We start from the raw sequence: 56,284 nt of genomic DNA, 5'->3' as shown, positions 1-56,284 counted from the left end.
GCATCAGAAGAGACTTGGGACCGGCTCAGGAGAACCTAAGGACTAGATTTGGACAGCCAGGTGGCTGTGAGGGAGGGAGCCAAAAGAGCAAGTCTCCTTCCTTCCTTCCTTCCTTCCTTCCTTCCTTCCTTCCTTCCTTCCTTCCTTCCTTCTTTCTTTCTTTCTTTTTCTTTCTTTCTCTTTCTTTGCTTTATTTCTCTCCCTCCCTCCCACTCTTCTTTCATGTCCTTTCCTTCCTTCTTTCTTTTTCTTTCCTTCCTTCCTTCCTTCCACTCTTCTTTCCTCTCCTCTCCTTCTTTCCGTCCTCCTTCCTTCCTTCCTTCCATCCATCCAGTGGATAGATAATTTAATTATTTATCTCTTGTAGGACATTAGATGATGAAGAAAACACAAGCATGCATGAAAAACCAGCAGGAGTTTTGAGTGTAGAAGATGCCCCCCCCCCCCCCGTTGTAGGGTTCTGCCCCACCCCCACCCCGAGAGACAAACTTGATATTGTCCTGGAATCGGGGGGGGGGGGCGCTTCTGAAGTGAGAGACTGGGTCTGAGTCTCCATCCGGCCCCACACAGCCTCCAGGGCCTGGGCAGAGCTTCTAGCCTGTGACACCTGCCCTTGCACCCTGGGCTCTATCCCTGGGTGTCCGCAACATGTTGATAATAGCCCTCTCCCAAGTGGGGGGGTGGGGCAATCTTCCCCAATGGCTTCATGTGAGCTGCTGAAGAGAAGGACGGAGTCTTGGGGCACCCCCAATGTCCCAGCCTCCCCCCTCTTACCACCTCTGACTGGGTGAAGCTGCTCTCAGCTGTCAGTTTCCCTCTGGGTCCTTCCAGTGCACCTCTTGGCTCCTGCTGACTGTCCTTCCTCCTCTTTATCTTTTCCTCCTCCTCCTCTTCCTCTTTTTCCCACTCTCTCCAGTCTTCTTCTCCTCCTCCTTTCTCCTCTTCATGGCCCGGGCAAAAGGCAACCAGACCTGCTCAACACCCTCCTCAATCACGTGGCCACCTTGACTAGAGCTGAGGGGGATTTGGGTGAAAAGTTGTGTTGGTGTGAGAGACACCTCTCCCGTGACAGAGGTCTCTTCCCTTCCAGCCGTCTCCTGCCCTGTCAACAGCCACTACAGCGGCTGTGGCCCTTCCTGCCCTTCCAGCTGTGTTAAGCCCCGAGGGCTCACCCGGTGCAGCTCCCTCCCCATGGACGGATGCTTCTGCAACGAAGGGTTCGTCCTGAGTGGAGACACCTGTGTCCCGGAGACTGACTGCGGCTGCGTGGATGACCAGAACAACTACTATCAGGTGGGTTTTTCTCCTCTGGAGGGGGGGACTGAGTCAACCTTGAGCCTGGTGAGATTTGAACTCGCAGTAGGCTGACAGCAGCAAGAAAACTTTATGCCAAAAAAATGGATGCTTTGATTCCTACAATGGATGGATGGCTGCAAAAGCCGCTGGAGTTAGCAGAGATGGCTAAAGTGACTGCTTTGATTAAGGAAAAGAACCCAATGTTGTTTCTACCTGGACTTTGTGCTCAAGGGAGGCCTAAAGCTCCGAACTGCCTTTTCAGAACCAATCTTCAGAAATGTGATATGCAACACAGGGTCCGGAGCTCAGGCCACTGAAGATGGACTCCAGGGGGGGAGGAAAGCCAGCAGAGATTGGAGGGGCTGAGCCAATGGGGAGGGGGGATTGGGCTGCAGCCATCAACTTCCTAGAAGGGAGGAAGGGAGGAAGGAAGGGCCATTTTTTGCAGGGTCTCAGTGACTTTCTAACCTACGATTTCCCCCTCTTCTTCTTGGCAGCTGGGGGAGAATTGGTTCATTGATGAGTCCTGCAAAAATCGATGCACCTGCGGGCACAACAATGTCATCAAGTGTGCCCCATGGCAATGTGGCGTGCAGGAGAATTGTGCTGTTCAGGATGGAGTGCTGGATTGCTACACCAAGGGTAAGTTCAGCATGTCAGACTGGCATATGTTTCATGATGGGCAGGATGGAGAATTAGCAGAACTGCCGGCAAAATCAGCCTGGCATTCCAAGGGCACCGAGGAGATCTTCTAATACAACTCAGCAATTCCTTAGAAACATCAAAGAAAGGTGTGGTTTGGCCCTGACCACACAGACTTGATACAGTGAGAAGGGAAAACAAGAGAGATGAACTGAATAACAGGGTTGGGAGGGACCTTGGAGGTCTTCTAGTCCAATGCCCTGCTAAGCAGGAGACCCTCTACCATTTCAGACAAACGTTTGGGCAATCTTAAAAGCCTCCAGTGATGGAGCATCCACAACTTCTGGAGGGCAGTCGTTCCACTGGTTAATTGTTCTCACTGTTAGGAAGTTTCTCTTTATTCCTAGGTTGGTTCTCTTCTTGATTAGTTTCCATCCATTGTTTCATGTCTTGCTTTCTGATACTTTGGAGAATAGCTCGACCCCCTCTTTTTTGTTGCGGCCCCTCAAATCTTAGAAGACTGCTATCATGTCACCCCTAGTCCTTCTTTTCATCAGAGTAGACAATTCCTGCAGCCATTCTTCATGTTTCAACCTCCAGCCCCCTAATCCTCTTTGTGGCTCTTCTCTGCACTCTTTCTAGAGTCTCAACATCTCTTTTACGTCGTGGCGACCAAAACTGGATGCCGTATTCCAAGTGTGGCCTTACCAAGGCCTTATAAAGTGGTATTAACACTTCATGTGATCTTGATTCTATCCCTCTGTTTATGCAGCCTAGGATTGTGTTGGGGTTTTTTTTTTTTTGGCTGCTGCAGCACATAGCTGGCTCCTATTTAGGTGATTGCCAAGAAAACCTGAAAATATGCCCCTTAAGCTTACCAAAGTCTCTCCGCATCTTGCAGGCCGGGCATCGTGCCACGTGGTGGGTGATCCCCATTATTACACCTTTGACAAAGTGATGCACACCTTCCTGGGCACCTGCCTGTACACCCTGGTCACGGCTTGTGACACCCGGAACCTCTGCACTGTCACTCCCTTCAACATCACGGGGAAAAATGAAGACCGGGGCTTACGTGGAGCCACCTACCTCCGGGAGGTCCATGTGGACGTGTACGACCTACGGATCACTCTCCAGAAAGACAAGAAGATTCTGGTACAAAGGGGACCTGGGTGGCTTCAGATCTTCTGAGCTCTTGTCAGTGACCGGTTACTTTTGACTGAGCTTCAGTTTAGGGCAGGGATGTCCAACCTTGGCAGCTTGTGGGAATTCTGGGAGTTGAAGTCCACAAGTCTTCAAGCTGCCAAGGTTGGACCCCCCTGGTTTAGGGGTTGATTAGTTCTCCATTTATAGCCATGGCTGGTTTGAAGTCTGTACTTGTTCATAGGGATTTTCCAGGGTTATCCAATCCTTTCGGAAGAGCCGAGTGCAGGTAGTCCTCGACTTACGACCACAATTAAGCCCAACATTTCCATTCCTAAGCGAGACATTTGCCCCATTTTATAACCTTTCTTGCCACCATTGTTCAGTGAATCCTTGCAGTTGTTAAGTTAGTGACACAGTGGTTAAGTGAATCTTGACTTTGCTTGTCAGAGGGGATCACGTGACCCCAGGAACGCTGCAACCGTCATAAGTATGAACCAGTTGCCAAGCATCTGCATTTTGATCACGTGACCCTGGGGAGGCTGCAGTGGCTGTAAGTGCGAAAAATGGCCAGTGCCGTTGTAACTTTGGTCACTAAATGGACTGTTGTAAGTCGAGGACTACCAGTAGTTCCATGGCTCTCCCAGTGGGGAAGCAAGGAAACACCCCATGTGTTTGGGGGGGGGCTGTGTGCCTTCTGCTTCGATCCCAGGGCTGACTCATAACTGTCCCTCCACAGCTCAACAAGATGAGAGCCTACACCCCAGTGGAAAGCCGCTCCCAACGAAACTCGGTGACCGTGTCGAACGTTGGCAATTACATGGTGGTGGAAACTGACTTTGGGCTGATGGTGAAATACGATGGGAATCAGTACTTGGAGATCAGCCTGCCAAGCTCCTACTACTCCCAGGTGAGTCTCAGGTGGAAGGGGATCCAGGTGAAATGTTGGGTTTGCACCCAACCTTGCCTCTGGAGAGCAAACCTCGCCCACAGCTCTGTGGCGCTGACTTCTGCTGGCTGGAGGGTCTCCTCAGACACACCGATGGGCTTCGGAGTTCTACTCAAGACCTTCTGAACCCGGCATCCCGGCTCCAGGAACAGCTGGGCCCAAATAAGATTCCATCCATTGCCCAATCCTGGATGGCCACCTTCCATCCGATGGCCCTCGGAGACAGTTGCTTCTGATAAAGGAATCCCATCCCAGCTAGCAGTTCTTCGGTCCTCTGTGGATGGGCTGAAGCCTGGTCCGGGTCTAATAGTAGCTTTTCCAACTGGACTTTCTTGGTTTTTTCCTTTGAAATCACTTCACTTCTCATCCAAGAAGCTTCTTCAATTCTATTTTTTATTCATCAAACGAAAATTACAAATTTGAATGAACAAAATGAAAAAACTAAAACTAAACTAAAATAATAATATTTGTTATCATATAATAATAAAAAATAAGGAAATTTTTACTCAGAGTAAGTGCCTCCCGCCATTGAAGCCCCCACTCTAAATACACTCAGTTTCTTGAACCACCAACTGGCTGAGAGGAGGGGTTGGTACCAAGGGGTCAACTGCCCCACTTGTGACTCTGAGGTCAGGCTACCCCATTGTACCCACAGAGGAGAATCTTTGCAGCTCAGGGTTGAACTGAGGGGTCCTTGGGGCTCTCAGAACTTGGTGGTTTTCTTGCAGACGTTTCATGACCCAACTAGGGAACATCATCAGTGCTAGAAGCAGGGAGGAGGAGGACTGTGGGATCCTTGGGGGTGTCTGAGCTTGGTTGTTTTTTTCCAGACGTTTCATTACCCAACTAGGTAACACCATCAGAGTTCTATCTAGTTGGTAGTGAAGCATCCCATTGGACCAGGCAATGGAAACACAGTCCTGCTGTTTAGTAGGGTTTGTATTTTGAACTTGAGGCCCAGGGACTCACGTAAACCTCCCTCTTACCTCCAGGTGCGTGGCCTCTGTGGGAACTACAATGGCCAAAAGGAAGATGAGCTGCTGATGCCCAACGGCTCCCAGGCCAAGAACGTCACTCAGTTCGGGAACAGCTGGAAGGTGGACGATCCCGAAGACTCAAGGTGGGTCTTCCCCTCCTTGGCTACCATTCATTCATTCATTCATTCATTCATTCATTCAATTCTACATCAGTGGCACCTGACTCCAACTCATAATACGGTTGTAACTCAGTTGCAAAACATTTGGGGCTACCGGTTGGGGGCGCCCCCCTTTCCCTTGAGCTCCAGAGGCGCCTGGGCCCCCTTTGTCTCTGGTTCCCTAGCCAAATCCCCCATGCCTGCCTTCTTGCAGCTGCCTGCCAGACACACGCCCAGAGCTGGGGCCCCCTTGTGCCCAGGGCGACCTGCCCTCCGTGAAAGAGCAGTGCCAGGTACTGCAATCCGGCGCCTTCGTGCCCTGCCACCCGCTGGTGCAGCCAGACCTCTTCATCCAGACCTGCGTCTACGACATGTGCAAGTACGACGGGATGCGTGCCACCCTGTGTGCCGTGGTGCAAGCCTACGTGGACGCCTGCCAGGCCAAGGGAGTGCCCATCCAGTGGAGGAACAGCACTTTCTGCCGTAAGCAGCCTGGGAAGCAGATCTCGGGGGGTGGGGAGTCCGGGGAGGCAGAAGAGGAAACGTGGGCAAAGGTGGGCAGAGGATTGCCCTGTGCCACGTGCCAGAGAGGGAGCTGGCCTGGCAAGCGTTCTTCCGCAGCTGGTCTGTTTCCTGAACCCGGCATAACCCGGCCCCAGGGGAGGCCTGCTGGGGGCCCCATCGGCCAGGGCATTTCGGCTGTGTGTGTGTGTGTGTGTCCAGGAGAAGGGGCTTCCCTGCTGTGGCTCCCACCCTCCTGACTTCTGGGAAGGGTCTTAAGACCGGGTGGCCTGGGCACCCAACGGGGGAGCTTCATACTGGAGGTGGCTGCTTAAGTAAGAGTTACCCCACCTCCCCTCGACTTACAACCGTTCATTTAGTGACTGCTCAAAGTTAGAACGGCACTGAAGAAAGGGACTTGTGACCGTTTTTCAGACTGATGACCGGATTCAGCCTCTCCAGGGTCACCAGATCGACATTCAGACGCTTGGCAACTGACTCATATTTATGACGGTTGCAGTGTCCCAGAGGTCACGTGATCCCCTTTTGCGACCTGATCAGCAAAATCAATGGGGAAGCCAGATCCACTTAACAGCCGTGTTGCTGCCTTAACAGCTGTAGTGATTCACTTAACAACCGTGGCAAGAAATGTTGCAAAATGGGCCAAAAGTCACTTAACAACTGTCTCGCTTAGCAACAGAAATTTGGGGCTAAATCATCATTGGAGGCTCCTAAGAAGAGGCTGGACAGCCACCTGCCTGGAATGGACTAGGATCTCCTGCCTGAGCAGGGGGTTGGACTAGAAGACCTCCAAGGGGCCCTCCAGCTCTATTCTGATTATTCATTGTGGTCACAAGTCAAGGTCTACCTTATTGGGTGTATCTTTATTTGGTGATTTTAATTTTTTTGTGTTGTAAATGACCCAAAGTCGCTTTGAAACAAGATGGGCAGCAAATAAATTTCATAATAAATAAATAACTGGCTGGGGCCCTGGCTAAAGCCCCTCTCTCTTTCCTTCCCTCCAGCGCTGCCCTGCCCCCCCAACAGCTTCTACTCCCCCTGTGCCCCTCCCTGCCCGCCCACCTGCAGCAACATCTACGCCGGGGAGCTGTGTGAGAAGCCCCCGGGGCAGTGCCTGGAAGGCTGCGTCTGCCACCAGGGCTTCGTGCTCAGCGACGACCAGTGTGTGCCCCTCAGCCAGTGCGGCTGCCAGGACAAGGACGGCCGGTACCACAAGGTAAGTGGGGCTCCCTCCTGCCTGCAGGGGATCAGACCCCCGTCTGCCTCCAACTGCCCGGCCTTGGGGCGGTGAGCCACGGCGGTGCGCAGCAGCCCCAAAAGGCTGTGGAAGGGGGCTCCCCTCGTGGCCCGTGGCCCTTCACTAACCCCCAGGTCACGCTCCTTCTGGCAGATCGGGGAGAGCTGGCTCACCCCCCACTGCAGCCAAAAGTGCCGCTGTCGCAAAGGCGGCTCCATCAAGTGCCAGGACTTCGGCTGTGAAGCTGGCGAGGTTTGCGACACCAAGAAAGACGGGAAGCTGCGCTGCAAACCCACAGGTACGGCTTAGAGGCGCTCGCTGCGGGGAAAGGAGCCGAAGCTTTGGGGAGAAGGGACCCACGCAGACTTGAAGCAGCCGCCTGATAAAGGCAGCAGTCCCCGTGTGTGTAATCCTACTCCGCCCACCCCCTCCCCCAGCCTTCGGGGGTTCAGCTGGGAAAAACCCAGTGACGCCCATAGAGGAGGGTATTTCTAGCTCAGGGTTGAAATGAGGGCTCCTTGGCACTCTCTGAGCTTCGTGTTTTGTAGTCACTGGCACTGATGATATTACCCAGTTGGGTCATGAAATGTCTACCACCCAGCTGCGAGAGCTCCTCCTCCTCACTTCTATCCCTGATGATGTTAGCTAGTTGGGTAATGAAAAGTCTGCAAAAAAAACCACCCAGCTCAGAGAGCCCCAAGGACCCCTCCACCCAGGCACGGTCCAGGAGACAACTGTGGGGAGAGTCTTCTGTCCAGCCCCATTCACCCCACGGAGTCCTTGGAATCCAAGACCAGCCCAGGACAGGTGGATGTTTCCCACTGAGCAGTCACTAGAAAAGAGAAGCCGCTGGCCAAACTGGTCCCATTAAGGAACCCTCCGTTTGGAGACTGGGGAGCAGAGCCTGAGCCTGTGATGGTGCAGGAGCCGCTAGCTGATCTCACCTTCCCCCCCTCCCCCCCAGGATTTGGCAAGTGCTTGATCACGGGAGACCCGCATTACCTGACCTTCGACGGCCTGCTGCACCACTTCCAAGGGCTGCACACCTACGTGCTGGCACAGAGCCGCCCCGATGCCTCCGAACGCCTGGAGCCCTTGAGCATCGAAGGGACCAACCGGCTGGTGAGGGGGTCCGGCCAGCCCTCCATGCTGAAGGAGCTGCGGATCCGCGTCTACAACCACACGGTGCTCTTCAAGCAGAGGAAGAAGCTGGTGGTAAGGGCGCTTCTGGGTTTCCTTGGCACTACGGCGGCTCTGCAGCAACTCTGAGCCTGGGGGCTTCTTGGCAATCTTCGGAAGGCAGCTCTGCCCAGGTGGCCTTCAAAGCCCCCTCACCAGCTTTAGCTCTGCAGGGCAACATTGTCTGAGCCAGCCTGGTGATGCCAAGGAGAGGGGCCTGGGGATGAAACGGGGTGGGGGGGGTGTCTTGGCTCACTGAAGTCTCCTGCTGTTGAAAGGCAACGTGGCATGCCAGAGTCCCAGGGCACCCCCAGAAAAGGGCCTCCCTTCCCACCCTCACCCCACCCCTGGCAGAAGTGGGGAAATGCAAGTATTCCTCGACTTACAGCCATTTATTGAGTCATCATTCAAAGTTACAACAGCACTGGAAAAAAATGACTTAAGGCCAGTTTTCACACGATCGTGGCAGCGTCCCTATGGTCACATGATCAAAATTCGGATGCTTGGCAACTGGCTCGTATTAATGATGGTCACAGTCTCCCGGGGTCATGTGATCCCCTTTTTGCGACCTTCGGACAAGCAACGGGGAAGCCAGACTCACTTAACAACCGTGTCACTAACTTGTAGTGGTTCACTTAACAATGGCAAGAGAGGTCGTAAAATGAGGCAAAACTCACTTAATTGTCTCACTTGGCAACAGAAATTTTGGGCTCCACTGTGGCCATAAGTCAAGGACTGCCTGTCATATGCCTGAAGCGGAAGAAACTCATCTCGTCTTCAGAGTCACTTGTGCTGCTAAGGCTTATTTTCACCGCTATTTTCATGGCCTCAATGAAAAGACAACGTCCAGTTCCGAGGCCTGCTGTGAGGCTTCTGAGGAAAGTCCTTTAAATCAGGGGCCTCCAACCTTGGCAACTTTAAGCCTGATGGACTTCAGTTCCCAGAACTCCCCAGCCAGCTGGCTAATTCTGGGAGTTGAAGTCCACCAGGCTTAAAGTTGCCAAGGTTGGAGGCCCCTGATTTAAGTGGCTTTTGCCTGTGAAAGGGAAGGGACCAGTGGGGCTCAATCATTTAGTGACCATGTGAAGCTACAATGGCACTGAAAAAAAGTGATTTATGACCATTTTTCACACTTATGACCATTGCAGCATCCCTGTGGTCACACAATCAAAATCCGGGTGCTTGGCAACTGGCATGGACTTATGACGGTTGCTGAGTCCTAAGGTTTCCTTTGGAGAACAAGGGCCATGCTGTCATCTCTCCCCCTCCCCCAGGTGGACGGAGTGGCCACTGAGCCCCCAGCGCGACCTCATGAGGGGCTTCGCATCCAGCAGAGCGGAAGGCAGATTTTCCTGGAGTCTGACTTTGGCCTCTCGGTCAGCTTTGATGGCTTGGAGAATTCAGGTGAAGCCCCTGAAGAACAGGCTGTGGGGGGGGGGCATCCTGGCGTGGGAGGGGGGGAAAGGAAGGAAGGCACCCAAGGAGAGAAGGGCACAGACCAAGGACCCTCCGCAGCTCCCCTAGGCTTTGGCTTGGAGGAAATCATTTCTGCACTAACGGGGGGCGGGAGGTGGGGCTGGATTGGCCCAGGAATTTGGGGTCCCAATGCAGCAAGACCAAACCATACAAAGAACGCCTGCAGGAATTGGGCATGTCTAGAGAAGGATTCGGGGGTGACAGGATGGCAGTGTTTCAATATTTAAGGGGCTGCCACAAACGGGGGGTGGGGGGGTTCAACCTATTCTTCAAAGCATCAGAAGGGAGGAAAAAGAAGCACCGGATGGAAAGTAACCAAGGAGAGGAGCAGCCTGGAATTAAGGAGAAACTTCCTAGCAGGGAGGGCAATTAACTGGTGGAAGGGACGTGGCCTTCAGAAGTTGAGGCTTTTAAGAAGAGACTCTACGCCCATTCGTCTGGAATGGTCTAGGGTTGGACTAGAAGACCTCCGAGGCCCCTCCCAACTCTGTTATTCTTCCCCTCGCCAGGCATCCTGCTGCCCAACAGCTACAAAAAGAACCTGGAAGGCCTCTGTGGCAACTTTGATGGAAAGTACAAGAACGACTTTGCCAAGCCAGATGGCACCCTGGTCAAAGACGTGAACACCTTCGGGGAGAGCTGGCAAGTCCCCGTCAAGAGGGGCACCTCCCGCCTCAGGTAGGGGCTCCTGAAAGCAGCCATCACCACAGCGGTGCCTCTGAGAGGCAGGCTGAGCCCTCCACAGGACCCCCGCAGCCCCCGCCCACCAGCAACACCACCACGTGCCAGGACCACGCTCCCAGGCGCTGTGATTGGACAGTAGCCTCAGCCTGGTTACTACATTAACCTGCATTGGTGATGGAGCCACAAGCCCCTATCTGTCCTGCAGTGGAATCCTAGAATCCACTTAAAGGGTACTAGAGGCCATCTAGTCTGACCCCCTGCTGCAAGCAGGAAACCAAATGCTAGCATTCCTGGCGGTTGCCGTCTAGCCTCTGCTTGGACCCATCCAGTCAATGGGAACCTCCCATCTCCCGAGGTGTGCTGAAGGAGGGTTAAAGCCAGGGGTGAAATGCTCCCAGTTCGGACCGGATCGCCCTATCCGGTAGCGATGGAGGTGGGTGGTTTAGAGAACCGGTAGAAAAATCCCTGCCCCCCCCCCCCCGCCCCCCTCATGCCCAGCTGAGTCTGCTGAGCCACCAGGGCCTGGTGGCTCAGCAGACTGATAGCATTGTGATTAAGACCAGCTGTCTGCAATTACTGTAAGTTCGAATCTCACCAGGCTCAAGGTTGACTCAGCCTTCCATCCTTTCAAAGGTAGGTGAAATGAGGACCCAGTTTGTGGGGGGCAATAAGCTGACTTTGTATAAATATACAAAAAGTATGAAGGCTATTGCTTAGCGCATTGTAAGCCGCCCTGAGTCTCCGGAGAAGGGCGGCATATAAATCAAATTAAAAAAAAAAAAAACAATCATCAGAGGCTTTTTCTTTTAATTTTTAAAAGCATTTTTTCTACAACCTCTTTGGCCAAAAAATGCTTTTAAAAGTAAAAAGAAAAAGCCTCTGATGATCGCGCGGCTCAGCTGGGATCGTCAAAGGGATCGTCAGCTGATGAGCCCAGCTGAGTTGCCTGATCAGCAGAAAAGAAGCCTCTGCCAATCAGGCAACTCAGCTGGGATCGTCAGAGCCTTTTGAAAGCATTACAAAAAATGGTTTTAAAAGAAAAAAAAATACGTCACACCCACCCAGTCACATTACCACCCCCACCCCCACCAAGCCACCCCCACAGAACCGGTAGTAACAAATTTTAGATTCCACCACTGTCAAAGCCCACCCCTGTGGCTGCCTCCCTCCCTCCCTCCCTCAGTTCCTCAGTCCAAGGACCCTCTGCCTGCCATCTGCAGTGGAGGGGACTCGGTGCCAGTGCTTCTGGCCCACTCAACATCGGCCAGCCTTCTGGGCAGAACACACCTCCTGTCTCTGGACTGTCCTCTGCAGGCCTCACCCGTCCTGGCCAAATTCTTCCCTGAGAGGAGTGTAGGTGGACAGCCGGAAACTGGGGTGCCCAAACCAGGCCCTGGGTGCTTTCCGGCTGCTCCTGGAGCCCAGGGTAGATGGGAAGGATGTTTGGCAGGATGGCCCAGCTGGGCTTAGTTGGGCTCAGCCGCTGAGAAGCTGCCGATGCCCTCCGGCTCTTTGGAATCTCTTTCCCTTCCTCCTGCAAACCCTTTTGCCTTCCAGGCGAGGCCTCGTTGCTGAAGAACCCCCGGAGGATGCTGAGCTGGACGTGGGATTTTCCCCCCTTTGCTCCGAAGAGGACCTGAAGGTGTTCAGCAGCAGCTCCGTCTGTGGCATCCTGGCAGACCCCAAGGGCCCCTTCCAAGGCTGCTTGGCCCACGAGACCCCCGACCCCTTCCTACAGTGAGTGCTGCTTTCTCCTCCCACCCCACCCCACCCCACCCCATCCCCTGTGGGGCCAGGAGGTTTCAGGGGGAGGTGCCACGTCTGCCCTTTTATGGGCTGGAGAGGAACAGCAGGGAGAAGGGGATTGCGGCAGCCCCACATGCCCCTCGCCCCCTCCCAAGGCTGCAAAATCCAGATTTCCACTTCAAAACCTCCTTCCTTTCCATGTCTTCCCCCTCCCTCCCTCCCTCTCCTTCCTTCCTCCCTCCCTCCCTTCCTTCTTGCCACTCTTCTTTCATCCTGATCCCCAAGCACATAAGGATGAAGTAACCTTGGCAGACAAGCCCCACTCCCACCCCCAAAGCTGCCCTAGGAGGGAGGAGTTCCTTCAGAGCAGCTCGCCCACAGGCAGAAATAATGCCAGAGTAAAGCAGCTAATCTGCATCACTTATTAGCTCCAGCCTGCGAACTGCCAGGGAGGGTCGGCCTTTGCCCTCTTCCTGCCCACCAGACATTCCAAGCTTCCCTGCCCCTTTGCTCTCTGGGGAAGAGCCCCTCCCTCTCCCTCCCTCCCTCCCTCTGCCTTCTGCGCTTCTGCTCCTCCCGTGCTGGAGCCCCCTTCTTTCCCTGCCCTGCAGAGCCCCCTCCCACTGCCCATGGCCTGCCCATTGCAACCTTCTGCTCCTCCTCCTGCTGCAGGAGCTGCGTGTTCGACATGTGCAGAGAAGCCAACCGGACCAGCCGCCTGTGCCCCATCCTGGAGCAGTACGCCTGGGCCTGCCAGAGCAAGAATGCCTCGGTGGCCAGCTGGAGGGCAGTGACCGGCTGTGGTGAGAAGCAGCTCCCTTCTTCTGGGGTGCATCCCAGGAGGGGGGCTCGGCCCGGGCCGTCCTTGGGCAGGGAAGCCGGCGGGGTCGCCTCGCTCCTGTCCCAACGCTCCCAGGGTGCTGCCAGAGACTCCCCCAGGCTCTGCCTGATGGGCCCTGGTGGGGCCGAGGGAGGGGCTCTGGCTCCCCAGAGTGGGAGGAGGGCTGCGCTCTGGCCCAGACGATGCAAGGCTTCTCTTCTCCGTCCACAGCTCCCCAGTGCCATCCCCACAGCCACTACAACCCCTGCATGTCAGCCTGTCCCCCGTCGTGCTCAGACCTGGCAGCCCCTGACGACTGCAGCTCCCCCTGCGTGGAAGGCTGCGAGTGCGAGTCTGGCTACGTCCTCAGCGGCTTTGACTGCGTGCCCTTCCGGGAATGCGGCTGCAGCTTCTTGGGCAAATACTATAAGGTAGGGGGCCCACTCCTGCCTCCCCCCCACCCCATCACCCTTTTTGAGGGTCTACCCCCAGGTTCTCCCGCTGCAGAAGAGAATATTTTCCAGTAAGGCAGCTCCCTCCTCTCCCCCACCCCCCTTTGGGCACCACACCTGAACTAAGGAAGGACAGAAGCAAAATCCTGTTTTTAATGCTCAAAATGCTCAAAATCCAAGACATGAATCTGAAACTATCCAAAGACCCACCTGTTCCTTCTACATTATCCATAAATGGGGAGCAGAGTGGCTCACGTGCTTAGGGTGGGGCGTTGGAGGTTAGCAAGACCATGCTTGAGACCCAAGTGCTGCCATACAGCAGGGTGAGCTCCTGTGCTTTGCTCCAGCTCTGCCAGGGACATTAAAGGAACCCCAAATGGGCACCCCTCCCCCCAGGCAACGATGACGTCACCAGCTAATCCTTTCAACCCGAAAGCACCGTAGTTCTTTCAACACCAGTCATCATCGTCTTTTAATGACCCCATAATCCCTTGTGGGGTGGAGTCTGGGCAACTGAATGGAGCCTAGCAGAGCGTTTAATGGCCGGATGCCCTTCCCGTTGCCAATGCAGAGGTTTGTTCAGCAGATATATTCTCACTGTGCCCAGAGAGAGAAATATCTGCCTCTACCTAGGATCAAACTCACAGCCTCCTGATTGTGAGGCGAGAGCTCCACCTCTAGGCCACTGCACCACTCCTGCTTTTGACCCAGTGCAATCCATTAATACATCAAGGCCCCCTCCCCACCCCCAGAAATATCAAATGCTATTTCTACTCCTCATTGTTTTGAAAACCTCTGCAGAATCTTGAGCCAAAGCAGACCTTTACACAGAGAAGACCCTCCCTCACACTTGTGTAAAGGGTGCTCTTCTCGTCATTTTATAAGCATACCAAGTACGTCCAGTTGAAATTGGTTCTCAGCCCCACTGCTCATGTATGGGTTGGGAAGCCTGAGGAGCACTGTGCTGGTCCAGTTGGGCATTTTCCTCCTTTGGGGTGCTACTTGGGGCAAAGTGGCAGGGAGTCCCAGTTCATCCCCTGCTCCCCCTTTCTTGACCAGGTCGGGGACCGCTTTATGACTGATGACTGCAGCCAAGACTGCGTCTGTACAAACAGTTCCAGCCCCTCCTGCAAGCTGGCAAGCTGCCCCCAGGACCACCACTGTAGGATCTTCAACTTCACCCGTGGCTGCTATCGTGGTGAGTCTTCCTGGGGGGTGGGGGGGAGGGGGATACTGTTGAGCTGCAGTAGGGCAGGCAGGCACTCCCCACCCGTTGTGTGTGGTGCAGTGGTTAGAAGGCGGCATTGCAAGCAAACTCTGCTCACTTTCAGGGGTTCGATCCTGACCGACTCAGGGTTGACTCGGACTTCCATCTTTCCATAAAATGAGGACCCAGATTGTTGGGGGCAGTAGGCTGACCCTTTAGGCCGCTTAGAGAGGGCTGTAAAGCACTGTGGAGGCGGTGTCTAAGTCTAAAAGCCAATGCTTTGTGTCCAAGAGGGGCACCTGCCCCTTGTAGCCGTTGTCATCCCAGACTGAGGGCTGGGGGCTGCCACAGCCAGGAAGGCGACCAATTTCCAAGCCCCCGTGTTCCTCCTTTCCTCTGCAGCTGACCCCTGCCAGCCAAATTCATGTTTCAACAATGGAACCTGTGTGCTGGATGGCAGCCCAGAAACCTTCCACTGTGAATGTCCGGAGAATTATGAAGGACTGCTCTGTGAGATGCAGGTCACGCCAGAAGGTAAATACACACACACACACACACCATCCATGGCTTGAATTAGTGTGTCACACAAGCTGCTTTGGGTCCCCAGGCCTCTTGTCCATCCCAGACCTTGTTTCCACTCCAGAGCAGAGACCCACATCTTTAAGCAGTCCTAGGTGGGACTGGCTGTTCTCTTGGGGCCCCCGAAGAGAGGAGTGGTAACTGCACAGGAGTCTATAAATGAGGGGTACTCGGGGCTCTCTGAGCTTGGTTGTTTTCTTGCAGACGTTACATCATCAGTGTAGTAGGGTGAAAGCAAATCTCCTTCCCTTCAAGCACTGATGATGTTACTTAGTTGGGTAATGAAATGTCTGCAAGGAAATCCACCAAGCTCAGAGAGCCCCAAGGACCCTCATGTCAACCCTGAGCTACAAGGATTCTCTTTTATTGGAGTCTAGAAAACAACTACTCAGCCTGCCCTCCAGGCAACCTTCAGACCTCCTGGGGGGCAGGGGGGCATCCAAGAGGCACTCAGCCAAACCCTAACCCTAGGCTGGTAGAGTACTCCCCCCAAGGCAGGGACCCTCGGCCTTTAGCAAGATTTCGTCTCCCTCTGGGGTTGGGAAACTGGTGGAAGTGATCAAATTAGCCCATTAACCCCCACCCCCACCCCCACCCCGAAAATAAACCAGAGTTTGCCCGAAATGTACATGTTGCCCAGAGCAGTCGAGCTTCGCAGCCCAAAGGTGTTGCCCCGAACTCTGCCAGTCCTCCCCACTTGTGGCCGTGGTCAGCCCAGACGGAGGGTTAGGGGCTAGCACAGCCAGGAAGGCTGCCCATTTCCATCCCCTCCCCCCCTTCTCCTTTCCTGTGCAGCCGACCCCTGCCAGCCGAATCCTTGCTTGCATAATGGAACGTGTGTGCGGCACAACAGCTCAAAGGACTTCCGGTGTGAATGTCTGGAGAAATACCATGGGAAATTCTGCGAGAACGAGCCAGAAGGTAAAGCCCTTCCCCGGAGCCCCCCTCCCGATCCGTGGCTGTAGTTGATGGGTCACCCTTGACAGTCCCAGAGGGTCAGTTCTGCTCCTAGCCGGGAGCCCCCAGCCCTGCATTTTCTTTTTTTTTAATAAATTTTTATTCATAAACATTTTTGTTGGGAAACAGGTGGAAGTGATCAAATTAACCCATTTTCTGGGCTGGTTCATTACCCCCACCCCCACCCCGAAAATAAACCAGAGTTTGCCCGAAATGTACATGTTGCCCAGAGCAGTCGAGCTTCGCAGAACCACGAAGCCCAAAGGTGTTGCCCTGAACTCTGCCAGTCCTCCCCACTTGTGGCCGTGGTTGATTTATTGATTTGATTTATTTAATTTATATACCGCCCTACTCCCGAAGGACTCAGGGCGGTGAACAGCCAAACAGTAAAAATACATAGATACAAAATTTAAAAACAAAGTAAAATTGAATTAAACAATTTGGCCCAGACAGATTAAAACACCCCAATCATTTAAAAACTGATTAAAATTTGCATAATTAAAAAGAGGGAAAAGATTAGGCCAGGCCCGCCTGGTGGAATAAGAAGGTCTTGAGAGAGTGGCGGAAGATGCGCAGATCCGGGATCCTCCGTATCTCTGGGGGGAGCTTGTTACAGATCGTAGGTGCCCCCACAGAGAAGGCTCTCCCCCTGGGGGCCGCCAGTCGACATTGTTTGGCCAACGGCACCCGGAGGAGCCCCTCTCTATAAGAGCGTACCGGTCGGTGGGAGGCTATTGGTGGTAGAAGGCGGTCCCATAGATAACCAGGTCCTAAGCCATGGAGCGCTCTGAAGATGGTAACCAAAACCTTGAAGCACACCTGGAAGACCACCAGGAGCCAGTGCAGCTCGCGCAGGAGAAGTGTTACATGGGAACGCCATGTCGCTCCCATTACCACCCGCCTGGCCGCACTCTGCGCCAGTTGAAGCAGTGGTCAGCCCAGACGGAGGGTTGGGGGCTAGCACAGCCAGGAAGGCTGCCCATTTCCATCCCCTCCCCCCCTTCTCCTTTCCTGTGCAGCTGACCCCTGCCAGCCAAATCCTTGCTTGCACAATGGAACGTGTGTGCGGCACAACAGCTCAGAGGACTTCCGGTGTGAATGTCTGGAGAAATACCATGGGAAATTCTGCGAGAACGAGCCAGAAGGTAAAGCCCTTCCCCGGAGCCCCCCTCCCGATCCGTGGCTGCAGCTAATGGGTCACCCTTGACAGTCCCAGAGGGTCAGTTCTGCTCCTAGCCGGGAGCCCCCAGCCCTGCATTTTCTTTTTTTTAATAAATTTTTATTCATAAACATTTTTGAAAAACAGTGCATTGTCAGAGTATACCATTTACAAGTAAGAAAAACTCAAAGGAAAGTTAATAGTACATATATTAACATATAATAGTACATATAACAGAGCCTGGTGGCTCAGCAGACTGATAGCATTGTGATTAACACCAGCTTTCTGCAATTACTGTAAGTTCAAATGTCACCAGGCTCAAGGTTGACTCAGCCTTCCATCCTTTCTAAGGTAGGTGAAATGAGGACCCAGTTTGTGGGGGCAATAAGCTGACTTTGTATAAATATACAAAAGTATGAAGGCTATTGCTTAACGCATTGTAAGCCGCCCTGAGTCTCCGGAGAAGGGCGGCATATAAATCAAATTAAAAACAAAAAAATATTAACACGCAAACTAATAACAATAGTAATAATATAGTAGCAGTACTAATAATATAGCCAAGAAGCTTAAACTAAATTTCTTCTTACAATAGATTATTTAATTGTTATCGATTACTATGGTTATGATTATATTATATACATCTTTATTTTCAATATTAATTATTAATAATAGAATATTATCTCGGAGCCCCCAAAGAGAAGCGATGGGTGCCGCTTGGGGCATTTATTTACTTAGCGTATGGCGTATCATATATGGACTTGCAACTTATACAGTTAGTCCTCAACTCACAAAAGTTCATTAGTGACCATTCGAAGTCAGGGTGGCCCTGGGAAAAGTGACTTATGACCATTTTTCACCCTTACAACTATTGCCGCCTCCCCATGGTCACTAATTGAGCAAAACTCAGACGCTTGGCAACTGGTTCACATTTATGACGGTCGCAGCATGCCAGGGTCACGTGATCTGCTTTTGTGAACTTCTGTCAAGCAAGTCCATTGGGGAAGCCAGATTCACTTAACGACCGTGTCACTAACACATGCAGTGATTCACTTAACAGCTGTGGCACGAAAAGTTGTAAAATGGGGCAAAACTCCCTTAAATGTTTAGCCACAGAAATTCTGGGCTCAGTTGTAGCCATAAGTTGAGGACTACCTCTATTAGCATTTCACCTAAATTAAAAACACAGTAAAATATGAATATTAAACAGATCTGTGTCCAAATACCAATATCCAGGCCATCTAACCCTTGAAGGGCAGCCTCCTTTACGTGAGAAAACTCAGCGCCTGGACGGTGTCTGCCCTCAGTTTACAGCCGGTCACGGTGGGATCTACCGTTTGAGGTGGCCTGGCTTGGCTTGGGGCACAGAGATGGTCAGCATCCCCAGGGCTGGGCATGACCAGGACCTTCTCTGCCAGCAGCTGATCTGGTGGTGCCATCGTCAGTGGGAGCCCGTCTCCTTTCGGGCATCTCTTGGTGGCCAGCCCTGCAAGGCCCCCAACTGATCCTGGCTTCAGGGGTCAGAACCACCCAGTTGGAAGGGACCTTGGAGGTCTTCTAGTCCAACCGCCTGCTCAAGCAGAAGACCCTAGACCAATTAGGCTGCATTCCGGCCACATCCTGAGTTCAGCCACCTTGGGGGGGCCACGCCTCCCACTGAAGCAAAACCAGACAGGCCACATTCACGTACTGGACTGAGCTGCTCCCCCACCGCCCATCCCAAGCTTAATCCTGGCCAACTTTAGCATTTTGTGCAGATGCCCCAATGCTGAAGCCTGTGGTGGGAAGTGAGGAAAGGACACGGCTGGTTGAGGCGCAGAAAAGCGTTGTCCCTCCTTCTTGCCGACATTTTCCGCAACTACCCAGCCTGCCCTCGGATTTCCTGGGGGTCCCATCCAGGAGGCAGCAGCCCTTTTCCGAAGTTGGCTGATTAGGGGTCCTTGGTGCTCTCTGAGCTTGGCTGTTTTCTTGCTGACCCAACTAGGTAACTTGATCAGTTCTAGGAAGGAGTGGGGTTTGCTTAATTCCTTAATAGCACTGATGATGTTACCTAGTTGGATCATGAAACGCCTGCAAGAAAACCTCCAAGCCCCAAGACCACCAAGGAGCCCTCATTTCAACCCTCGGCTACACATCTTCTCCTTTGCTGCCCCTCCTTAGCCACACAGGCGCGCCAGCATTTAGCCAGCCTTCTGCTCCCTCCAGGGCCGGAAGCGAGTCCCGCTGACCGAATGAATCCCTTCTCTGCGCTCGCACGGCGCCCCCAACCCAGAGTCATCCGCCAATATTATCTTTGGCCGGGGCAGCCGACCTTGCGCGCTGTGTGGAGGCAGCTGACCGCCCCCTTCTCTCTCCCTCCCCCCCCAGGCAATTGGCGGCTCCCCCTCTACATCGCGCTGGGCGTGGCGGCCGGCGTCGTCCTGCTGGCCGTGGTGGTCTCCGTGCTGGTCTGCTCGTGCGCGCGCAGGTGAGTCGCTCCGGGCCAGCAGGCCGGTCAGCGCGGCGGGGGCGCCTTGGCGGAGCAGCTTGCGCGGGCTGGGGGGGCCTTTTTCTTGGGTGGCCGCTGCGTCCAGCAGTGAGGCAGAAGAGGAAGAGCAACGGGGGGTGATGGGGGGGAGTAGAGAAGCGCACAAATCCTCCCCCGCAACTACGGCCAACCGCTGCTCGCAGCTGCTGCCCCCACCCAGAGCAGCCCAGGACGCATTACCCAAAAGGTCGCCTCCGTCGGGCAGCTGCATTTTTCACTGGGCCCCTCCAGAGAGCTCCCCCCCCTTTCCTGAGTCTCAGGGCTGGCGGCTTAAAGCACCGTCCCCCGAGACAGACGGACACACCCCCACCCCCACCCCCCTGGGACAAGCCTGCTTCTCTGGGCCCCTCCTGCGTCCTAAGGCCGGTCTTGTCTTGGCAGGAAACGAAGCGCCCCGCGCCGGACCCGCAACTCAGCGGCTGAGCGCAACCTCGGCTCCCTCTCCAACCCGGCCTTTGAGCGCGACTGGGAGCCGAGCCCGCCTTCCCCCTCCGGGCGTTTCCAATAAACGGAATGATTTTGAAAGGAATTGTGGCTGCGGCTCCTGACTCTTCCGCCGGTTGGGAGACGCTCCCTTGGGACCTCTGCGGCCGAGCTTCCCCCGTGCTGCCCTCTGCCCGCCCACAAAGAGCGCGCAAGCGAAGCCTCGGCGGCTCCCGCGGGGGAGCGGAGAGCAAATCGAGGCGTCCCAGCAGGAGAGGGTTGCCGGATCCAGTCTGAGGCGGTCACCGGGGGCGGCCCCGAGCCCTCCCCAGCTTGGATCCCGCAGCCTTGGCTTGATTGCGCGCCGGGGCCCGAGGCAGCCTGTTGGGAAGCCCCGCGGCTCTTCGGCCAGCTCCCTCCCCGACTAGGGCGCAGCCGCGCGGGGAAAAGGCCCTTCCGAGCAGCGGTGCCAGCGACGGGTCTCCTGCGGGTCCGGATGCCCCTTGCGGGGCTCGGCGGGAGAATCCCCGGTGCGGCTTCCCGGGCGGCCCGCGGGCTCCTCCCGCTCGAAGGCGGCGTTGAGGTAGGCCTGGCTGCAGCTGCCGGCGTCGTCCGCCCAGTCTCGCCCGTGGAGGGGCGGCCACATCGCCTCCCTTTCCAGCTGCCGCTGCAGCACCCGGTACCGGCTGGACGAGCGGAAGCGGCAGAGCGCTTTGATCAGCAGCCACAGGCGCCGGTTCTGCAGGACGCCGTCCTGGGAGGGGGAGGGAAGGGGGCCAAGGGGGTCGCTGGCTTGCCGCTGAAGGCGCCTCAGAGGCCCACCCACCCTGGAAGGGGGGGGGTCCTCTAGCGGCAACTCGGTCCTCCGCTTAAAAGGAGTGAGTTGCTGCCTCCCTCCCTTTTCCGGTTGGGTGGGGGGCGCTTCTGTCCTGCTGCCTCCCAGCCCAGGCTGGTGCCCCACTCTTTCCACTTGTGGGGGTGCCCTGCTGAGGGTTGGGAGGACAAGGAAAGAGACCAGAGACCAGCCCAAAGGCAGACCTTCCCCATTGCAATGCCATGGGGATGAGTGAGGCTCCCACTTGGGAAGGGGAGGGGAGCAAACCAACCCCCAGTCTGGAAGGATGGCAAGAGAGGCCAGAGAGATCATCCATCAGGACCCCCCGGTGGGACTCAAGGAGGGGGAAAGAGTGTTTGGGGTCAGCCGAGGGCCACAGAGTCCTCTGGCAAGAGAGGAGAGGTCCTGAAGCCAGCTCCCATCCTGCAGCCCCCTCCCCCTTTCCTGCCACAGCCCCAGGACAGGAGCCATTTGCTTCCAGCCCAGCAGCCCCGGATCCTTGCCTGGGGAGGGACACCTTGCTTACCTCCACCAGGGAGGAGACCAGAAAGAACGCCAGCACCATAATCAGGACGTAGACCCTCCAGATGGTTGGGGTGCAGAGAAGCTGCAAGGGGGCGAGAGAGGCTCCCCATCAGTTGGGCTTAGTGACTCCCCCCTCCTTCCTCACCAAGAGGAGCCCATTCTGCCTTGTAGGGTTTACCCGACTCGCCTCTGGGGAAACTGGCAGGCCCCCTGCCTGCTCACCTCCATCCTCTGGTAGACCCCCTCAAGATCAGCAAAGAAGAGGAACAGGGAGACCCCCAGTTGCAGACACAACATGCCAGAGAAGATATCTGGGGATGGAAAAGGGGGAGGGGGAGTCTTGTCAGTCCTGGGGAACGAGTGGCACCCCACAGAAGGATGGGCAGTTGCATGGGGCCTCAGGCCCACAGGGAGCCCCTGGGAAGCTCAAGGAACAAGGGGAGTCACTGGCCTCCAATGACCGCCCCACGATAGGACGTCTGATGCCCAAGTGGCATATTAGCATCCCTAAGTCAGCGGCCCAACCACAATCCTGGAACGGTTGAAAGCAGAGAGCAATAAAGAGAGAATCTTTGCAGCTCAGGCTTCAACTGAGGGCTCCTTGGCGGCCCTCTGAACTCGGCTGTTTTCTTGCAGACATTTCATGACCCAGCTAGGGAACCTCATCAGAGCTGGAAGGGAGAAGGGTATGGGGGGAGGAGGAGGAATGTTGGGTCCTTTAGGTAACATTAGGTAACATCATCAGTGCTAGTAGTAGACTGATGATGTTACTGAGTTTGGTAAAGAAACGTCTGCAAGAAACCCGCCAAGCTCTGAAAGCAGAGAGCACAGAGCCCCTTTGACCCCTAGCGATTCTCCCAAGCCAGGTGGGGGCTAGGTGGGAGTTGAGCCCGACCTGTGGCTTTTACTACCTCCTGCCTGGTTCTTCCTCACTCCTGCTCATCCCGCTTTAACTGTGACCCACCCAGAGCAACAGGGCCAGTTGCTCTGGGTGGGTCACCGTTAAAAATAATTAACTAATAATTAATTAATAATTATAATAATTATAATACCACAAAGCCTTCCCTCCTGCCCAAACCCCCAAGCCAGCCGTGGGGAGAAGAGCGCGGGGGGGGGGGGGGGGGGGCTCTCACTCACAGTTGGTGTAGATGGGCTTCCGGAAGGGTCTCCCCTTGGAGAAGACGAAGGCGAAGGCGATGCAGCTGAGGGTCACCAGGGGCCAGAGGGTGGTGGTCTCGTAGCTCAAAACGCTTTGCTTCTGTGCTGTGGCATTGGCCGTCCCGTTGCCTGGGCAGGTGGTCTGGTTTCCCAAAGGGCACCCACTGGAAGGAGGGAAGCAGGGAGGGTCCCTCACCACCAGCCCTCCACCCTCCCTCCAGGGGCCTTCTCCGGCCGCTCCCAATGGTCAGGCCAGGCCAGGAGCAGGACCTGGGGAGGCAGCAGGCCAGGTCCCGCCATTGGAAGATCCTCCGAAGCACCCGGATTTGTGTGTGTGTGTGTGTGTGTGTCAGTGTGTGTGGGGGGTGCACTCACCAGTGGCCCCGCAGCTGCAAGTACCAGGCCTGCTGCTTGACGTAGAGGAAGCCGAAGAGCTGGAGCAGGATGCTCAGGGCCACGTTGAAGAGGACGGAGAGCAGCAGCGGCGGAGAGAGCAGCCGTCCAGGGGGGCGGTAGGGGGCCAGTTTGGGGTAGGCGTGGGTCAGGTTCACTGGGAGGACAGAGGGAGAACGTTCCAGAGGATCTCCAGGTGCCCCAAGGAAAAGCGGGCCCCTTCTCCACCCCACCCACCCTTTCTTTGCTGGGGGGGCGGGGTTCCTACCCAACATTGCTTCAGGTGGAGGGGGGGAGAAGACAGAGTGGCAAGCCACCAGCTGCCTGATGCCCAAGCAGAGCTGTTCCTGGGGGCGCCCATGCCCAAGAGACAGGTCAGCAACGCAGCCCTGGCACTGCCTGTCCAGATGGGGCTCTGCTGGCTGAGATCAGACCAAGAGAGGGCCAACTTGATGCCAACTGGTGGGTTGGCACAACACGCTTAACTGTGCGAGCAAAGACTGGCAGTCGGTTTCAGACAAAATGCTCATCTTGATTGGGTATTTTGTGCCAACCCAGTCAGCGCATTCCGCCTATGATTGCCAGGGAATCTCTTGGCCCCCTCAGGGTTCCTCCAGCAGCTGTTACCCCCAGTGCTGAATCCAGCTGTCCCACAACCATCACATTGTGGGAACCCAGAAAACCCGTTTTAAGCATGCTGTGGGAAGGAGCAGCTGGTGTCGGGGCAGCCCCTCCTGCTCTACTCTGCTGCTCTGCCTGCGTCTTGTGCGGCACTTGCCCAGTTTCACAGCTGGCATGAATGCACCCCGATGTGCCCACTGATGATGGCCTGGGACAAACCGGGCACGACCAGAGCTGCTTACTTGTGAGGCAAACCACAAGAGTGATGCAGATATCTTGGATCAGGAACTGGTAATTCCCCAGGATCTGCAGTTGCTAGAAAGAAAACAAATTCCAGGAAGGGTTTTATAATTGCGTGAGTATCATTGTGCATGGTTCATGAGGAGATTCGAATTATTCCCGCAAACTGGTTGCCTGTTTTGAGTCCTATGCCACTCCCAGAAGTAAGACAGAAACCTGCCTTCCTCCAAGAACACCTGAAGATTATTGGTAATGATAGAAAATATGTGGCAGATGTTGGCTGTGGTTCCTTTTCCAAGCTTGCTGTTCAGGAAAACGGGGGGTTGGGGGGTTAGGGGTAGGGGTAGCAATGATGTTAGATGCTCTTGAGGATGCTACTTAGTTTGGGTCATGAAACGTCTGCAAGAAAACCAGCAAGCTCAGAGAGCACCCAGGAGCCCTCAAGAAGTCCAGTTGCCACGACTCAACTTCCGGGTATCTCTGCCTGGCAGACTGAGCGCCTTCATCAGCTTAGAAGCCACTGTGTCCTTCCCCCACCCCCACCCCCACCCCCTTAGCAGCCATCCTCAGCACTGCCCCATACCTACCGAGTAAAGCAGGACCGTAGCGATGAACTGGACCAAGCCGTAGAGAGTCAGATATTTAAACACGGCAAAGGAGGCCACCAGAGAAGCCCGGCCCTCCCTGCCATCAGAAGAGGAGGAGAGGAGAGGGTTAGTAGAGGAAAGCAGCAGCCTCCCTCCTCAGCCCCCAGGGAGGAAGGCATGCAGAGCGCAACCCGGGAAAGAAGGGAGAGGAAAGGGGGGGGGCCGGTGGCCCCTCTGCTAGTTGGGTCTTCTAGCCAGCTCTGGAGGAATAGACCTCCAGGGATAACAGAATAACAAAATACGAGAGTTGGGAGGGACCTTGGAGGTCTTCTAGTCTCACCCCACGACCAAGATCATAGAAACACAGGGCTGGAAGGGACCCCTGCTCAGGCAGGAGACCCGGCCTAAACCATCCTGGGCAAATGGTTGTCCAATCTCTTCTGGAAAACCTCCAGTGGCCACTGTGGAGACCCCACGTACCTTATCAGGGCTGGCACACACTCGATGTTGGGGATTTGGGAGGTGAAGGGGGAAGCCACCGAGGCCTCCTGCTCCGAGAGAGAGATGCCGGCGTGGGCCATTTTCAGGGCCTGGAAAACAACAACAGTCCCTGTGAGGAATTGGGACTTTAAAAATGGAGGTGGTTCTAAATCATCTCTGGAAAGGTGAGAGTTTCTACAAGCTATTTTTGCCTGGATTCTTCCAATTTGGGGGAACGGGACTGGCAGGGCACACGAGAACAACCTCCAAAACCCTGGAACTTCACCTACCCCACAGTCGTTGGCTCCATCCCCACACATGCCCACGTAGTAACTGGAAGAAGAAGAAGAGGAGAGGATCACTCAATCTCTGGGCAGAGACACACCCACGGCAGACGCTTCCTACCAAATATGCCTCCCATGCCCTCCCCTTGGGGTGAAACCGGGGCGGCCATACTTCCTGGGGTCCCAGGTGGTCCATGCTTTCTGCAGCACTGTAGCCTGGGTGGGCAGCCCTTCTGCTCCTTCCACAGCTCCCCTCTGCCCTCTGTCTTGGCCAGGAGGGCCTTCCACGGGGTTCCTCTGCTGGACACACAGGCTCCCCTCCCCACTTCCTTCCCTTGCCTGCACCTCGGTCATTGCTGTGACGTGGGGCTGCTTTTGGAGCCGGAGGGCAGGGCTGGTTGGCTGACCAAGGAGGCCCTTTCGCAGCAGCCCTTTTGGGCACCAGGAAAGACAGAGAGTCCCCAAGAGGCCACTGGAAGCCAACACTTCAGAACTCGAGGGGCAGCTAAGCCGGGGAACAGCCCTGGGGGCAGATGGGGAGGGAGGAACACCCACTCAGCCCCTCTCCCCTTTTCCCTGATCACGAGAAGGGACCCACTCAAGTTTCTGAAACTCTTCCACGAGGCTGGACTTCTGCGATGGAGACATGCGGGCGAAGACCGTTCCATTCAGAAGCACCTGCGGGAAGAAAGACTCCAGTCACCCAACGGGCCAAAAGGGGGCCCAGGAGGACAGGAAGGCAGGTGGGGCCGGGTGCCCTGGAAGTGGCTGGGGGCAAATCAAAAACAAAAGGGAACCGATTCCCCACTCAGGGTCCACAGCAAGGAGGCCCCCTCCCCACTCACCTTGGGCAGCAGGCTGCTGAAGTGCTTGGACAGCACCTGGTAAGACGCCCCACTCAAGACAAAGTGGAAGTTGTCCCCCTCCTCTTTTGCACCGGGGTCCTCTAGGGTGATATGGGGGTCCTGAAAATCAGGCTTCAATTACCATCCGGCCCCACTTCTGTGGGCGGTTCATGGAAATGAAAGGCATAGAGACTGAGCCAGTTAATGATGAGTGAATTATCCCTAGATCGTCAAAGGAACTTGCTCTCTGCTCCCTCCAGGAAATCCCATTTCCAAGTGGCCAGCTGCTGCCCAAATCTTCTCTCCCCTCGCCATGTCACAGGGGCAGACCCACACCCCCTGCCCCCTCCCTCCTCTGAAAGCAGGACTTGTGATGAAATGTAGTGATGAGATGGATCTCCAGGAGGGAGGGGGAGGAGCAAGAGACAACTCAGTTCAGAGAGTTTGTTTGGGAGAAAGTGGTGAAGACGGCTCTTCCCTAACAGTTCCCAGAGTATATGCCTTATGGGGATGTTACCATGCTTTACCCTGGCAAGATTCTGTCGAGAGATGAGAACAATTTTTTAAAAATCTGCTTGGAAGGATCATAAGGGGTCTTTCTTGGGCTTTGGAGCCTGACACTCTCTCCATTTTGAGTCTATGAAACTTGGGCTAGAGAGACCAAGATGATCTTCTAGGAAGGTGACGAACGTGGCCAGCCTGCCCCTCTCCTGGCCTACAAACAACCCAGACCAACCTCCTCCTCCTCCTCTTCTTCCAAGCCCTTCCTGCTCACCTTCCTGGGCCACCTCTCCTCTGGGGCAGCTGCCCTACCTTGTCTTGGCCCATGATTAAGGGTGCCTTCTCCTCCTCCACCAGCTGCCAAGTCACAGATGCTGGGCAGGAATCCTCTGGCTCCTGGGCATCCACCAGGACCACCTGGCTGGTGCTGGGAAGCATCCCAGAGCTCTTGGCCACGGTGATGGCCGTCTGGAGGTTGTCGCCTGGGGACATGCAAGGCTGAGATGAGGTTGGGGCAGCCTTCAAAAGGAAACATGCTTGTCACCATGATCGGCACATCTGGAACAAACTCTCCCAGAGGCCCAGCATCAAGTCCTGGGCAGCAAAAGCTCAACTACCAATAAAGGAGAATATTTGTAGCTCAGGGTTGAAATGAGGGGTCCTTGATGCACTCTGAGCTTGATGGTTTTCGTGCAGACATTACATTATCCAAACTAAGGAACAGCATCAGTGCTAGAAGGAGTGAGGAAGGAGAAGGAGGAGAAGGAAAACTGGGGGGTCCTTGGTGGTCTATGAGCTTGGTTGTTTTCCTGCAGATGTTTCATTACTCAAATTAGGCAACATCATCAAAAGCCCGAATCTTTTTTAAAATAACCAGGAGCTGGCAGATATAAGCCCAAATATCTAAATACGGGCCAGGGCTCAGGCAGAAGAGATCCGGTAAGGTCCAAAGCAGCCCTTTCAAAGACTCCCAACTTCTGCTGTGACATGATCCTGAGAGCTGCATTTCTGGTTTTGGAGGTAAAGAAAAGTGGGGAGAGTCTAGGAGGCGTCCTGGCACTTCTGGAATATAAGCCACCAAATTGGAGCTGTTAAAGGAAGGAGGGAAGCAAAAAGGGTGGGGGGATTGGGGGCTGAGGAGAGAAGTACTGGCTAGCGGGCAGTTCTGAGGCAGCTGGACCAAAGCAGCACCTGGAATGTGGGAGATTCCTGGGGAACCTGAAACATGCTAAGATGTCTGCCGTCCCTACCTGTTCCTGCCCCAGAAGGCAAGTGGGACAAGTTTGAAAGACTTGTCCAATCCAGAGAGCCCCCTCAGCTGCTGTGCAAGGGCTGAGCCCCCTCCCCCTGCGACCACTAGCAGAGGGCTCTCCCTCCCAGCATACCTGTGACCATCACGCTCCGGATGCGGGCCTGGCTGAGCTCCTGCAGGACCGGCTGGGTCTCGCTCTTCAGGCGGTTCTCCATGACCAGCAGGCCCAGGAAGGTCAGGCCGGACTCCAGCTCCTCCCTGTGAGAAGGAGAGGCAGGGAAGAGGCAACATGGCTTGACCTCAGCTCACAGAATACAGACTGCAGAATAACAGCGTTGGAAGGGGCCTTGGAGGTCTGCTAGTCCAACCCAAGCAGGAGACCCTATCCAATTTCAGACAAATGGTTGACCAATATCTTCGTTAAAATCTCCAGTGTTGGAGCAGCCACAGCTTCTGGAGGCAAGTCGTTCCACTGATTAATTTTTCTAACTGTCATGAAATTTCTCCTTAGCGCTAGGATCTTGAATGGTCTTCTACCAGATACTACTTCTCCAGAATAGAATACAGAATAACAGAATTGGAAGGGACCTTGGAGGTCATCTAGTCCAACCCTTTGCTCAAGCAGGAGACCCTACACCATTCCAGACAAGTGGCTGTCCAATCTGTTCTTAAAACCTCCATTGATGGAGCATCCATAACTTCTGGAGGCAAGTAACAGTAACAGAGTTGGAAGGGACCTTGGAGGTCATCTAGTCCAACCCCTTGCTCATGCAGATAGTTCCACTTGTTCTCATTGTCCTGCATGGGCTTCCCTTGAGCAGGGCTTACTTTGGGGGGGGGGGGCTTTCTCTTTGAAGATATGGCAAGGAAATTCAGCTCCAAAAGTTGCAAGGACTGGGGCTTTTCAATGTAGAGGAACATAAGGTAAATGTATGTGTGTACTCCAGAGATGGCCCAGTTGGAGCATTGTGTGCTGGGATTAAGAGATTTGCAAACATTTCCTTCTCATCACCCACACTGGAGGTTTCCAAGAAGAGACTGGGCTGCCATCTGTCAGCAATGGTGTAGGGTCGCCTGCTTGGGTGGGGGGTTGGACTAGATGACCTCCAAGGTCCTTTCCAACTCTTTTATTCTAATTCTAATTCTAACCCTGTGAGGCTATGTTCTGTGTTCTACTCTTCCTCTCCAGTTGCCTTGGACACAAGCTTTTGGCAGAGCTAAAACCTGGAGAAGTGAGAATATGAGCATGTGAGCTGAAAAGCTGAATCTTGCCGGGTTGGTCCTAAGTCCCCCTGCAAGGGAGGCCAGAGAGAGCTAGAGCTGCCCCTCCCTCTGCATGCTTACCTCTCCAGGTCACTGAAGGCCACTCCTTGGGGAAGCTCAAGCTTCTTGTGGGCCAGGCCGATGACTCGGAAGCCCTGAGCCGTGAAGTGTTTCAGCTCAGCATGGAAGACGGTTGGAACTGGGGAAGGGAGAGAGGCTGCGGTCAGTGGTGTGAAGACGGTCACCCCACATGCTGTGACACCCTCCCTGCTTTTGGATTTGATCGGGCAACGTTGGGGTGAGGCAGAAGGCACCAGAGCGGCTGGACAATCCACAGCCATGGCTTTGGGGTCCTTCTCCCCACAGGCCCTCCCGTCTTCCACCCATGCCTGGACCTTCCTAACTCCTCCTTCATCCCCACCAACCAGGCAGGAATCAGTGCCAGGTTGTTCGGCCAATCAATCTCGGATTTTCAGCCTTCACGGGATCTCAAAGTGGGCCTGGACCTGGTCCAGCCCTCTTTTCTCGGATTCTGCCCAACAGACCCAACTGGAACTGGAGGAAAGCCAGCCCACACAGAGAAGGCCTCCACCAGCCACCGTGTGGTACAATGATGGGAAAGCCGCCAAAGGAACAATGGACCTGCACCTTCGTTGTGCATCAGAAAAACTCAGGAACTCGCCTGCCCTGAATAAGCCACCGAAGCCGGGAAGTTCACAATGGAGGCGGTTGATCGATTAACAACTGATTCCCCCTCCCCATCTATAATTGGGCCACTGTATTTGGCTGTATGTAGTATTTTATTTTATTTATGCCTTTATCTTTGTACAGTTTTATTTTTTATGATTGTAAGTCACTCAGTTACCCTAAAGTAAGATGGGCAGACAATACATTTAATTTAATCAATCAATCCATCAAATAAAGACACTTTCCCATTTGCACAGGGAAACAATCCAGGCAGCTGCAAAAGAGTGTCTCAAATCAGCCTCCAAAAGTAGAGAGAACATTATCTTGCATGACATGTTAATAAAGGTAGTGGGACTTTAAGGAGATGGCCTCTTTTGTTGCAGCAACTTCTGCTGGTGTGGGAGTATTAATGGGCTCAGTCAAGCATTGGCCATAGTGGTCCCCCTACCCAACTCACTGGCTTCTATCTCCCTTGACTTCACTCCACCCCCAGCCACAGGGCTGCCATGCAGAAGCTCCTGTCTCCTGACAGCTGAGGTCAAGCGATGGTTCCCAGCTGGGCTTCAATTTGGGGTGAAGGGGAATTACTAAAACCTGCAGGATTGCAGGCTGACTTTACCCGTAGGCAAGAGTTCAATCCTGACCGGCTGAAGATTGACAGCCTTCCATCCTTCTGAGGTCGGTAAAACGAGGGCCCAGATTTCTGGGGGCAAGAAGCTGACTTTGTAAACCACTTAGAAAGGGCTATAAAGCACTGTGAATCAGTATTTAAGTCCAAGTGCTCTTCCTTCCTTCCTTCCTTCCTTCCTTCCTTCCTTCCTTCCTTCCTTCCTTCCTTCCTTCCTTCCTTCCTTCCATGGTGGCACAGTAGTCAGAATGCAGCATTGCAGGTGACCCTGCCCACAGCCAGGAGTTCAATTCTGACCAGCTCAAGGTTGATTCGGCCTTCCATCCTTCCGAGGATGGTGAAATCAGGAGCCAGATTGTTGGGTGCAAGAGGCTGAATGTGTAAACTGCTTAGGAGTGTTGTAAAGCATTCTATAAGTCTAAGTGCTACTGCTAAACCTTCCCAAGTCTGCAGCCCCATCTGGTCGTGTTCAAGATAACCCCCCCCCCCACGCAAACGTGACCTGCAGGGACGTTAAGATGATTCCTGCGTGTCTGCCAAGAGGAACCCCCCTGTTTCTTGTCTAGGGTGGGGCCGAACATGGAGGGGGGAATGATGTGAGGGCTGCTGGTTCTTCGTCCCTTACCGGTCATCTCTTCACAAAAGCTGGCCACCGTCTCGGGGGCTCCCTTCATGTAGAGCTCAAAGCTGCTCTTCCCAAGTTCCTGCGTGATGACCGACATCCTCAGCAACGAGGAGGAAAAGGGAAACTGATGCAGGATTAGGATCCCTTCCACGGGGGCCTGGGGAGGGGAGGGAAGCAGATGCAGGAATCACCCCCAGGAACAGAAGAGGGGGGTCCACCTATCCTCCAAAGCCCCTGAAGGCAGGAGAGGCAGCAACGGATGGAAACCAATCAAGGAGAGAAGCAAACTGGAAGTAAGGAGAAACTTCCTAACAATGAGAACAATGAACCAGTGGAACTGCTTGCCACCAGAAGTTGTGGGGGCTCCATCACTGGAGGTTTTTAAGGAGAAACTAGAGAGCCATTTTTCTGGAATGTTTTAGGGTTGAAGTAGAAATTGGACTAGAAAACCTCCCTGCCAACTTTTCTATTCCGTTACATAAGTCGTCACCAAGGCTTTTGCAAAAGGCAGATAATTGAAGAAGGTTACATCTCAGGCTTGACCTGTAATAGTTCTCTCGAAGTGAGGAGTGTCTCCGGGCTTGCCAGATCCTGTTACTGCAACTTTTTCATCATAAAAGTAGCATTCAAAGTATCAGCATTCAAACCTTCAGTTTCCTGGTTGGGTGTGCCTGAAAGAGTGGCATCAGGGCAGGCTGAGGCTTAATTTCCACAAGCTGCCCCTCGGTTGGCCGGGGAGGATTTTAAGCGGAGCAAATGCTTGCTGGGGGCAAAGAAAGGTGCCAACCGCCCTCAGGGCTGTGGTTTCATACAGCTGTGCTGTAAACAGAATAACAAGGGACCTTGGAGGTCTTGCACAGGCAGGGTTTGGTCTCCTCTGAAAAGGAGGCTAGACTTCCACAGCTGTGGGGGATCTTCAGTTCTGGAGCTAAGCTCAGGACCTGACAGGGCCCTGGCGGAAGAGAGGGGCGATTTGGATCAAGTCCAACTCACATTTGCATCTGGAGGAAGAAAGAAGCCTGGGCGTCCCAGCGGATGAGCCTCCTGGAAGAGCCAAGGAGGGAGCCTCTCCCTCCTGGACCTCTCCGTGGTTTCCATGCCTCCAACCCTGCTCTCCTCCCACAGATCCTGACTTGGTCTGGCGGGAGAGTCCGGTGGTTTCGGAAGGTGGCCCAGTGGGACTTTGGACTGTGGGCACTGCCAGCTTCGTTGCTCATGGCCCCCATATGACAATTTTGGGCTGCAGTCACTAATACAGTTAGTCCTTGAATTACGTCCACAATTGACCCCAAAATTTCTGTTGCTATGCAAAGCGGTTGTTAAGTGACTTTTGCCCCATTTTACGCCCTTTTTGCCATAGTCATTAAGTGAATCAAGAAGCCGTTAAGCAAATCCAGCTTCCCCCATTGTCAGCTTACTGGAAGATGGCAAAAGTTGATCACCTGACCCTGGGACAATGCAACGGTCACAACTACATGCTGGTTGCCAAGCGCTCAAAGTCTGTTCACATGTCCACAACGATGCTGCAATGGTCATAAGTATGAAACCTGGTCAGAAGGCACTTTTCTCAGTGCTGTCATAACTTCGGATGTTCATTAAACGAAGGGTTGTAAGTGGAGGGCTACTGTACTGTCTCCCACCCAGCCTTCAGCAGGGGGAGAATGGATGAACGGTGGGCCCAAGGAGTAGGGCACCCAACTTTAGGTAAGACAGAACTATTATGGGCTGGGAGATCCGATGAGGGAGAAGCTTCATCTAAAACTGGGGAGGGCTTTGCTCCTTCCGAAGCCAAACCCTGGCTCATTGTGGCATCGCTGCCAGCCTGCCTCCCAATTCCATTCAATCCTTATCCTGGCTTTTAAAGCTGTAAAGCTCTAAATCCAGATTACTTGAACAGAGACCCTCCCCCGGCATCTCTCATCCCACTTGTGGCCCACCAGCGAGTTGGCAGCAGTAGGAAGCAGTGGGAGGTGCTCCTGACACTGCTGGCTTAAATAAATAGAAGGATTAAATAATAATGCCATAATTGCTCAAATACTCAGACCTCCTCCTGCCTTTTTGTTGCCTGCTTGCATCTGGGCAGAAAATCAGCTCCAAATGCAAATCCATTCTGGTTCATTTGTTGCGAGCTTAGATTCCCCCCCCCCCAAGCTTTCCTGGTCAGAGAATTCCCACCCCTGATTTTCCACCAGTCAATCAATCAATCAATCAGAGAAAGAGCTGGAATAGACCTTGGAGGTCTTCTAATGCATCCCCCTGCTCATTCAGGAGGCCCTCTACCATTTTCATTTGCCTGCCCCACTTTCTAGGGGGACAAAGGAGGGCCTGAGAACCGGCTTACTTGGGAAGCAGCAGGGCCCGGCTTCACAAGGAGGCAGGACTCGGGGAGGCTGGCTCTGCTCTTCTCCGGCCGGTGCTCTTCCATTTCCTGGTGAGAGGAAAAACAACCAGAAGCATTAGAAGGTCTCCCTGGAGGCTGCAGGGGAGACGGTGCATCTGATGGGAAGGAGAAGTGGGGATTCAGCCCGCTGGAAACCTGGTTCTGCTTTCAGAGAGAATCCAGGTGGGGGGGTTTAGGACTAAGGAAAGGCTTCAGCCGGTGGGCTTGGGGGCTGCCGTTGTGTTAGGAGTCAGGGTGACTTTGGTTATATGCCTCTCCTCAAATCGCCCCAAAGGCAACTGGACTTTCCTTGGTGTTTTTCTTTGAAAGCATTTTGCTTTTCATCCAAAAAGCTTTTTTGGTTCTTCAGAGAGGGAGAGGGGGAGGGGAGAAGAAGAAAGGAAAAAGAGAGAGAGAAGGGAGGGAGGAAGTCTGGAGAAGCTTCTTAGATGAAAAGCAAAACGTTTTCAAAGAAAAAACCCAAGAAAGTCCAGCTGCCTTTTGGAAAAGCATCTTTGGGGCAACCATGACCTGGATGATGGATGATCTCCATAGGCACCAGTCCTCAGAGACTGGAGGAATGGTCTCCCAGCTGCCCCCTAACCAAAGACTGGGGTGAGTGCGGAAGCCCAGGAATCTCATCTAAAGGATCCCTTGGAGGAAGTCGTTAAGAAAGAAAGTCCTTAAAGAAATAAAGGAAAAAATGTCACCTAAAGCAGGGGAAAAAAGTTGAGCAAATGGGAGCCCCCTCCCCAAATCCACCAACAGCTACCAGACAAGCCTAGTTGACAGTCTTGAGAATCAAGAAAACAAGGACTCTGGTCTGGGGAAACAAAATGAAGCCCCCACCCCACCCCCACTCTTCCAACTGTCCTTGGATCCAGACTTGGCAGCTTCGGTCCCTCTGGCTAGTTGAGAAGGAGATGGGCAAGTGTGGATGGGGGGGGGGTGAGTGTGTGTGTGTGTGTGTGTGTGTGTGTGAGAGAGAGAGAGAGGGGGGGGGGCAAACCAGAAGCAGAACAATGTGAGCCAGCATGACATGGGGGAGGGGGGGGAGAGAGGGTTGGGTACGTAGAGGATTGTGTTCTTGTGCAGTTTGCTCAGGGCATGGAAGGTAGACAGCCTGCTCCCCCCTCAAGGCAGGACCTAAGTTTCTTAGCACTGATGGAAAAGCTCTACTTTGCATGACCCAACTCTTTGCCACCCGGGGGGCTCTTGGCCACTTGGGGAATCCACCTCCTCCTAACCCCCCCCCCCCCGCCTCCTTCCTTCAGCCTGGCCAGGTCTGAAATTAAACAGAAGAGCAGAATAACAGAATGGGAAGGGACCTCAGAGGTCTTCTAGCCCAGCCCCCTGCTCAAGCAGGAGAACCTCTGCCATTTCAGACCAATGACTGGTTAATTCCAGGCTGCTTCTCTGCTTGATGAGTTTCCATCCGTTGCTTCTTGCCCTGCCTTTGGGTGACCCCCCCTCTTCTTCTTTGGGGCAGCCCCTCAAATACGGGAATACTGCTCTCATGTCACCCCTAATTCTTCTTTTCAACTTCTGTTCCTCTGGTTAATTGGTCTCACTATCAGGAATTTTTTGTCCTCAGTTGCTCATTTCCAGGCTGAAGTATCTGAACTCTCCAGGTCTCGGGGTCTTGTCTTCAGAACAGGGGGCAGGGTGGGCCTGAAGAGGTCTTCTGCCTTCCAGTCGCAGCTCTTATACCGAAGCAGGCCAATTCTTAACCAGCCACCCTGGTTGAGCCCCTTATGGGGTCAGGCCAGGCTGGGGGTCCAGCCCTGCCAGGTTTGGGATGACCAAAAAGCCCCCCCCCCACCCTGAGACCTTGAGAGGAGCAGCCTCCTCTGCAGAAGCCTCTCCTCTTAATCCAGCAGAGGCTTTGATCACCGCCCACAGGCCCCCCTTTGGGCCCCCAAGGCAATTTTGGCAGGGGGCCCTTTCTCATTTGTACCATCTCATCCCAGACCTGCCTCTTTCTTGCAGCCAATTTCCTCTTCCATGTCTCAGCAGAATAACAGAATAACATGGTTGGAAGGGACCTTGGAGGTCTTCTTCAGGAGACCTGCTTAGACCATTTCAAACAGGAAGCTCTGCACTGTTCCAGGCATTCTTCTGAGTGGCCCCCCAGCCCCACCCAAGCTCTCTTCCCCAGCAAACTCTTCCTTCAGCCCTCCCTCCCTCCCTCCCCCCAAAGCCACGATCGTGACCTCTTGAGAAACAGGCCATTCAACCGCCCGTAATCCCAGGGTGTGCAGTTACTTCACGTGTTAGTGCAAGCGGAAAAGTCATTGCGATTAAGCGTAACAAAATTAAGCAAACAGCCCCAGAAAGGAGCCAACAGAGACCAAAGCAACCCAACACTCCAACTAGCGCATTGCAAGCCCATCCTGGAGTTGAACCAGGGGCGCCTTAGACTTAGCCGTGGCTCCAAGCACATGAAATTAGCCCCACAGGGCAACCTTCCTGCTGAATGGCAGGCTCCCTTTTTCCTTAGCCTTGGCTACGCAATGCAGCAGGCAGGGAGTCTACTGTGCCAACCATGTGCCAGCCTGAAACCCAGCGAGCAAAACCTCCACCTGCTTCTAATGTAACAGGTGTCTGGAAACCCTCCAAACAACCCAGAGCAATTTCTGCTGTGTTTGAAATTCAGCTTGAATTGAAGAGCTTTCTGGAGAAAGCCAGAAGGTGGAGGACCATGTTGGTTCACAGAAGGTCCACGAGAGCTTACAGATCCAGAGAAACCCTCAGCTGCCTCAACCAAGAGCTTTGCCATCCTGGCAGCCGCCCATCAATTCTCTATCCCTGCCACCTGCTAGAATAAAAGGGTTTGTAGTTTGTACCAACAGGAGGGAATATTTGTAGCTAACAGTTGAACTGTGGGGTCCTGGTGCTCTCTGAGCTTGTTGGGTTTTCTTTCAGACATTTCATGACCCAACTAGGTAACATTATCAGTGCTAGAAGGGAGGAGGAGGAGCTCTCTGAGGCTGGTAGTTTCCTTGCAGATGTGTATTACCGAACTAGGTGGCATCCTCAGGGCCATGGGTCCCTCCAGCTGCCTTTCCCTGGAGTAAAGAGCTGAGCTGGAGCTCCAGGGCCTCCCCTTCCTATCTTAGCTTAGCTGAAGTGCAGGGTCTGCCCTTGGCTATCAACTGATGGGTCAAACGGATGCCCCAAAGGAATTTGTCCAGCCAAGAAAACCTTCTGAAGATTTAAGGTTTCACTTGTTCCCTTCCTGGGGAGCCTCTTCCCATCCCATCCCATCCCATCCCCTCTTCCTGTTCTGCAGGGAGCCCAGAACCCAGCATGCAATCTTCTGCTAAAAGGGGAGACTGGCTGTCTTGCCATCCTCTCTGTGCCATCCCGAAACATGCCAATGGGTGACACCAGCAGGAATGTCACTGGAAGTGCTCACCGCAGCCGTTGGGGCAGAAGGGAGAAAGTTGGAGGAGGGGGGCAGCTTCTTCCCTTCCCCAAAATTCTCCCACAAGAGGTGGGGGAACATCTGGTGTCAGAAGCAGCCAGAGGGGAGTGAGACTCACCCAGTTTGTGCCCTCGAACATCTTCAGGTCCAGCGGGTCTCCCTGGATCTTCCCGTCCAGCAGCAAAAGGGAATGGCACGTTGCCATGGCTCTGCAGAGTGGCCCCCAGGGCAACGGGGCCCCCGAGAAGCTGTGCACACTCTGGAAACTGAGGGGAAGGTGGGGATCAGCGGGGGCTCACTTGGGTTCAAGGCAGGAGGAGGGCAGTTTCCCAGCTGACTCTCTGGGCAGATGTGAGCCCCCTGGCAGCTAGCAGGAGAAGGCCGGGCTTCATTGCCTGGCAGGACCAAGGAAGTGGCATGGAAGGCAGCAGCCAATGGTGCAAATTCCCAGGCTCCCAGGGATCTTCAATAATCTTCCCCTTTTCTGCCTTCTTTAATCTTGCTCCCCACATTTCTTACCTCTGGTTTTGGCAAGGAAGAGTGCCCCAGAGGTCCAGCCCATCCTCGGTCAGGGTGCCTGTCTAGGTTAAAGAAAGCGCCAGGATTACGCCCTACACAGCTGCCCCTCTATTTGGTGTTTTTTTTTTTAATAAAATCATGGAATGTGCTGAAATGAGCAAATTGACATTTGAAATTAGAGAACAAGAAGATAAACAATATTATAAGATATGGGACCTATTTTATCAATGGTTAGATAAAAAATATGGAAATGAAATATGGTAGAGATCTTCACAATGCAAGAATTGTAGAACTATGTGAAATATAACATAAAGGTATATTATCATTGGATAGATTCAAGAGAATGAAATGAAAGTTATAATAAAAATCAACTCAAATCTTAGAATATTTTGAATAAATGAGGAAAGGAATAGCCACAGTCAAATAAATGATTAATGAGGATAATAATATATAGATATATAATAGGTCGATGATATGAGAATTTAGGTAAACTGTAAATTGTAAGCTATGAATTTGGTGAATGACGCACAAAAGACTTGTAACCAACTGACACACTGTTGGCAATTGAAGATGGTTTTATGTATGTTTGTTTAAAAATAAAAAAAATTACAAACACAAACACAAGAAAAAATAATATAAGGAAAAATGTGCAGATGTATAAAGCCAACTTTAAACATATGTCGTGCCTGGCAAATATTTCCATTTGTGAATGGAGACAAAGGCCAAGAGGGGGGTCGGTGGGCAGGTAGAGCAGGTCTGAAGAAAAGAGAATTCTGTAGGGTGGAAGGGAAAGGAGGATGACAGAATAACAGAGCTGGAAAGGACCTTGGAGGTCATCTAGTCCAACCCCAACCAGGAGACTTGTCTGTTTCAGACAAGTGGCCGTCTAGTCTCTTCTTGAAGACCTCCACTGATGGAGCACCCACAACCTCTGTTCCACTGATTAATTGATCTGGGATTACAGAATAACAGAGTTGGAAGGGGCCCTGGAGGTCTTCTAGTCCAACCCCCTGCTCAAGCAGGAGACCCTATAACAGTGCCAAAAGTGGGGGGAGTGGGGGAGGTCACACATGCACATGGCCACACCCATAATTCAATTGATTCCACTCGATTGATTCTCCTTGCCAAGGGCAGCCGTCCTGAGGACTTTCGTCAGACCTGGAACAGCCCCCCCCCCCCCCCCCCGAATCCACCCAGCCTCCCCCAGGGGAGCTTCTCACGCACTCACGCCCTGCACCCAGCCGCACCTTATCAAAGCAGACCAGGTTGATCTGGCCGCAGATGTTGATCCTCTGGGGACTGATGCAGAAGATTTTCTTCCTGGTCAGCCTCCGCTGGGCGTAGACGACGCTGGTGGTCAAGGCCGCAGGGATGACCGGGGGCACGGGGACGGTCAGCAGCAGGAGCGCCATGGCCACCGTGTCCGAGGCGGGTTGCTGGGAAAGGACATGACGCTGGTGGGGGTGGGCAGAGCGAGCCAAGGAGCCCGTCCAGGGGGCCTGGCTCCCCCCTCCCCAGGAAGGCAGCCCTGATGGAGCGAGTGGATGATTGGCAGTGCCGAAGGGGGGGGGGCTCTCTTTCCAAAATAGGGGGCGTTCAGAGTCAGCCCAGAGATGGGGGGTTTGGCGTATCGTTTGAAGAGTCCATTACATATAGTCCTCAATTTACGACCATGATTGAGCTCAACAATTCTGTCGCTAAGTGAGATAGTGGTTTAGTAAGTTTTGCTCCTTTTTATGGCCTTTCTGACCACAGCTAACCGTTGCAGATGTTAAGTTAGCAACATGGTTGTTAAGTGAATCTGGCTTCCTGATTGAGTCTGCTTAATAGAAGGTCGTAAAAGGGGATCACGTGCCCCCGGGACACTGCAACCGTCATAAATATGAACCATTTTTGATCACGTGATCATGGAGATGCTGCAACTGTGGTAGGTGTGAAAAACGGCCATAAATCACTTGTAACTTTGAATGGTCACTAAGTGAATGGTTATAAGTTGAGAACTACCTGTAATTCTGGCTGAACTGGGATAACAGACCACCACCCTAGACTTCCCAGCAGCAGGAATCCTGTCGGAAAAGAAGCTACCCAGCAGCTGAGCCACGGGCCAATGCCCTCCTCAAAAGGATCAGTGGCTCGTGGACCTGTCGTGGCCCCCAACACGGTCCTCGGTTTCCCTGAGCAAGCAACCATTGTGAATAAGAGCAGCTAATTCGGGTCCAGTTCTGCAGCCTCTCCACTTCGGCTCAGCCGGTCTGGCCACCCCGTCAGACCCAGAACATCCTCTGGGCAACTAAGGCAACTTTATGCCCTGTGGACTTCAACTCCCAGAATTCCTGAGCCAGCCAGCATGAATTCCGGGAGTTGAAGTCCACAGGTGGTGAGGTTGCCTTACTTCAGGGGTCTCCAACCTTGGCAACTTTAAGCCTGGTGGACTTCAACTCCCAGCAAAGTTGAAGTCCACCAGGCTTAAAGTTGCCACGGTTGGAGACCCCTGCCTTAGTTAGCCAACCCTCCTCTGGGCACATCCCAGGAAAATGCGTATGCACCTGACCCTTCCCCTCCTCAGGAATCCGGGCATAGCCAGCTCTGCCAGCCACAAACCTCTTTTTTAGGGGGAAAAGCCCACAGAAAGCAGAATGTGGGAGGGAGAGGAGAGGAGAGGAGAGGAGAGACCAGACTGGAGGAGGAGTTTGGGGCTGGGAAGGCTGTCCCAGCAGAGGTGCCTCCGTCCTCCACGCTGCTGCTTGAGCTGCGCCTCTCTTGGTGTGCCCAGACAGGTTGCAGCAGAGCCCAGCCGGACGGACGGAGGGAGGGAGGAGACTGCCAGCAACGGCAGCCTCGTGTCTCCCGCTTGCCAGTGAAGTTTTGCATTTGGGACCCACCTTCAGGATCACGTACAAGCAGATGGTATAGATCATCCCCAGGATGCCAATCACAGCCAGGCCCACGATGAACTGGAAGGCTTGTTGGTAGAGCCGGAAGTTCAGGGGCTTCGGGTAAAGGATGGACCTCACCAGGTCTCCCTTGGCGGTGTTGAAGCCTTCAGGGAAAGAGGCAGCCACCAAGGGGGAGGGACAGAATAGCAGAGTTGGAAGGGACCTTGGAGGTCCTCTAGTCCACCACACACTCAAGCTGGAGATCCTATACTATTTAGGATAAGAAGGTTATCTTCTTAAAAACCTCCAGTGACGGAGCACCCACAACTTCTGGAGGCAAGAAGTTCCACTTACTAACTGTTCTAACTGTCAGGAAGTTTCTCCCTATTTCTAAGTTGCTTCTTTCCTTAATTAGTTTCCATCCGTTGCTTCTTCTTTTGCCTTCGGATGCTTGACTAAAACATATGAACAACGGTTGCAGGAATTTGGTATGTCTACTACCACAAAGAGAAGGTCCAGGGGCGACATGATAGCAGTGATCCAATATTTCAGGGGCTGCCACAGAGAAGAAGAGGGGCTCAACCTGTTCTCCAAAGCACCCAAAGGCAGGAGAAGAAGCAACCGATGGAAAGGAATCAAGGAGAGAAGCAACCTGGAATTAAGGAGAAACTTCCTAACAGTGAGGACAATTAATCAGTGGAACCAAAGTTTCCTCCAGAAGTTGTGAGAGCTCCCACACTGGAAGTTTTAAAGAAGAAATTGAACAGCCTCTTTCTGACAGATGTCTGGGGTTTTTTGGAGGTGGGGTGGATTACCAAAGTCTGAAAATGATTGGCCAACAGGTTGGAGGGATCAGGATTCAGACTGGATGGTTAAAAAAATCAGATGTCCCATATCCAACTTGCTCCTTAACTGAAAAGTGTTAGAGTTCTGAATTTTTGGACGATCAAGAAATTATGAGTAAAATTCAAGATTTAACCTCTTGTCTACCCGAGAACTCCAAGGCCAGCCAAATCTGTAATCAGGAATGTTGTGAATGTAAAAGCAAAAGGCCATAAATTTCTTCGTACTGGTTCTGAAGTCCAGGAATCTGTCACTCTGCTTCACTATGGCAATTTTACAACCTCTAGACTTCAACTCCCAGAATTCCTGAGCACAGCTGGCTCAGGAATTCTGGGAAATGAAGTCCACCGGTCATAAAGTTGCCATAACTGCCCACAACTGCTCTATTTACACTCTTAAGGTTGAGGACTGAGTATCCCCTCCAACTGGTGGTGGGTGGCTCCTTCTCCCCATCCCACACATGCACACAGATGCTACCGGGGACCCCACCACCTGTGCCATCTCCAAGGAGAGCAAAGCAACTGTTTCTGGACTCACCTGTTTGCAGAACAACCGCCCGGACCGGCCCTGGGCCTGCCCGCCTGGTCTGGATCACCTCCGTGCCACAGAAGAGGACGTGTCGCCGATAATCGCCCATCCCGTACACCTTCCAGGGCAGGGTGTTGTCAGAGTGAGGCAGGGGGGTCTTGGAGACTGGAACGCTCTCACCTAAAGGCCATGGAAAAGCCACACAGTTCAGGACCCCTCCTCAAAATGGAGCCAATGGGGTGTGACAACGTACCAGCAGTTGTCCCAAGGAACCTACAAGCCGAAGTCCGACCCAGGCGAAGAAAAGATGGGGAATGGGGTTGAGGAGGCAGGAGAGAAGCCCCTTCCTTCACCCCAGTGTGGGAGACGTGAAACAAGGCTCCTTGCTCTGCCTGCCAGACCCACCGGTTGGGGGGGAGGGCGTCTTGGCTCTGTTTCTCCACCGTCTGCCGTGTCTGCAGGTGGGTCTCCAAGCAAACAGGAAGCTAAGGCGGCCAGAAATGGCCTTCAAGGCTAGGCGCCCTCAGGCAGAAGCGCCTGGCAAAGCGGAGAGGCAGTGAGAGTGGGAACGCTCTCCCGCTGGGATAGCCGCAGCTGCGCGGTGCCCCCTTGGGCAAGTCCTCCCCATCCCAAGACCTCCGGCGTTTCATACCCACTGGCCCCACAGCGTGTGCATATGCATATAACACACAAGGGCTCCCCCAGTGTCCATCCTACAAGACTCCGGCCATCCAGGCCACGCTGGCCCCAAAGGTGCTTCAGGCAACTGGGCCTCCTTGGCTTATTCTTTGAAGGTGTTTCGCTTCTCATCAGAGAAGCTTCTCCAGTTCTGAACTAGTTCTAGAACCAAAGAAGCTTCTTGGATGAGAAGCAAAAGGTTTTCAAGAAAAAATGAAGAAAGCCCAGCTGCCTTTTGAAAAAGCACCTTTGGGGGGTCCTACCAGACTCCGTTCTCTGCCCACCAGACCCACCGGTTTGGGGGGGAGCAGAAACGCCCCTAGATACACGCCCAGCCGGCTTGTACCTGTGAGCATCCCCTCGTTGACCACGCAGCTTCCCTCCAGCAGGATGGCGTCACAGGGCAGGGAGAAGCGCTGGCCTTCCAGGAGAAGGAGGTCCCCCGGGACTAAGTGACAGGACTCCATGGTGGAACTCCCTGGCAAGGAAGAGAAAGGGGGGGAGGGATGCACCCCTGGACCGGAAGCCTCAGACCCTTCATTTGAGGTCCTTTTGGCACCCAGGGGAGGCCAGGAGAGGTTGGTTGTTCCAGGAACGGCCGTCGGTTGGGAAGGAAACAAGTGGGAGATCTTTCTTGAAGACCCCTCTCGGCCATCCAGGAGGAGGCGCTCTGCCTCCATGACACGCTCTTGGTGTGACCAGGGAGTCACTGTGGAAGCCCCCTCCCCACAGGGGCCAGCAGTCATTATAAAGGGCTGGGCAGGAATATCGGGGGGGGGTCACCAAACCCACCTTCGTCTTTCGTCCAGACAGTGACTTGCACCTGGTTGTGCTCCTTCACCAGATTGTGCAGCTTGATGGATTGCTGGGGGGGGGAAGGTTAAAGGGCTGGGAACGGACATCTCTGGCTCTGGTTGCCTCTTTCTTCTGCCTCCCCCCACCCCCCAGCCCCCCCAGGGGAAGAGAAGGCTAGTTCCAGGTCCTGGAAGGCATCAGATTTGGCATCAGATTTTATCAATCTCTGCCCCTCCCCACCACACATGGAGCCAGACTCCCCCAGGTGGGGGGGGGAGCGGTGGCGGAGGGACATTGGCTTCTCAGGGGCTGCCATGATGCACCTCTCTGAAGCCAGAGGAGGCAGGGACTGGTGGTGGGTCTCTTAGCTACCCACACAAGAAACAGCCCCCCCCAAAGCAAATTGGGGGCAAGTGAGCTAAGACAGGAATGTAAAAAGCCTCCCCACACACAGAACAAGAGCCCCAGGAAGAAGATGCTGCTAGGCTTTGTGGGAAAGCAGAAAGAGGGAGACTCCCAGGGGAGAAGCCTGCAGGGTCCCCCCAGCTGGGTACAGTCCCAAAATGGGCTCATCCCTCCAAAGGCAGCCTTGCAGCCCAGGAAGTGCTGGGTCCCCTGAGCAGGACAATCCGTCTCTGGACAAAGCCAGAGGAAAGAGACTCCTTGCCCCACGGAAGCTGAGCAGCCCCCCCGCTCTCCTCTGCCTCCCTCACAGGGTTGTTGTGCTGGGGAAGGAGCGGGATGTTGCAGGCATTGCCTTGAGGGTCTGGAGGAGGGGCAAGGCATTGACCGAACCGCTTCCGGGTGGGGAGGCTCTTCCGTCCAATGGCCAGGGCAGAGGGGAGCTCACCTGCCGGAGGTCGTAGATGGTGAGGCCGATGGAGATGACAGAGAGGATGACGATGGCTGAGGAATACTCGACGTAGCCTTGGGTGTACCAGAGGATCAGGGTGAAGGCTTGGAAGACGTAGAAGGGGTTCAGGATCTGCCGACAGAGGACACGAGCAGGATGTCAGGGCAGCCTGAGGGACCAAGAGCTGCCCTTGGGCATCACAAGCGGTGGGCACGGTCCTCTCTCTCCGGTTCCCAAGAGAGCGCCAGGCTTTTGGGGAAGAAGATCTGGTGTTCCTTACCTCCCGGAGAGAAATGTCCCGGCCCCTGAAGGAGAAGCCCTTGGATTATCCAGCTCTACTCTTCACCCTCTTTGGTTTTGCCTGAGACCTCCCTGAATAAAGAGGTCAGGCTTTGACCCCGAGACCCCCAAGGCTCCTCGCTATGGTCCCCCAAAGCCTGGGCAGAGGCAGGCAAACACCAGCTGGTTACCTCTTTGAAGAGCAGCTTCCAGACGGGGCGGATTTCGATCTCGATGGCATTGGGACCACAGATGGAGCTCCTGGAAGGCGGGAGGGGAAGCCGCCTCAGCCCATGCCGCAGCAACCGACGGGGAGGCAGAGGGACCCCTCCCAGCCAACCCAGATGGGGAGAAGAAGGTGTCAGGGCTCGGAGGGAGGAACCCCCCCCTTTCCCCAAGGTCCAAACCCAGATCAGGGCGAGGGCGTTTCCGCCAACCCTCTCTGGACAGACAAGCTCTTTTGAAACACTCTTTTGCACTTGAAAAAAAGGGAGGGAGGGAGGGAGGGAGGGAGAGGGAGGAAATGTGTGACCACCCATGCTTAATTCTAATTGCTTGGCCAGACTCAAGTTTGAGAAAATATTTAAATGCAACATTTACATCCAACCATGTACAACATTAGGTGTGAAAGTGTGAAGATCACTTTCTGGCCGGGGGACTTCTCCGCTGGGGATCCTGCAGCCTTAATCAGATCCTTGATTAAAGCAGAATCAAAGGAGGAGCGAAGGGGGGAGGGGGTGCTGATTGTGGGGAGGGGGACATACCTGAGCGCCTTTTCCCTCCTCTCCAGCCCTCCTCCAAATTGGTGGTGCATTTGGTAGCAAGTGTTGCCATCCTCGAGCGCCCTAGAAAAGGAGCCACAGCGGAACATGCGGGCACTGGGCACGAGGGGCCCTCTGTCTGCTCCTCCTCCTCCTTCTCCTCTCAAGAAGCGGAAAACTCACCCAACTCTGGCAAAGTGTTTCTCAGAAAAATCCCAGAGATAGCGTATTTTTTGTACCCGGATATATCTCCCCTACAAGACATCACATTACAAAACATTAGGAGGGGAGGGGTCCCTCCAGCCAGGCCTGGGGGCAGAAGGCCGTCCGTCTCCTTCAGGGACACACAGAGGGTTCAGGATGCCTGGGGGGCTCAAGGGGGCAGGGAGAACAGACCCCCTTCACCCTCCCCAGGCTGAGCTCCTGCTGCCCTTTCCTGCACCCTGCAGGGCACCAGGAAATGCCAGGGTGTCCAGGGGTCACTGGCAATGTACCTCCCGCCACAAGGCAATGAGGACAGCCCACGTTCTTCCCTGAGGAGGCCACTGCCGTGACCCTGGCTGGGTCCTCAGCCGGTGGGGCACCTGGAGGTCTTAAACCGGGAAGGGAATGCAGGCAAAGTCGGCAGGAGCCTCGGGGGGGGGGGGGGGGCTCTGCAAATATTTCCACAGGTCGAGGCGGCTCCCTTGTGCCTTGCTCTGGCCTCAGGCTGTGCCACATGGAACTTGCTCAGCAGGAGGGAGAGCAAAACAAGTTTGGAGGCTCTTGGTGGTGTTCCTCCCCCTCACCAGAACCAGCAGCCCCTCCCCACTTGCTCCCAGATCACCCCTCGGCCCTGGCTCACTTTCATGTCAGGCATCTTGATGGATTTCCGGAGGACAGAATGCTTTTCTTGGCTGAAGCTCTGGTCCGACTTTTCAGTGCCCAAGAGAGCCTGGAAGTCAAGGCAGATGACCTGCTTCCGAGTGAACCTCTTACTCTCATCCTGGGAAGGGAAAAAGAGGAAAGGAGGGAGACGCTGGGCAACTCTGGAGGTCCAGCCAGGGACGTTTCTGTTAGTTAGAGCAGGGCTGGTTTAATCCCTCCAGCAGGAGACGGAGATCCAGAGCCTCTGGCTTCCTTATTCAACTTATTCAACTTATTTGTCTCCCTCTCACCACAGGTGACTCTGGGCAACTTACAACATTAAAATTATGCCAGTGCCTTTTCCTATGGAAGCAAAGGGAAAAGGAGGAGGAGGAGGAGGAGGAGGAAGGTCTCCAGTACCCAGCATTAGATAAAAATAAGGAAGAAACCACCAATCTTGAATGCTGTGGGGAATTCAGTTTCTCCCCAGCCCAATCTTTGGATTTCTATAAATCAAATACAGTATGATCTTGGGACCCAACGAATAAATGTTTTGCCAAATAACCCAAATAGTTGTGAATTGTAGAAGTCATGGCTTTCCTCCAAAGAAGGAGAAGCCCTCCAGAAGACATGAAGCCTAAGCAAGGCTTGCTCAGAAGAAGAAGCAACTCTCAGCTGTGACTTCCACAGACAAACACGAAGAGAATCAGGTTGCTTCAGAAGAAGGGAGGGCGGCACCTACCGTGGTCCTGAGCAGCACCACGTCGGCCTCTTCCAAGCTGCAGGGCTGGCAGTTGGCCCAGACGTCCCACTCGGGTTTCCAGTGGAAGAGAAGCAGGAGGCCCCCGCAGGACAGGACGTAGCCAGCCAGGCACAGGGCCCTCCGGAAGCCCCGGGTCTTGTAGCCCAAGATCTCCTGGAAAGAAAGACTTTGCATGAAGGGAGCCCTCCCCACTCAGTCAGCATCAAGGCTCAGTCCCACCGTGGTAAAAACTCATCTTGTGGCTGTTCTCAAGACAGTCGACCGGCAGGAGGAGAGATGGCAGAACTTGGGGGTGGAGTGAAAAGGGGGAATCGGCCTAGAATCTTTAGGTAGCCACAAGCAAATGAAGTCCAACCTCCCTTGAATTCCGTGGACTCTTATCTATCTCTGACCAGTGCTGACCATTAGTTGAGGAGATTCCTGCGCAAGGCTTTTTGCAATAGTTCAGTTTAATTGGGCCTCCACGTGTGGACCTGGTTGTTTGTGCTGGGCGCAACTATCTGTATACTCAACAAAGAGATTTCCCAGCGGCATAAAATATATCTGGGAGGTCACAGAGCCTTGCATACTGTGTGGATTTTGGATTTGATTCTGAAACCGGAAGCTTTCAAGACATTCTGCAAAAAGGTGAAGAATTTCCACGTGGAATTCACAGACCATTAAAATCAGCCATTGGACTGGATTTGTACAGTACATGACAGCACCAAACCCACTAAGGTTAAGATTAATCCAGCTTTGCATGTTATACAAATACTGCTGTAGGTGTTTCATAATCTGAGGAAGCCAGAGGGGGCCACGATCCCGAGAATGTGGCTCCGACTCTGTTATTTTGTTATTCTGTTAGATGCACCTGTTTCCTAATTTTGTCATCTCCAGGTGCAAGATTGTTAGACACGTTGTCCTCAGAAACCAAATTCTTTCCTTTGTGGTGCAAAAAAGAAGATCACCTGGTGTCCTACTTTCCATCTCTATTGTTCTGCCATTATGTCTACCAAAGGTCAACGCTGGGACTACCACAGGCCCCTCCCACTGAGACAGTCCAGGCTAGTGGCCCCTGGCTTGTCCCCAGGGCCCCCGGAAATCTCTGCATCACAAGCAATTCAATATGAAGCTGTTTTGGGCTTTGCTGGTGCCCAGTAAATACACCTGGGGCCCCCTCCTTACTGGCTGAGCTGAATCGCAGGTGAGCTTGCCCTGCTCCGATTTGCATCCGGGGTGTGCTGGGTGCAAAAGTAGCTGGAAATTGGCCACAGTATTTGCTAACAATGATTGCCAAGAAACAGCGGTTAAGCTGAGATGCCTGTAGGTGATTGTTATTAGCCAACTGACCAAGGATCTGAACTCAGCAGCTTAATTCACTCAGAGAACCTGGAAGAGGAATTGGAGATCAGGCTAGTAATTGATACGGCCACCCAACTGGCTTGGCCAGGTGAGTGAAAGACTGGAGGCTATTGCAGGCCTCAGTTAGGCTTTTATGGGGCTTAATCAATCAATCAGTCTTTCATTACAGTCCCTGAGCAGAATTAGAGGCTTAGTGCTTTGTGCGAATCCTGGCTGGTTAGTCAGTTCAGCTTCTTCAGAATAGCAATAGCACTTATATACAGCTTCACGGGGCTTCACAGCCTTCTCTGAGCGGTTTGCAGAGTTATCCTTTTGCCCCCAACAATCTGGGTCCTCGTTTTACCGACCTCGGAAGGATGGAAGGCTGAGTCAGCCTCGAGCTGGTGGCAGTTAACCTGCAATACTGCATTCTAACCACTGCGCCACCATGGCTCTTAGATGGCTTTCTCTGGGTGGTCTCTTGGGGTGGGGGTCACCTCCAGAAGAGGAAGCCAAGCCTGAAGGCAGCCAGGAGGCCCAAGTGGGAGGGAGGGTTAGAGATGGTGGGCCCAAAGCAGTGGTGAAATTCAATTTTTTTTACTACCAGTTCTGTGGGCGTGGCTTGGTAGGTGTGGCAGGGCAAGGATACTACAAAATCTCCATTCCTACCCCACTCTGGGGCCAGCCAGAGGTGGTATTTGCCAGTTCTCCGAACTACTCAAAATTTCCGCTACCGGTTCTCCAGAACCTGTCAGTACCTGCTGGATTTCACCCCTGGCCCAAAGAGTGAACAGGAAGTTTTTTAAAAATCCTTTTGCAAGCAGGATTGTAGATTGACAAACATTTCTGGAGGCAAACAAACCGCATCAGCTCTCACTAAACTGAGATGGGCCAAGAGAGGCCGGCCAGGACTGGGTCAGGACCCCCGGGTGGAAACGACAAGGGAGAGGCAGGAGGAAATAGGGTTGCCAGGTCTGCTTCCAAAAAATAGCGGACAAGCGGGGGGGGGGGGTGTTATGTAATAAAAGAATAAAAAAAGAATTACAGTTAAATTATATATTTTCTTACAAACATTTTAACACGTATTAAAATAATAAAATAATCACTTCAAAACTTTACTTAAAATTCAAAACATCAAATATTGTCAGATGTAAATGCCTTATTCTCTAATGTGTAAATAGTATATGAATGGGGTATCAGGGGTTAACTTATTCTTCACTTCTTAATGTATTCATAATTCACCACTCCCACTTATAGCTCCACCCATTGTATATATAAGGAGCCACCTACACCCTTTTCCTCGCTTCTATCTGTGAATATTCAGTGAATATAGAATGCCTATTGTAAATAAAAGGAAGTATATTTAAACCTTTAACTCTCACTAATTTTATTGAGTCTGATCCTGAAAATATTGCAACAAGCTGGTAGCAGAGGATGGTTAATTGACTCAATAAAAACTTAAAAATGTCTAAGAAAGATAGGCCCAACACCAGGGCCTACAGCAAAGAAATGGAAACAGAACAAGAAATAATCAACGAATCCACAAACGCAATTTCGAGAGAATCCGAAGAATACACCACTGAAGACGAAGAAATAATAGATGAAAATGATGACCAGGAGGAAATCGAAATAGAGAATAACGAACTCAGGTCAGAGATATTAAAACTATTAAAAAGCCAGAAGAATGATGAAAGCCTCATCGCGAACCTCCAAGAAATGCTGAAGAACAGCGGAGCAGCGAGAGAGAAAAACATCACTAATGAGAAGTCTAAAGACCCAAAAATAGTGAGTGATATGACTGCAGAGAAAGTCATTACGAAGAAGAAAAACAGTGATCCCGCGCGAAATTTTGAATGGCAGCCATCTTGGTTTCAACAGGCCTCCAAGGTGAGCGAAGCAGAGCCAATCAAAATGCTCAATTCAAAATTTCTGGCGCGAAAAACGTTACCAGACAACGAAAATGAAAAAGAAGATTCGAACTCCTCAGAAGAATCAGAATCAGAAAGTGAAGATGACTCAACAAAATCCCAAATAAAATCAGCAATGAAAACACTTTTTGCTGCATTTGGGCCAAAACTAAAAATTACCAAAGAGCCACCGAAGAAGCGAGCGAGCAAGCCGATACCTCAAGACCTGCCCGCTCCCATCCTGACTTCGAAAGCGACGACGCCCGAATCCAGAGAGCCTTGTCGATTCCGCCCTACACCACAGATAGAAGCAAGTGCCAACGCCCCCAAAAGAAAAAGAAGAGCAGCCGCCGTCGTCAGAACTCCCAAGGTCGAACCAGAGACCGACTCGTCTGAAGCAGAGCAGAGCGAGCGAGCCGCAATGGAGAGAACCTTCCACGACGACTCCAAAGAAGAAATGGACAACGCGCATGCGCGAAACTACGCAGACGGTCCGGGAAGACATGAACTGGCGAGAGAACCACGCAGACTCGTTGCGAGCATCCCCATGCCGTTTTGCAATTTTCTACACTTGCGAGACCACGGACTACCTCAGGTCGTAAGTAATGGACAAAATAATGTCGGAAATTTACCCAGTGACTTCCCAAAACTAAGGGTTGATGGCATTAATTTGCAAGAATGGTATCAACAGCTCCAGGTTGTCTTTATGAAGGAAAATTTACTATTTTTTATCACTAGTCCCCCAAAAAGACCTTGGACTTTAAAAATAGATTGTTTACACCATAGAGCATTTTTCTTAATAATATCTAGTGTGTCTCCTACAATGTATCATAGCATCAAACCTAATCTGACTGTTTCAGAAATTATTCAATGCATGTTTAATTTGTTTCACAGCGATAGTGTGGCTACCACCACAAGAATGTCTAAGGATTTCTTTTCATCTAGAGTGAAACCAGGGGTTTCCATAAGTGAGCATTTAATATCTTTACACAAAATAAGAGCTGAGCTGCATTTGAGGGGGGAGGTGATTTCAGACCAAACAATGAAAAGTGTTATTATCAACTCACTTGATTCATCATGGGACAGTTTTATGTCACATTTAGACACTATCAATCTAGGATATTTATCCATAGAAAGTCTATCCAATAAATTGATAGCAGAAGACAATTCAAGAAGAAATCGTTCTAGCAATCACACAGAACACAAACCTTATAGGAAAGTAGCTTTCCAAGAAAAATATAATGAAACATTTAAATGTCACAATTGTGGATCCAGGGAACACAATAGAAGAGATTGTCCCAAAATTTCAAAGGAAAGACATAGGTCAGAATATAGGAACAAATACAATTATAGACAGTCTTCCATAGATAGACATAGATATAGAAGCCCACCAAATTACAAAGAGAATAGAGGGGGCAGGGATAATTCAAAGGATAGAAAATCTGGTTCACTGAATGGATTAAATAAACAAGACAACACTAAAATACAGCAAAATGAGAACAATAATTGGCTTATTGATTCTGGAGCAACTAATCACACCACTAATAACAAAAATATATTGTCTTCATTTACAGAAGATAAATTTGTAATAAAGGTAGCTAACCAAGAAAGGGTTCAAGTATTAGGCAGAGGAAATGTAACCTTGCCTGGTCTAGGAAAAATAGAGGGGGTATTGTTAATACCTGAAATACCTCATAACATACTAAGTGCCATAAAACTAAGTAGAGATTCTGACATTAATATAGTTTTCTCAAAGGGAAAAGCGACTTTGGAGAAGAATAAAATAAATATAGGCACTGTGATGATTAAAGGAGGCCTACCTTATCTGATAACAAAGGAAAAATGGTTGCATAACATTGATTCAAATATGGAAGATTGTATTGAAGCAGATGATGAAAATATTAGCAACAGTGACAATGATGAATGTAAAATATCTCATGATCACGCAGATGCACACAATGAAAAAAAACCAAAAATAGGTAAACCAATTCATGATGAGTGTGCTCACATCTTACATAGGAAGTTAGGACATGCCAGTTTTCCTGTAGTACAAAAAATGACTGAACACGCAGAAGGTGTCAAAATAAAAAATTGTGAAAACTATTTGGAATGCTCAGTATGTAAATCTACAAAACTAAAAACTAGTCCCAGGCCAAGAAAATCTACTAGATCAACTAACAAAATTTTTGACTTAGTACACATGGACTTAGTTGGCCCATTAACTCCATCAATCACCTATAGAAAACGTTACTTCCTGACAATAGTAGACGATTATAGCCGTTATGGGTTTGTTTATACATTAAAACACAAAGATGAAACCTTTCAAAAATTTAAGGAATTTTACAAACGCATAGAAACACAACACAATATCAAAATAAAACAAATTATGACAGATAGGGGATGTGAATTCATGTCTAAAGAATTCTCCCAATGGTTAAAGTATAGAGGAATGCTACATTACACGTCTAGTCCATTTTCTGCGTTTCAGAACGGGATTGTAGAGAGAAAGAATTCCACATTGCAAACCATGATTAGATGCACATTGGAGGATGCTGGCTTAAGCAAACAATTTTGGTCAGAAGCCTTACATTATTCAAATTACACACAAAATAGAACCTGGTCCAGTATTGTAAATAAGACACCATATGAAGTAATGTATAATAGGAAACCAAAATTAGCACACATGCACATATTTGGAGTCACTGCAGACGTACACATACCTAAGCAGTTGAGAAGAAAGGGAGAAAACGTATCCAGAAGACTCAGATTTATGGGATATGAAACTGGCACCAAAGGGTACAGATTCATTGATAATAATAACAAATTTATAGTTTCCAGAACAGCTGTGTTCCATGAACAGGCCAACTGGTCTAAATTACATCTTAATGAAATATTTCCAAATAAATGTAAAGATACAAAATCTCATGAGAAAGGGACCATAGAAAAACAGAATATCAACAAACATAAAAGCAAAACCAAAACTTGGACAAATAGCCAACACAAAATAAAGACAGACACACTAACAAAAAAAGAAGCAAGATATTTGCATGATAACAATAGCAAACCTGAAAGAGTCATTAGAAACAACAGAAATCAAATGCCAAATAAATACAGAGATTACATAATGCATATGGATGGTGAGCCAATAACACCTAATACTTATGAGGAAGTGTTAAAACTCCCTCGTGAAGAAAAAGAAAAATGGGAATTAGCTATGAAAAAAGAGATGGAAAGTTTACAAGGATTAAATGTATTTACACCTGCAATTGCACCTAAAGATAAAACAATTATTGGTACCAGGTGGATATATAAAATTAAGAACTTAGAAGGAGGCAATACTCTATATAAAGCTAGATTAGTTGCACAAGGTTATGCACAGAAATATCCGGAGGACTATACTGACACATATTCCCCCACTGTAAGAACAGAGAGTGTCAAAACAGCTCTAGTGGTAGCATCAGCACTCAATCTTGATGTATTTCAATATGACATACAGACTGCGTATCTACACGCAAAACTAGATAAGGAAATATACGTAAGAGCACCTCACAGTCAATACACCAACAAAAATGAAATTTGGCTGTTGAACAAGAGTTTATACGGATTAAAACAATCTGGTAAAAGATGGTATGATTGTTTAGTAAAAGTACTTAAGACCATGGATTTCAACGCTACCACTGCTGATAACTGTTTCTTTGTCAAAAAGGGTGATGATTACATTGAATTTGTGTTGATTTATGTAGATGACATTTTGTATATAGGAAAACACAAAGAGAGAAGAGAAACTTTTGTAAATAAGTTAAATGAACATTTCTCGTTGAAATCTCTAGGTAAAGTGAACAAATATCTTGGTGTTCAAATTAATAAGACTAGAAGGGGATTCAAACTTACTCAGAGAGATAAGATTATAGAACTTTTAAATAAATGCAATTTAAACAATGCCAAACCCTGTGATACTCCTATGCAAACTGATTTTCTTAGAAATACTGATGAATCTTCCCCTGAATTCAAGGATAACACGTTTTATAGATCAATCATAGGTTCACTTCTTTATATATCTAATTGGACTAGACCAGATATCGCCTTACCACTCAATTTATTATCCAGACACGTCAGCAAACCAACAATGTATCACTGGGAAGCTGTTAAAAGAATTTTAAGATATCTGAAAAGTACACTAGATTTTTGCTTAGTATTAGAACCTAGTGATAATAAAGAACCAAAGCTTGCATGTTATGCAGATGCGGACTGGGCTGGAGACACATCATGCAGAAAAAGTACATCTGGTTATATTTTTCTCTTAAATGACTGTCCAGTTTACTGGTATACTGGAAAACAAGAACTAGTAGCCACTTCAACGACAGAAGCGGAATATGTTTGTTTATCCAAAGCTGCAAATAACCTTGTATGGTTTAATGATTTAATTTCAGATGTTTGGAAAAAACCTGCTTTGCCTTTTGTCATGCATGAAGACAATAAAGCGGCCATTGAAATATCTAGATCTGATGCCATTGGACAAAGGTCCAGGCATATAGATATAAAATTTAAACATGTGAGGCAATTATCTCAGGATGGATTTATTAAAGCAGTGCATTGTGATACTTCAGAACAATTAGCTGACATATTGACAAAGCCTTTACCTTCTAAGCAACACAAATATTTAACATCTAAATTGTATGTCTTGTATTGTCCTGAATCTGAATGTAATTGGTGTTGTATAACGAATCGGCATTTAGAGGGGGATTTGTCAGATGTAAATGCCTTATTCTCTAATGTGTAAATAGTATATGAATGGGGTATCAGGGGTTAACTTATTCTTCACTTCTTAATGTATTCATAATTCACCACTCCCACTTATAGCTCCACCCATTGTATATATAAGGAGCCACCTACACCCTTTTCCTCGCTTCTATCTGTGAATATTCAGTGAATATAGAATGCCTATTGTAAATAAAAGGAAGTATATTTAAACCTTTAACTCTCACTAATTTTATTGAGTCTGATCCTGAAAATATTGCAACAAATATATTATAATAATATGTAAAATATTAAATTACATTTTAATTTCATCGTAAAGCTTTTGAATAAAAAAAACGTCCACTGTTTTGTGAAAAAAAATAGTGAACATAATGTGAAAAAAGCGGACTGTCCGCTCAAATAGTGGACACCTGGCAACATTAGGAGGAAATGCCTGACTGTACGAAGGCTCAGCCGGTGGAACAGGAAGTGGCAGGCCAGGCTGCCCTGCTTGCCAGCTCTGCCATGGGGCCAGCCTCCTCCGCTGACAGCCAAGATGCCTCGGATCCTGGCCTGGGCCCTGGCAGAAAGCTGCCTCAGCCTGGCTGGGTTCCTTGGGGCCCCTTCCTGGGGCAGCAGGAATGCCAGGTATGCCCAGCCCCTCTTTACCAGGAGCTGGGCAGGGTACAAGACACAGGCGGTGGGCAGGGCATGTGGATCTCTGACTCAGTGCCCTGCAGAGATGCCCCTCCTTCCAGAGCAGTCCCCCCCCCCCCGGGGATGGAGTCTCTTCCTCCTCCTCCTCCTCCTCCTCCTCCTCCTCCCAAACCCCTCTCCCTCCCTGTTCTCTGAGAACACCACGGACCTCACAGTCCTCCTCCTCCTCAACTCCCTCCCACTGCAGAGAGAGGCGGAAGAGGGTAAGGGAAGAGAAGCCTTTCTTTGCAAGCCACAGAGGCGCCAAGGAAGCCGAAGGCAACGGTGCCCGTGGCATCGCCCGACTCACCACTTCAGCATCTCAGAGGAGCCAGGAAGAGAGGGAGAAAGGCCACTCAGTCAACCAGGGGACTGTGGAGGAGACAATGATTCCAATGTAATTGGAGTATCCGCCATGAAGCCAAGAGGCGGGATGGGCTTTGAGCCAAGCCTTTACGGTTGCAGGAAAGCCAGAACCTGAGAGCCTCCGGCAGCCAGACTTTCACCACCAGGCCAGACAGCGAGCAAGCTGAGAAACAGAGGAAAGCTAGATAACCCCTGATCTGTTGGGTCATCATTTCAGAGATAGTTCCTTACCTAACCAGGCTTCTGACTTCCTGCTGGCTTCCCCATTGAGTTTCCTTGTGGGAAGTTGGCAGACAGAAAGTCAGTGGGGAAACTGGCAGGGGAGGCCACAACTTGCTCTAGTAAATTTCCCTCATCTGTGCACCTTCATTTGCACACTCCTGAGCAACTTCAATCAATCAATCACTCAATCAGAATAGAGCTGGAAGGGGCCCTGAAGCAGGGGTGAAATCCAGCAGGTTCTGACAGGTTCTGGAGAACCGGTAGCGGAAATTTTGAGCAGTTCGGAGAACCGGCAAATGCCACCTCTGGCTGGCCCCAGAGTGGGGAGGGAATGGGGATTTTGCAGTATGCTTCCCCTGCCACGCCCACCTAGCCACGCCCACAGAACCAGTAGTAAAAAAATTTGGATTTCACCAGTGCCCTGAAGGTCTTCTAGT

The 56,284-nt window shown here is 51.9% G+C and overlaps 1 protein-coding gene across 1 annotated transcript; it reads right to left on the bottom strand.

The window, feature by feature from the left end:
- Nucleotides 1-20,551: 20,551 nt before the first annotated feature.
- Nucleotides 20,552-45,100, bottom strand: LOC139317819 (probable cation-transporting ATPase 13A5). Its single transcript, XM_070944910.1, has 25 exons — nt 44,994-45,100; nt 44,421-44,490; nt 43,948-44,082; nt 43,095-43,167; nt 42,649-42,780; nt 41,634-41,804; nt 40,260-40,417; nt 38,625-38,813; nt 37,378-37,439; nt 36,977-37,124; nt 31,052-31,208; nt 29,193-29,310; nt 27,982-28,106; nt 26,909-27,078; nt 26,096-26,215; nt 25,849-25,928; nt 25,257-25,299; nt 24,967-25,076; nt 24,487-24,583; nt 23,902-23,974; nt 23,021-23,195; nt 22,625-22,809; nt 21,710-21,798; nt 21,489-21,569; nt 20,552-20,881 (listed from the first exon to the last, which is right to left on the bottom strand). The coding sequence occupies exons 1-25, from the start codon at nt 45,098-45,100 to the stop codon at nt 20,552-20,554; spliced, it is 3,198 nt and encodes a 1,065-aa protein (XP_070801011.1).
- Between the last annotated feature and the right edge of the window lie 11,184 nt (nt 45,101-56,284).

The sequence above is a fragment of the Pituophis catenifer genome, unplaced genomic scaffold, assembly GCF_029215685.1.
Source record: "Pituophis catenifer annectens isolate HBS135680 unplaced genomic scaffold, rPitCat1.0.hap2 SCAF_6, whole genome shotgun sequence".
Lineage (NCBI taxonomy): Eukaryota > Metazoa > Chordata > Lepidosauria > Squamata > Colubridae > Pituophis > Pituophis catenifer.
This window is presented reverse-complemented; position numbering and strand designations above follow the sequence as displayed.

Coding starts and splice junctions, on each gene's coding strand:
- LOC139317819 (XM_070944910.1), bottom strand. CDS start 45,100: ATGTTCCGCTGTGGCTCCTTTTCTAGGGCGCTCGAGGATGGCAACACT. Junction 44,491..44,993: donor AGGAGGGAAAAGGCGCTCAG/GTATGTCCCCCT, acceptor CCCGCCTTCCAG/GAGCTCCATCTGTGGTCCCA. Junction 24,584..24,966: donor TGTGTGCCAGCCCTGATAAG/GTACGTGGGGTC, acceptor TTCTGATGGCAG/GGAGGGCCGGGCTTCTCTGG.